This window comes from Pecten maximus, chromosome 18, assembly GCF_902652985.1.
Source record: "Pecten maximus chromosome 18, xPecMax1.1, whole genome shotgun sequence".
Classification (NCBI taxonomy): Eukaryota; Metazoa; Mollusca; class Bivalvia; order Pectinida; family Pectinidae; genus Pecten; species Pecten maximus.
Window position 1 is genome coordinate 5,069,442 of NC_047032.1, and position 72,089 is coordinate 5,141,530.

General features: G+C 37.8%; 3 protein-coding genes across 3 annotated transcripts in view; all 3 read left to right on the forward strand.

Moving 5' to 3' along the window:
* The first annotated feature begins 28,476 nt into the window (after positions 1-28,476).
* LOC117316830 (discoidin-1 subunit B/C-like) lies at positions 28,477-32,138 on the forward strand. The gene is made up of 3 exons (XM_033871611.1): positions 28,477-28,605; positions 29,631-29,797; positions 31,819-32,138. Exons 1-3 carry the CDS (start codon positions 28,554-28,556, stop codon positions 31,972-31,974), a joined length of 375 nt encoding a protein of 124 aa, XP_033727502.1. The 5' UTR covers positions 28,477-28,553; the 3' UTR covers positions 31,975-32,138.
* A 1,650-nt stretch (positions 32,139-33,788) lies between these two features.
* Positions 33,789-51,967, forward strand: LOC117316829 (inactive carboxypeptidase-like protein X2). Its single transcript, XM_033871610.1, has 5 exons — positions 33,789-34,400; positions 35,464-40,661; positions 46,046-46,192; positions 46,800-46,959; positions 51,031-51,967. The coding sequence occupies exons 2-5, from the start codon at positions 40,536-40,538 to the stop codon at positions 51,264-51,266; spliced, it is 669 nt and encodes a 222-aa protein (XP_033727501.1). The 5' UTR covers positions 33,789-34,400; positions 35,464-40,535; the 3' UTR covers positions 51,267-51,967.
* Positions 51,968-60,640: 8,673 nt separating this feature from the next.
* LOC117317056 (inactive carboxypeptidase-like protein X2) overlaps positions 60,641-72,089 on the forward strand; it is a 12,663-nt gene continuing 1,214 nt past the window's right edge. Inside the window, exons 1-5 of the mRNA XM_033871842.1 lie at positions 60,641-60,719; positions 61,273-61,439; positions 62,087-62,233; positions 64,172-64,325; positions 70,176-72,089. The exon at positions 70,176-72,089 is cut by the window's right edge and continues 1,214 nt beyond it. Coding sequence (XP_033727733.1) covers positions 60,659-60,719; positions 61,273-61,439; positions 62,087-62,233; positions 64,172-64,325; positions 70,176-70,300 — 654 coding nt within the window. The 5' untranslated portion in view covers positions 60,641-60,658 and the 3' untranslated portion in view covers positions 70,301-72,089. The remainder of the gene's footprint in view (positions 60,720-61,272; positions 61,440-62,086; positions 62,234-64,171; positions 64,326-70,175) is intronic.

Consider the following 72,089-nt stretch of genomic DNA (forward strand, 5'->3'; position numbering starts at 1 on the left):
ATATCGGTACTCTCTCCAAGGGCATATATGTTTTGTAGTTACTGTATTGTAAACTAATTTATAGAAAATGCATTGTAGGAAAATGTGATATTTCTAAAATTAAAATGATTAATATTGCTACACTAGGCCTTCCCTGGTTGTCTATACAATATAAAACAAATCTACAAATGACAAATGATATTTAGAAACCAAAAGTAAAATAGTGTGCATGGTTAGAGTACATGTTATCTGTGGAAGGTGACTACATGTATGTCACCAGGACGACCACCGTAAATCAAGAGTTGGTATGATATTTCATCCTTAGAGTTTCCGACCAATGCATTTGATAGGCCCTCACTGGAGGTAAAATATAATTATGCCCTTTTTTCGGCACAGCCGTATAATTTTCTTTTGGCCCGGATATGACGCGACAGGTGGCGTTATTGGTCAAGATGAAGTATGTGATTGGTCAATGTAGCGGTTAATGCAAAATACAGATATGCAGTTAAAAACGAAACAAAGTTAAGATTGAATGCAAGCTGAATAAGTGGATGTATCTTTTTCAAATGACACATTAATAAAATTATATTCCTGATTCATGATTCAAACTGATATAATTTTGTTTTCTGTACTGAAACACATTAGTTCGTTCATTTATTTCACCAGCAGTTTTATATTATAACCACCAGCATTAAAACTATGCCGCTTATCTTTTTTTAAAGATATTTCTTGTTTAGATTTGTCCAAGGTGATGAAGCGATGTAGGGGAGGTAACGCCAATACAAATATCAGGAAGTTGATTCGTTTGGAATGATGTTTCTGATGATACAAATTTCACCTGTTGAATTTCTCTCCGACATGGTGTAATGTAACCCACGTATAAACACAAACATGGTGGCGGATCGTTTTCATTTTTACAATTGTCTTATCTTAAAAACTCTTCATACATTTTATATATGTTTTACCTGATTAAATACGGACAAATAAATCTCTGATGCAATAAGTTAAACTATTACAGATGTAAACTGGTTACTATCGACCTAGGACAGGGTCCAACTCGCTACTGATACAGGTCATCATCATCATCATCATCATCATCATCATCATGACCATCATCATCATCATCATCATCATCATCATCGTCATCATCATCATCATCATCATGATACCATTACCATACATCGGTATAATAAGTAAATCATCGTCACCACACATTTACATTATGACAATAAATTATGAAATTAATTTGGGTTAATTGTAAAACAAAGGAGACCAACTTTGATGGCACAAAGCAATATACCGACGGATGATCTCTAGGTGTAAACAAATCATTCGGCCGACCCCTATGGGAAATTGACATTGCTGGAAACCCCATCTTTGAACATATCTTATCGCCTTTCACCAACGGGATCGGATACATTATAAAACTTATTCGAAGCACTTTCATTGACGTGTCCAAGACCAAGAAAGACGAAATAGCTAAAAGTAAATGTATGATAGGGCCTAATGAGTCAGACTGTGTCTATATCTTAATATGTATGTAAATATAGCTCAGAAACACAAATGACGAAGGAAGACAACTTTTTGACTCGTGCCCTGACCGGGCCTCGAACTCACGATCTACGGCACCCAATCGCCTAGCCAGAAATATCCGCAGCCTATACCGCTGCGCCACATCGGCGTTCTTAAAAAAGAACGTTTCAATGGCGCAGTGATGGTCGGCCCGATACCCTGACATGATCATTGTGGAAGTCGTCTATAAGATGATATAGAATACCTGGATCGCAATGTATTTACATACATGGATACGAATTGTACATATATTATATATATTTCTCTCGGTACAACTACGACAGGAAATATGTATGTAATATGTATGTAAATGTGTATATATATTGTGTCTTTTGCATAATCCACTCAATTCTCATTTCATTTCATTGTACGCTACAGAGCCATGGCCATTTTGGTACAGACCTCGATCTCCTTGTTGCTATGATACCTACTGTGGATTATCGTTCCTGCCCTGACAGTGACAGGCTTCGCTCAGTTTGGCCCTGCTCGTTGGTTTTGGTTACACGTGAAAATGGATTTGGTAAATGAAATATAAATTCAAAGATGCTATATTTCCGACAAAGATTATAATGATCGGTTGAAACAATAATAGACTGATGTTTGCTTTAATACAAAAGTTACTGTTACAAACTTTCATGCTTTCAAACTCAATGAAAAAGTTTGAATTTGACTGAAAAAGTTTGAATTTGACTTTTTGTGTATAATAGTGTGCCTCTATATTAGATATGTAGTTTTTAGTGTATAAATCTGATCATCATTAAAGGACATATAATACTTTATCGTGATTGTCTTTCTGGCTTTCTTAATAGCTTGGACGTGGGGATAGACTACCAACCGGAAAAGAGAAAAGAACAAGAGGCCCATGGGCCTTAACGGTCATCTGACAAACACTTACACTTACAGCAGGGACACACCCCTCAATCCAGCATTATTACCATAAATTATTTATCGCAGCCAGTTATGTTTTAGATCAAATTTGGTTTTTATCCATTTAGCTTGTCCAGGAAGAGCAGCATCATAAAGCAAAATTTTAGCCAAGTTCCCATTTTTGGGCATGCCCCTCTGTCCCAATGGGTCAGACAAGACTCATTTATATCAATTAGGATTGCCTTTCCCCAATGATGTTTCATACTAAATATAGTTGTAATCAATTAAGGCATTAAGGAGGAATTGCATTTTAAAGAAATGTTTAACCTAAGCGCTCCTTTTGCACCATCTTTTTTTCCCCAGGGGTCAAACCTGTCTCATTAAAAAATATGATTGCCGTCACCTTATGTTTCACATCATATTAGGTTGTTATCCACCAAAAGGTTAGGGAGGATTAGGATTTAACAGCAAATATTCACCAAAGTTCCCCTTTTGGGGCCCTGCCCCTCAGGCCCCAGGGGTCACACTAGCCTCGTTTATATAAAATATGACCACCCTTCCCAAAGGATGTTTCACACCATATTTCGTATTAATCCACCCAAGGGTTAGAGAGAAGTAGGATTTATAGCAAAAATTCACCAAAGTTCCCCTTTTGGGTCCCCGCCCCTCTGGCCCTAGGGGTCAAACCAGCCTCATTTATATAAAATATGATTGTCCTCCTCCAATGATGTTTCACACCAAATTTGGTAATAATTCACAATGGGGGTTAGGAGGAGTAGTATTTTAAAGCAAAATTTCATCAAAGTTCCCCTTTTGGGGCCCTGCCCTTCTGGCCCCAGGGGCCACATCAGCCTCATTTATATAAAATATGACCGCCCTCCCCAAATGATGTTTCACAACATATCTGGTTGAAATCCACTAAAGGGATAAGGAGGAGTAGGATTTTATAGCAAAATTTCATCAAAGTTCCCCTTTTGGGGCCCTGCCCCTCAGGCCCCAGGGGTCACACTAGCCTCATTTATATAAAATATGACCGCCCTCCCCAAATGATGTTTCACAACATATCTGGTTGAAATCCACTAAAGGGTTAAGGAGGAGTAGGATTTTATAGCAAAATTTCATCAAAGTTCCCCATTTGGGGCCCCGCCCCTCAAGCCCTAGGGGTCACACCAGCCTCATTTATATAAAATATGATCACCCTCCCCAAATGATGTTTCACACAATATCTGGTTGAAATCCACCAAAGGGTTAAGGAGGAGTAGGATTTTATAGCAAAATTTCATCAAAGTTCCCCTTTTGGGGCCCCGCCCCTCAGGCCCAAGGGGTCACACCAACTTCATTTATATAAAATATGACCGCCCTCCCCCAATGATGTTTCACACCAAATTTAGTTGTAATCCACCCAAGGGTAAAGGAGGAGTAGGATTTTATAGCAATATTCACCTAAGTTCCCTTTTCGGCGCCCCGCCCTTCTGGCCCCAGGGGTCAGACCAGCCTCATTTATATAAAATATGATTGCCCTCCCCCAATGATGCTTCAAACCAAATTTGGAAGTAATCCACCCAAGCGTTAAGGAGGAGTAGCGTTTTGAAAGAAAAAGTTTACGGACGGCGCACGGCGCACGGCGGACGACGACGGACGAAGCACGATGACTATAGGTCATCCTGACCCTTTGGGTCAGATGACCTAAAAAAGATAAACACTCTCACTACTTCTTCCACTATCTCATCCTGTGTCAGCCCTTCCCCTTACTCCACACCCTCTCTCTCACACCCTCTCTCTCACACACCACACCCTCTCTCACTCACACACCACACCCTCTCTCACTCACACACCTAGCTCTCACACCCTGTCTCTCTCACCCACTCTCTCTCACACCCTCTCTCTCACACCCTCTCTCACACACCCTCTCTCACACACCCTCTCTCACTCACACATCTTCTAGCTCTCACACCCTCTCTCACACACCCTCTCTCACTCACACATCTTCTAGCTCTCACACCCTCTCTCACACACCCTCTCTCACTCACACACCTAGCTCTCACACCCTGTCTCTCTCACCCACTCTCTCTCTCACACCCACTCTCTCTCACTCCCTCTCTCTCACACCCTCTCTCTCACACCCTCTCTCACACACACCACACCCTCTCTCACTCACACATCTTCTAGCTCTCACACCCTGTCTCTCTGACCCTCTCTCACCCACTCTCTCTCTCTCTCACACCCACTCTCTCTCACGCACCCTCTCTCTCACACACCCTCTCTCTCACACACCCTATTTCACTCCACTCTCTCTCACGCACCCTCTCTCTCACACACCCTCTCTTTCACTCCACTCTCCCTCACACACCCTCACACACACCACACCCTCTCTTTCACTCCACTCTCTCTCACACACCCTCACACACACCACACCCTCTCTCACTCACACATCTCTCTCACACACCCTCTCTTTCACTCCACTCTCTCTCACGCACCCTCTCTCTCACACACTCTCTCTCTCACACACACTCTCTCTCACGCACCCTCTCTCTCACACACACACCCTGTCTATCACACACCCTCTCTTTCACTCCACTCCCTCTCTCTCTACTCTCTCTCACGCACACTCCCACACTCTCTCCCTCACACACACACTCTCGATCCGCCCTCTCACTCTTTATCCCTCTATAACTCCCGCTTTATCCTCTCTCACTCCCTCTCTAACTCTCTCTTTATCCTCTCTCACCCCTTCCCTTACACGCCCTCTCTATCCTTCCTCTCTCTTAGGACATCTCCAATGAGATAAAAGCACACCTGCTATCAGCAAAGTGTATCCAAACAGGGTCGATCCTACCACAGCAGGGGCCTCCGATCAGAGGGTGCAATCCTACCACAGCAGGGGCCTCCGATCAGAGAGTGCAAATCCTACCACAGTAGGGGCCTCCGATCAGAGGGTGCAATCCTACCACAGCAGGGGCCTCCGATCAGAGAGTGCAATCCTACCACAGCAGGGGCCTCCGATCAGAGGGTGCAATCCTACCACAGCAGGGGCCTCCGATCAGAGGGTGCAATCCTACCACAGCAGGGGCCTCCGATCAGAGAGTGCAATCCTACCACAGCAGGGGCCTCCGATCAGAGGGGGCAATCCTACCACAGCAGGGGCCTCCGATCAGAGAGTGCAATCCTACCACAGCAGGGGCCTCCGATCAGAGGGTGCAATCCTACCAAAGTAGGGGCCTCCGATCAGAGAGTGCAATCCTACCACAGTAGGGGCCTCCGATCAGAGAGTGCAATCCTACCACAGCAGGGGCCTCCGATCAGAGGGTGCAATCCTACCACAGTAGGGGCCTCCGATCAGAGAGTGCAATCCTACCACAGCAGGGGCCTCCGATCAGAGAGTGCAATCCTACCAAAGTAGGAACTCGGACCAGAGAGTGCAATCCTGCCCGTGTAAGACACCCCTATGATGCAATACTATTGCTTGTAGATGAAAGTGTAGTATTAGTACACTGTATCAACCTACATTACCACTGGGGCAAGCAAACGGGAAGGCCAATAGGGGCTTAGGGGACCTTTGATTACACAATGGTACATATTCACACCTGTGTTTGAAAAGAAAAACACAACAGCCTTGCAAAATCATACCACTTTTATACCAAAGAAAATCGAATTTTCCAGGTGTACATATTTTCTACACACACATCTTATTTATCACTGCAAACGTTTCATGTTTAAAAAAATATTTTAAAAACGTTTCAAAGTATTCTAAAAAATTACACATTAATTTTGTTTCAAAAGTTTAAAATAAAGTACTTGCATGCATTAAATTTTAATTCATTCCCAGGTAAATATAAAGGAGGTTTTAGTTTAGTTTATTCAACTTGAAGCCTTACGGCTCATAAGTATAACATAGAAGCATCAACATACACATATATACAATACGTAACTAATTGTTATAGAGGATGAACAAATCAGTAGGCGTAACTGGTGAAAAGCATCCGAAAACATTGATTTTAACAACAAAAACACAATCAGAGTATTCAGGGGGGGTGGACAAAACAATAAACATAACTGGAGACAAGTACCTTAAGTCATTAATAAAAAGTAAATAATACAGTTTGTAAGAGTAGATAGATAGTAGTTACCAAACAATAGGTATAACTAATATAAGTATATAGGATTTTTCAAATGCAAATATATACTTCGTGAGAATAATTACATGATGAACAAACAATATATATAAATAGATATAAATAGAGATAAGTAACTAACATCGTTAATACAACACTAAATACAAAGTGTACATAATTTAGATGAATAGTTTGGGTATGAACAAAAATACTTATAGCTGGAGATAAACACGTACAAACGATATTGATCTATACTAAAGGTTGGAATCCCGACCGTAGTAACCAGCTTGACTGTAAATATTTTCCAAGATTACATAACTCTTTTTTATTGTGAACAGAAAGCAATTGGACAAGTTTAAAAGAAGACGGGTGATTCCAATAATATTTTTCAATGAATCTTTTTCGAATATCAACATATAGTGGACAAATAAGGATGAAATGGAATTCGTCCTCTACTTGGTTCTGGTTGCAATAACGACATAACCTATTTGACCTTGGAATATTACGATACCGGCCTTCTTCTATATAAAGCTTATGCGATGAAAGTCTTAATTTCGAAATAAGTTTACGATACGGATCAGGAATAGATTTTGTTAGATAGAATTGCAGTGTGAAGGTGTCAACAATATATTTATACAGATAACATTTAGAAGATCTTTCAATAAATTCATTTCTTGCTTGAATAAAAGCATCAATCAAACTCTGCTTAAAGCAATGTAAAAATACCTTTTCATTATCAACATAATGAGTTAACCAGACACTACCGAAACCAGAAGACAATAATATTTTTTTAACTTGGCAACGCCAATTACAATTTCTGTGGTTGCAATCCTCCATATCTTCATAAACCGACTTAAGAACAATATTCTCACATTTGATCAATTTCAGCCAATATTTTATTATTCGGCATTTCCTGACGATATGCAACGACAAACGTCCTAATTCCGAATATAACATGAAGGAAGGCGTACTTGTCTTAACAACAAGGGTAACTCTTGATTTGTCCCCAGGTAGACTAAGTACAGTTCACCCCTCCCCAATACAGTTACTAATCCCTGCCCAAGTCAGTACCTCTATACACTAATCCCCATAATTATCTCCGCCGGCCACTCCTACCGTCTAGGTAATCGGTGACGAACTACCGTCGGCACCCAATGTATACTGATTATTCCAAATCTTTTTTATATTTTATTTCATATCATCAGAAATTTACACGATAAACACAACTTGTCCAAAAGGCAAGACAGGGCAACATATATAAGGTGCTTCAGTACATTTGTGCCGGTTAAGATTTGAAAATAACCAAACGGTTTGAACCAATAATGAACCCCTCCACAAATGACTTAAAATACACAATACAAAAGTAAATCCATATAATGAGCTAAGTATGAGGAAACCGAGTGTGTACCTCTCCAGTATCTGATTACTGTCTAAATTGTGTCAGATGCGAAATATTAGATTATGCTATACATACTTGGTTAAGATATTCTGTATACTCAATACCTTGATCTCGATTAAACCCTGTTATGCTGCGATGTAGTACATACACAGTTTTTCTTTTCTTTTTAAATGTGCTGTAAATGTGTTACACATTCTTGTGCAAATACACCAGAGATTGTCATACATTCTTCATCTGTGTAAACCTTGCACTACTATAAAAAGCAATTTTGAACGACTCCTTACTTATGTTTTATTTATGTAAACTTATTATATGTTTAGATAATTTTGTATATACCTCACCCCGACCTCACACTTAACCTTGATTTTATATTAAACCATCACCAGTAACATTTACCTGATAAAATAAAAACAATCTTGTCCTCTCAAAATTATTCTTGTTAAAAAATAAGAAATAAGAAATGTCTGTGTGTGTAAATATAGAACCATCACCACTTATATTTGCCTATCAGATAAAAAAAAAAATCAAGAGTCTTATCGTGTCATGATTACTCCTGTGTTAAAACTACCCTTTTTTATAATTCTTTTATTTTTTGAAGATTTTTCACATATTAAACAATAGACATGATGAATGACAAAGGTAAAAAAGACATACACATACTCTCACACTTACATGCTGTGATCATCATCATTATCATCATCATAAACATGCATCATCATCATCATCATGCATCATCATCAACACGTATCATCATCATCATCATCAACATATCATCATCATCATCATCATCATCATCATCATCATCATCATCATCATCATCATCATCAACATGTACAATGTATCATCATCACCATCATCATCATCATCATCATCATATCATCATGTATCATCATCAACATTGTTATCATCATCATCATCATCAAGCATCATCATAATTATAGACAACATGCATCATCATCATCATCGCCGTGGTCGTCGTCATCATCTATCATCATCAACATGTATCATCATCATCATGAATCATCATCATTATAGTCATCATCAACATATATCATCATTATAATCATCCTTATCAGCATCCTCGTAATCATAATGCATAGTCATTTTCATATTCAGCATAATCATGGGGGGGGGGGGGGGGGGGGGGTTACATTCTTTGTTTATTAATATAAGTAGAATTTTTGAGATGAAATAAATCTGAAATTGAGTAAGGTGTTGTCAAAGCCGTTTGGGAAAAGAATAGTTAGTATATTATAATTCTATAATGGGCATCCATTATCTCAAATTTTGCTTTCATATAAGACTAGTTTTACAAGATATTATATATTTTTGTTCATGGTAATGAGCATTAATCGTATTAAGGAGAGCGTTTAAATTAAAAGATCTGTGAAGACATCTAGACTTATAGACATAATGTTTAATAAGTATTAATATTTCATTATCTACAACATTGGCATTAGGATGAACAATACCAAATACATGTGTTTCTTTCCCCCAGAGGGGAAGCAAAAGAATATCCAGAAGAGATTCAAATCTCTCTAACAAAGTCTGTACCTCTATACACTCCCATAAACAGTGAACAATTGTCTCCCTTTCCATATTACACAGTGTACATAAAGGACTAGGAATTAGATTGATATTGAAAAGAAAACTATTTGTTACGAGAATGTGGTGTATAACCCTCACTTAAAACCATTGAAGCTTAGAATTTTTTGTAATATTGAAAGGAATTCTTAAAACTACCTCTCGGAGGTCACATATGTCTGATGTCGCCTTGCCAGTGTTATGTATAGGATGTCATATCTATGTGATATCACAATGGTTGTGTATGACGTCATATCTATGTGATATCACAATGGTTGTGTATGACGTCATATCTATGTGATATCACAATGGTTGTGTATGACGTCATATCTATGTGATATCACAATGATTGTGTATGACGTCATATATATGTGTAATCACAATGGTTGTATATGACGTCATATATATGTGTTATCACAATGATTGTGTATGACGTCATATATATGTGTTACCACAATGATTGTGTTTGACGTCATATCTATGTGTTACCACAATGGCTGTGTATGACGTCATATATATGTGTTATCACAATGGTTGTGTATGACGTCATATATATGTGATATCACATTGGTTGTGTATGACGTCATATATATGTGCTATCACAATGGTTGTGTATGACGTCATATCTATGTGATATCACAATGGTTCTGTATGACGTCATATATATGTGTTATCACAATGGTTCTATATGACGTCATATATATGTGTTATCACAATGGTTCTGTATGACGTCATATCTATGTGTTATCACAATGGTTCTGTATGATGTCATATATATGTGTTATCACAATGGTTGTGTTAGACGTCATATCTATCTCATATTTGTCAAAGTTGATTTTGTGTCCTATAGGAGGTACCTGTACAGTAGTATCTGGCCAATGTTACTGATATTTTGAATCTGTATGATGTGACTATTGAGTCTCGTCGATTAGGATTTTTCCATAAAATATATTATTAAATTTGTATATATCACTGTGCACACAGTGGTGACCGTAATACATGTATATTCTACGGTCATCAAAGATGGATGCAGGCGAAATCGGTGAGTTTCGGTTTTTTACCGAATTTGCTAGTTTAAGATAACATGGAAAGTTTCTGAGGCGAGCCGTATTAAGATTTTAACATGCTGTATCGAAATATCCTATAATATATTCTTGACAATAACCCATTTTAACGCAAGAAGCGTTGGAAAAGTATCTCCGAGATGACGGTAATACCAAACTATTAAAAAATTACTTGACCCTTTGAATTCTTCTCCTTGGAAAACACTGATTCTAGATAAAATTGAACCATATGGAGGAGATACAGTTTTTAAAATGAAGAGGGAAGGTCTTTTAAAAATTTCTAAATCATTAAATATTTTCTGGAGTGAGATTTTTAATGTGTGGGCTGAACTAAATGGTGATGATCTCCCCACAACCCCTGAAGATGTGGCCTCTCAGCCAATATGGTTTAATAACTTTATGAATATTGACAACAAGATCTTTATTTATAAACATTGGTGTGAAAAGGATATTTTCTTTATCGGTGTTCTTGTTGAAAACAACAGTTTCTTAACACATCAATACTTTTGTGAGAAATTCAATTTGCAAATTAATTTTATTGAATATTATGGTGTTTTGAATGCAATTCCAAAGTCATGGAAACTTATACTTTTCCGAAGAAATGAGCGGATTGAAGCCAAGCAATGCATATTTATAGAGTACTTGAAGAAACATGAAAAGGTAACAAAATATTTTTATAAATGTGTAGTAAAAACAGTAACAGAGGTACCAAAGAGAAGTCAGGAAACATGGCAGGAAATTTTACATGTCAACATTCCCAAGGAATCTTGGAGTAAGTTTTATTTAATTCCAAGATACATAACTGATGACACAAAACTTCATAACTTTCAATTTAAAATTCTTCACAGAATAATACAAAATTAATGCAATGTAAGTTGATTGAAACAGAAAGATGTTCTTTTTGTGGGGATGGGAGAGAAACATTGATTCATTTATTATGGGAATGTTGTCATGTACAATCCCTTTGGTCATCCTTTTTGGATCTCTTAAAAGCAAAATTGGGTATAGTGATTGCAAAAGATCCTGTCAACATGTTGTTTGGTATTTTTGAATCTGATCATGAGTGTGAATTAAATTTTTTAAGTTTATTATTAAGATATTATATCTACTTGTTTAGAACAAGGGGTAAAATTCCAACAATCATGGAATGGAAAACATACATGATCTATTATCAGAAAATTGAAGAAATTGGACTCTCTGCGTATCCAAATAAAACAAAAGTTATGATAAATCAGAGATGGAATACTTTTGAACGACTATTCATGGATACATGATATATATATGTACATGTATATATTTAATTTAATTTTATACATTTAATGTACAAATACTCATTTGCCTAAATCCCCCTAAAAGACGATATACCAGTACATACAGTGGCCTTTTACTTCTTATTTGTTATTATACCAAATTTAAGTATAATATTATATTATGTATTATTTGTAAAAAAAAAAAAAAAAAAAAAATACCAAACTATGATGACCGTAGTAATTGAAAGGGATGGCCGTAAGGATGACCATAATATGCCAAGAAAGAACCTTCAATTCCGTGTATTTCTGTAAATTGATAAACATATACATGCAATACCTTCGTTTATGTTGCACATCGATTGTTGTTTGGTTCGTTGAATTTATAATTGATACTTCCGCTATGTAATAAGACACTGTATCAAGTCTTGAAAAATAATAATACCATAGTAGTAGCTGGTGACTACACAGTTTACGTAACATGAGAAGATACGATACAAGTAAATATTAACATAATTGAAACAACATAGAAATGCACACTTGCAGTATATTCATTCAGGAAACAGTTTACACTCTAAAATTACAACAGAAAACAAAATCAATAATTTACTCATTTGTTCCAGGTAAGTAATTTCATGAAATTAAATCATAATACTGGCATATTTGTTATTGGTTCACTGTTGCACAATCAAACATAAACATTCAAAAACATTAAAAAGAAACAATATTAAATAGTAACTGATATGAGTGACGTCATCATGAGTTTATTAACCATGATGAGGAAACTACATTTTATCAGAAAGACCCTGACATAAGAATTGGGTATCCTAACGGTCGGATGCCTTTTTAGGCTCCAGTTCTTGGACTAACACCACAAATATATCCTTATGTCTAACAGTTGGTGTCAGGGGCGGACAAAGCTCGGGCAACTCCAGACAATTATCCGAAGGAATGTTGAGATTCGGTGTTCGGGTCAGAGGAAACTCTGATAACAGCAAAACATTTATATGTAAGAATGTCTTTGTCTGGTGTAAGGGCCAGAGGAACTCGGGACTAGATTTATATGCACTATACACATAGAATCAAATTACAATTAAAATGTCTGGTAAAACGTTGTCGTTGTGATCTTTTCTTTATTATTCAGGCCTAATAGCCTATATATTCATAATGTATTCAATCATTCAAAGAAATATATTTACCATTGTATGGCACTGCCACTATATAACCCTACCAATTCAGTTGCGAGTTCACCAGCTTATGAACTGCCGACTGAAATTTGAATTTGAAAATTTCAGTTGGCAGTTCATAAGCTGGTGAACTCGCAACTGAATTGGTAGGGTTATATAGTGGCAGTGCCATACAATGGTAAATATATCACATTAAATAAACAAATTGTTGCACGTTGTAAACTGAAACAATAACGGAAGGTTAATATCTCATCATTATCATGTACAAAATGTACATTGTTTCTATTTCATAAGGTTTGAAATGCATGAAAAGGTGACGATAAATTATACTAAGCAAGTCTATTGTGTCGGCTACATTTGCTATAAGAACAGAAAATATAATGACTTAAATATAAGTAGTGAGTATGAATGACTGACCACGATTTCATACTTCAGTAAAGCCCCAGTCACACCGGACCTACGACCAGGTTACGACCTAGTTGCGACCGAAGAAAATCGGAATCGCAGGGAAATCGTAGCATGAGCGCACGACTAGTCGCAGTGATCGTGGGTGATCGCACGCGCAAAATCAGTCGCAGCAAGGTCGATGGCCATGTTCAAAACTTCTGACCTGCGATTCTAAATCGCAAGTGGTCGCAGAACGGTCGTACCACCAGTCGCACATGAACGCAGGACCAGTATAACAAAACTCTTCCTCTGTATTACGGTCATCCACGAAACATATTACGGTCAGCCGTTTTCAAAACACGTTGTACATGTATATTACGGTCATCTCGGAGATATTTTTCCAACGCTTCTTGCGTTAAAATAGGTTATTGTCAAGAATATATCATATGATATTTCGATACTGCATGTTAAAATCTTAATACGGCTCGCCTCAGAAACTTTCAATGTTATCGTAAACTAGGAAATTCGGTAAAAAACCGAAACTCTCAGATTTCGCCTGCATCCATCTTTGATGACCGTATATTATATATTATATATTACGTTCACCACTGTATACAGTGATATATTAACAAGGAAAGTTATTTTATATTTTTTTTTCTTTATACATTCTTTCTTTGCAAACATTGTTCACATGAAATCTTGTTCAAAAGAACATCAATTTCCTATTTTCTTTTCCTATTTCTTGAACTTACCGGGCGGATATCGGTTGCTTCTATCATCCTTCACATCAGATGACAGTCTCTAGTAAGTTTGTTTATTCATTTAAATATGTTTAAACTTTTTTTAAATCTGCAGATCTAGTGTAAATATATATGTACCATGTTTTGCTGTCCTATGACACTGACAACTCGTGTTTTATTCTTCCATTACAACTCCTCCTTATTTTCAGCAGTCTACACCTAACTCATGTCCCTCCGATCCAAAAAACAATATATCTGTATTACATCTTAACATACGTAGTCTCAGAAATAAAATATCAAAACTTGAAAATATTGCATCTGATTATGTAATCACTGAGACTCACCTTGACATATCTATAGCTGACGTTGATGTACTCCTATAGTTAAAGGTCGGGGGACTCCGGGAGGGGGATAGCTGTTTATACATTTAGTCTCTTGTGTGCTCGTCGTAGAGCTGGTTAAGAAGTCCGTGTTGGTGAAGTTGTTTGGACAGAGATCCAGTTTCCAAGGAAGAAATACCTGTTATGCACTTTGTTTATAGACCTCTAAAAACAGAACACTCCTTCTGGAGTCACTTTCGCTTTTCTTTATAAAATGTCTTTCATGAAACTCCTTACGTCATAATTGTAGGTGATATAAATGTTATCCTTTTAACCGTAGGAAACACACATGTTATTCATAACGTAATCCAATCCTTTTCACCTGACGAACGTAATAGACAGACCGACACGAATCGGACACACGAGTGCTACACTACACTTGACCCAGTTTAAGTGTTCAACACGTGCACCTCTACGTTTTCTGACGTCATTGACATTGCCACTGAACTTTCCCACCACAAAGCGACAACGATAGAACTGACCGTTGGGATTACTTTAACCAGGACTTATAAACGAAAAATGACATGTTTTAATGAAGCAAATTTCGAAAATTTTAGGAACAGATTGAACATTATTGACAGGGTAAAGTTTTTTTTTCGCCGACTCACTCCCCGGATGAGATGTTTGAAAAATTTACAGTTAAATATTTAGACCCAACCGAGGAGTGTATACCGACAAAGACTGTAACTATTCGACCTAATGACAAGCCTTGGTCTAGTTCGGACTTACGATGCGAGATAAGAAAAAGACATCGACTATTAAAATAACTGAAAAAAAATCGTACACCAAGCAATAAAACAAAATTATAAAAACACGTATTCACCGTTTATAACTTAAATAGACGTATAAAGGAATTTTGCCATACGGACATAAATGGAATGTTAGATCAGTACTCTGATTCGGACCCTAGACACTTTTGGAAGATTGTCCGTAGATTGTTAAAATCAGCCGATACTTCAAACTCTATATCACCTTTAATTAATGATAATACTGGAATTCTTGGATTTACCGATGAATTAAAAGCCAACGTCTTAAATGATTACTCCGTTTCTATTTCTATAATTGACGACACTGACATTGACGTACCTGAAGTTGAATTACGTACGGACGCTACTTTATCAGACATATTTTTCAACTTTTTGTTTTGATCAAAAACTGAAATTGTAACCTTGATACACACAAGTATATATTCCTTATGATCAAAAACTGAAATTGTAACCTTGATACACACAAGTATACATTCCTTATGCAATTTCAAGTCCTTGATCTTTTCTTTGAAATCAATTATTCTGAAGAAATTCAGCCCTCAAATGACCAGCTTACATTTAAGCCCAAAACAGCATTGTTTTGTTTTTATTTCATTCCAGGAACCGTATTGGACAAAACTTTTCTAAAATCAAAAAGTGATGTTAGCAAGAATGCTTAAACGATAACAATCTCGTTTAATGAAATAGAATCTCAGAAAAAAAAACTTACAAATCTTCCACAGAATAAAACCATTTCTACTGTCATTCAGTTTGTCCGCCACGGGGTATTAGCTTTTTCTAAATAATATTAAATTTCAGTCGCAAATGCTTGCAAAATTGATATGTGGAATCCTCATTACTTAGGTCATGGTACTTCCTTTTCGATATTAATTAATTTATTCCGGATAAAAGCGACCACATACAGGGGTGAGTTTTAGTTAAACGAGCTATGTACCGCGGGACTACTGTTATGCCGGTAACTGTACTATCAGTGGGCCTGTGGGCCGATATCAGGCCGATACACGATGGGAAAACGTAAACATGTCATTTTTCTATTTCATTTGTTACCTGATAGGGAATCCTACTTACATATTGACATTATTTTTGACGTCATATCCTGATACATTACGTCGATAGAGGTAATGGTGACGTCATCAGTGCAAAGCCGTGAACAAGGTCACGACGTTGTGCCAGTGAACCCAATTTTTCCAACATGGTAGACCAGCGGTTTCGGGTTTTGCAATCTGGGCCACACAATTATTTGCATTTTACATAGGCAGCCGATGAGCATTCCATGTGACTTTTTAAACTTAGATTTACATGTTTATCTAATTTTACCATGAGTTTTATTCGGTAATCAGATCTAGTTCAACGGACGACGATTATTTCTGTCTCAAAACATGGTATTCATCATTGTATATTTACCATTGTATGGCACTGCCACTATATAACCCTACCAATTCAGTTGCGAGTTCACCAGCTTATGAACTGCCAACTGAAATATGAATTTGAAAATTTCAAAAAAAAATTGCACGACAAATAAAAAATCGCAGATGGTAAATATAAGCATTGAACGGCTTTCAGTTGGCATTCATATTGACTATGAATGCCAACTGAAAGCCGTTCAATGCTTAAATAATTCACGTTATTATATGCCGGTATGTTTATCAATGATTTCGTTGATATCAGTTTATTGTAAACTAAACCAATTTAAATGATATATGTATTCTGACTTCTCGATATTTATATTTAGGAAAGTCTCGTTTACAAAGTAGAGACGAAAGTTTTGGAAAAATAAAGTTTTTTTCTAATAACCAATAAAAAATCATTATTATGGTATAGGCCCCTATGTTCCGGAGCAGGCACCATACAGATGATTTAGCTAGTTATATGAAAATGGTTAGCGGAAACTATTCCACACATTGTCTCATTGCTGATGTAAAAATGTTGTGAGAGAAATTGTCTAATATGTTACGATCTCGAGATTCGTTACACATACTTCCGTACTAACAGACTGAGTAAGTTTTTTTATTTGTTTATAGTTTTGTATGGCAAAACTAATGAATAAATAGTAGATGGCAAATTATTCATAACTATTACAGTATTACTGACCGGGAAAAGAGAAACGATAGTTTTATACATGACTATACGTAACCTAAATGCGTGTATCATTACTTTAGCATGTTTTAGTTAAAATATGATGTTACATTTTATGTGGGGAAGTTATATAATTTTAAATAGAACACCAAGACACTGTACACGTACATGTATGTACTGTACATGGTGGTGACCTTTGACCTTGTCTTATCATGGTACATGTACATGGTGGTGACCTTGTCTTATCGTGGTACATGTACATGGTGGTGACCTTGTCTTATCGTGGTACATGTACATGGTGGTGACCTTGTCTTATCGTGGTACATGTACATGGTGGTGACCTTGTCTTATCGTGGTACATGTACATGGTGGTGACCTTTGACCTTGTCTTATCATGGTACATGAACATGGCGGTGACCTTGTCTTATCATGGTACATGTACATGGTGGTGACCATGTCTTATCGTGGTACATGTACATGGCGGTGACCTTTGACCTTGTCTTATCATGGTACATGAACATGGCGGTGACCTTGTCTTATCGTGGTACATGTACATGGTGGTGACCATGTCTTATCGTGGTACATGTACATGGCGGCGACCTTGTCTTATCGTGGTACATGTACATGGTGGTGACCTTGTCTCATCATGGTACATGTACATGGTGGTGACCTTTGAGCTTGTCTTATCGTGGTACATGTACATGGTGGTGACCATGTCTTATCACGGTACATGTACACGGTGGTGACCTTGTCTTATCGTGGTACATGTACATGGTGGTGACCTTTGACCTTGTCTTATCGTGGTACATGTACATGGTGGTGACCTTGTCTTATCGTGGTACATGTACATGGTGGTGACCTTTGACCTTGTCTTATCACGGTACATGTACACGTTGGTGACCTTGTCTTATCGTGGTACATGTACATGGTGGTGACCTTTGAGCTTGTCTTATCGTGGTACATGTACATGGTGGTGACCATGTCTTATCACGGTACATGTACACGGTGGTGACCTTGTCTTATCGTGGTACATGTACATGGTGGTGACCTTTGACCTTGTCTTATCGTGGTACATGTACATGGTGGTGACCTTGTCTTATCGTGGTACATGTACATGGTGGTGACCTTTGACCTTGTCTTATCACGGTACATGTACACGTTGGTGACCTTTGACCTTGTCTTATCACGGTACATGTACATGTTGGTGACCTTGTCTTATCACGGTACATACGTACGAGTGTTAGCCTGTAGTTCCAATACCATCATTCTTTAACACACTCCCTTTTCGGATGTGAAAATAAATCAGGGTCACTGTTGATTATCACGCCGGAGAACGTCAAAGTTCGAACCTTTTCATGATTTCTTTTTTTTATATTGGAAAATGTCAAACGGAAAGAAAGAACTATGAAGTTCAGGTGAGCGTCTACTGTCACGTGTTATAGTTATAGGTTCCGTAACCTGAAGTCGAAGAAAAAGTACATGGCAGACCCCCTTCTCCCTTTTTATGGCCGCCATGACCAATGATAAAATTTATAGAGTTCGCAGTGACTTCGTTTATATTTAGACATGCCTCCTTTTTATTATTTTGTGCTCGTCACCCAAGTTTTATATCTGTATATAAACTATTAACATATATTTTCTCCAGACGAATACCTTGTCATCTGGGACGAACGAATGAAATCGATTTGTGGGGAGAGAGATGGTGGCGATGAAGGATGTTACATATAGTTTTTACTGAAGGTTATGTTGGAGATACTATAGTGGCGGTTATTAACGTGAAAATCCCCGTCAGTATGAAATAAAACGTAAAAAAAATAATAGAAATAATCAATATACATTGGGTGCCGACGGTAGTTCGTCACCGATTACCTAGATGGTAGGAGTGGCCGGCGGAGATAATTATGGGGATTAGTGTATAGAGGTACTGACTTGGGCAGGGATCAGTAACTGTATTGGGGAGGGGTGAACTGTACTTAGTCTACCCTGGGACGAATCAAGAGTTACCTCCTTTATATTTACCTTGGAATGAATTAAAATTTAATAAATACCAGTTCTTTACTTCAAAATTTTTACACAAAAAATATGTAAATTTTAAGAATACTTTGAAACGTTTTTTAAAATATTTTTTTAAACATGAAACGTTTGCAGTGATAAGTATGATGTGTGTGTAGAAAATATGTACACCTGGAAAAATCGATTTTCTTTGGTATAAAAGTGGTATGATTTTGCAAGGCTGTTGTGTTTTTCTTTTCAAACACAGGTGCGAATATGTACCATTGTGTAATCAAAGGTCCCCTAAGCCCCTATTAGCCTTCCTGTATACTTGCCCCAGTGCCAATGTAGGTTGATACAGTGTACTAACACTACACTTTCATCTACATTTGACATGCTCCTTTGAGCACTACCGCTGTAGCAATTGTATTGCATCATACTTTGGTAGGATTGCACCCTCTGATCGGAGGTCCCTGCTGTGGTAGGATTGCACCCTCTGATCGGAGGCCCCTGCTGTGGTAGGATTGCACTCTCTGATCGGAGGCCCCTGCTGTGGTAGGATTGCACCCTCTGATCAATTCAATTCAATTTGTTTATTCAGTAAGCCTTACGGCTTATGAGATTCATGACATATAACATGATAATAATAGTACACAATTGATGCAGCAATCAACAGGAGAGTGACAAATATATATAAACGCACCCTTACAAGGGTACCTACACAGTTACTCACACATGATCACATCCTCACGGGTACGCATGCGCACGCATCCTCGCCCACGTACACCAATACACATACATTATACCAAACAGTACTTGTAGTGAATGCACAAGAGAGTAACATGGCTATTCATTGTCCTAATATTATAGATATTAAGATGTACATAGATAACATTTTTCAAGATTTTCATAAATAAATTTACCTAAATTATGATGCATCAGAGCGTTGCTTAAATGCAAAATGTATAAATTTCCCCAGATTATTCAACTCCTTGACATTATTTACGCTAAGTAGTTGGACAAGTTTAAATACACTAGGTTTACGAAAATAGTATGGCTTTAGGTATTTAGCACGTAGATTTGAATAAAAAGGACATTTAAGAATAAAATGAAACTCGTCCTCAATATCACGGTTATTACATACCGTACACAATCTATCTGATCTAGCGATATTCGTATATCTTCCACTTTCTATATTAAGCTGATGTGAGGACAATCGTATTCTTGAAATACCTTTCTTATATAATTTATCAATAGGTTTTCTTAAATAAAATTGCAGACCGTCATTATCTATCAAATGTTGATACAAAACACCTTTCGGAGAGTTTCTAATATTTGACAACATTTCATGTGTGTGAATTTCATGGAATTTGTTTTCAATCAATTTATACATTGTTTTCCCTTCGTAATTACTGTTCCATAGGTATCCCAACCCTAACTTATCCAATTCTAATCTGATATTTACAGTCCATTCATCATTATCTAACAACCTTTGCTCATAGCATGCTTTCACCACACAATTATCTGTATCTTTAACTTTGATCCAATATTTCAATATTTTTAATTTTCTAACAATATACATTGGCAGTCTACCTAATTCAAAATAAACTAGGTCATTACATGTATTTTTGGCAACACCTAAGACATATTTACAGAAGCGTGTATGCACTCTCTCAACTTCTACAGCTCTGTGAAAACCCCATATTTCACTTGCATACCCTAATACACTACTTACATATGTGTCAAAAACTGAACATAAAGTTTCAACATTAAAGTTATGATTTTTCATCTTATTTAATAATGAAAAATATGATTTTCTTCCCTTTTCTGCCGCATGTTGCTGTGTTTTGTTGAATTTGCCGTTAAAATTAAAAAGCATACCCAAATAATTAAACTCATTTACAGCTTCAATTTCAATGTTATTATAAAACCATTTTTCATCTTCTCTTACCCGTCCACCATTTCTAAAAATCAATATTTTCGTTTTATTTACATTAAGTGTAAGTTTCCATTTGTTGTTGTACAGGAGCAGTGCATTTAACATAGATTGCAAATCACCTGGTGATTCTGCTAATAAAACCGAGTCATCCGCGTACATAAGCAAAAATATTGTAATCAAACCTATTTCAACAGATGGACTGTTTTCAGTAATAAAATTCATTTCACAATCATTGACAAAAAGACTATATAAAATCGGCGAGAGGACTTCCCCTTGAAAGAGACCGATTTGGTTATTGAAATAATCTGAAATATGACCATTGTACTTAACACATGATTTTACATTATCGTACAAAGATTTTATAATCTTTAATAATTTCCCCTGGACTCCCTGCTTTACAAGTTTACACCAAAGACTACTTCTGTCAATAAGATCAAATGCTTTTTTGTAGTCTACAAAACAGCAATACAATCTCTTTTTATTTTTTAATGTTTTGTTAACCAGAGATTGGAGCGCAAATATTGCGTCGACAGTTGAACTACCCTCTTTAAAACCAAATTGGGCATCAGAAATAACGTTATTGTCTTTATCCCATTTTAAAAGTCTTCTATTCAGGACCGATGTAAATAGTTTCCCCATACAGCTAACCAGGGTTATGCCTCTATAATTTCCTGTGTCGTTAACATCCCCCTTTTTATGAATCGGTACTATACAACCACGTGACCAAATTTCCGGGAAATAACCAAATTCAAATAAACTAGAGTATAATTTCGTAATACACGGAAGCATAATTTCCTCAAATTCTAAAAATAACTCATTAAAGATACAATCTTCGCTACAACTTTTATCTCTTTTTAGATTTCGAATGGCGATATGTACCTCATCTTCAGTAAATGGTTGATCTAGTTCTTCAAACACAGCGAAATCTGTGTTTTCATTTGACATATCTAGAGGAATATTGTCTAAAATAGAATTACTGTCTCCGCCCAAGTTTTTGAAGTGTTCTACGAATTCCTCCATATTAATATTAGAATTTGAGGCGTTATTTCGACGTTTTGAGAAATATTTGTAAAATTGTTTGGGGTTAGACTTTCTGAGAAACTCAACCATATTACCTTCTTGACGCATATATTGCCTTTTTAATCTAAATTCTAATTTTTTGTACGCAGCCTTTTTTCTTATGAGAATAGTGTGATTTGAAACAGACTTGCATATATTATAGTCAAATAAGGCCTTTTTATATTCCCCGTATTTTCTTTTACACTCTTCTGAAAACCATGGTTTGTCCTCTGTCTTTGTTTTCGCCTTATTTGATGCACTACATTTCGATTGATAGTTCGAAGTTTTAATATCACAATTAGGTAATACTATATCATTTACAATGCCACAAAAGTTGGCTATACATACATCAACATCTTCTTTAGTATTAAAAGGCATACCACAGGTATTCATAAGTACTTCCGCCATTTCGTTAAGACCATTAGATATATTATCAACATTATCTCCATTCCATCGGACATTTGGTAGAGTACTACCTGTACATGATTTATCATCATGGTTTACATTTTCATTTAAATAACTACATTCAAGAGTAAAAGACAATGGTGAATGATCAGACAGAGTATTAAACTCGCCGGAAGAAAAATGTCGAACACGTGACATATATTCACAGTCCACAAGCAGATAATCAATTAGGCTTGTGCCATTTGTGCTATAAAAAGTAAAACTCCCTTGCTTATCATCTGCATGACGCCCGTTTACAATACGTATGCTGGTAGATTTACATACGGATAATAATTTTCTTCCATAAGTGTTTACGTTTTTGTCCATGTTCGTACGTTTAGAAGTAGTTGAATCGTTATTATAGTTAAAAACATTATTGATATCTGACCTGTTAAGACCATCATTTGCAATAAAATCGTCCCTAGTTCCTGTTCTAGCATTAAGGTCACCGGTAACATAGATGTTTCCGTTCGTTTTATAACGGATAATAGAATCTTCAAGATTTTGAAAAATATCGATATCACGATTATGATAAAACACATCGGAGGCCCCTGCTGTGGTAGGATTGCACCCTCTGATCGGAGGCCCCTGCTGTGGTAGGATTGCACTCTCTGATCGGAGGCCCCTGCTGTGGTAGGATTGCACTCTCTGATCGGAGGCCCCTGCTGTGGTAGGATTGCACCCTCTGATCGGAGGCCCCTGCTGTGGTAGGATTGCACTCTCTGATCGGAGGCCCCTGCTGTGGTAGGATTGCACTCTCTGATCGGAGGCCCCTGCTGTGGTAGGATTGCACTCTCTGATCGGAGGCCCCTGCTGTGGTAGGATTGCACTCTCTGATCGGAGGCCCCTGCTGTGGTAGGATTGCACTCTCTGGTCCGAGTTCCTACTTTGGTAGGATTGCACTCTCTGATCGGAGGCCCCTGCTGTGGTAGGATCGACCCTGTTTGGATACACTTTGCTGATAGCAGGTGTGCTTTTATCTCATTGGAGATGTCCTAAGAGAGAGGGAGGATAGAGAGGGCGTGTAAGGCGAGGGATGAGAGAGGATAAAGAGAGAGTTAGAGAGGGAGTGAGAGAGAGGTTGTGAGAGAGAGAGTGTGTGAGAAAGGGGTTGAGAGAGAGTGTGTGAGAGAAAGTGTGAGAGGGTGAGAGTGTTTGTGAGAGAGGGTTAGAGAAAGAGAGTGTGAGGGTGTGAGAGAGTGACAGTGTGAGAGAGTGACAGTTTGAGAGAGAGAGTGTGTATGGGAGAGAGTTTGTAAGAGGGTGAGAGAGAATGTGTGAGAGATCGTGAGTGATAGAGGTTGTGTGAGAGAGTGACAGTGTGAAAGACAGAGGATGAGAGCGTGTGTGAGAGAAAGGGTGTGAGAGAGGGTGCGTGTGAGAAAGTTTGTGAGAGAGAGTATGAGAGAGGGTTGTGAGAGGGTGAGAATGTGTATGACAGATTGTGAGGGAGAAAAAGGGTTGTGAGAGGGAGTGTATGTGTGAGAGAGGGTTGTGAGAGTGTGAGAGATGGTGTGTGAGATTTTGAAAGAGGGTGAGAGTGTGTATGGGAGAGAGAGAGAGTTTGTGAGAGGGTGAGAGAGAGAGTGTGAGAGATCGTATGAGTGATAGAGGTTGTGACAGGTTGTGTGAGACTGTGACAGTGTAGAGAGTGACTGTGTGTGTGAGAGAGGGTGCGAGAGAGGGTGTATGTGAGAGGGTGAGAGAGAGAGTGTGTGTGAGAGAAAGTTTGAGAGTGTGTGTGAAAGAGAGTGTGGGAGTGCGTATGAGAGATTGTGAGGGTGAGAGAGAGAATGTGTGAGAAAGGGTGTGAGAGAGTGTGTGAGAGACGGTGAGAGACGGTTGTGAGAGGGTGAGAGTGTGTGAGAGAGGGTTGTGAGTGTGAGATGGAGTGTGTGGGAGGGTAAGAGTGTGTATGAGAGTGTGTGTGAGTGGGTTAGAGAGGGGATGAGAGTGTGTGAGAGATTTGTGTGAGAGGGAGAGAGAGTGTAAGAGAGAGTGTGTGTGAGAGGGTTTGAGAGATGGGGGTGTGTGAGAGTGTGTACTGACCACTGGACAGGTGTTTGTCGTGACCCCCGCGGCAATATTTCACACCTCTCCCACAAATGCCCTGACTGAATAGGGATAACGATAGCGTGTGTCACCCCCGATCATGGGGTTAATAATAATCATACTCAATTGATAGATAAATGGTGTATTTAGAAGCCATGACATGTAATCTCTCTGGAATAACATACCAGTAGTCGTCTTTAATGATCGCCGCCGCCATTGAAATCAGCGGTCGATAAGTAAATTTTACGGAACAGTAAAACAAGCGGATCAATTTTAAACACAAACAATTAGCGGCGTTTTCACTCATATTCAAAGTATCACGTTTCAAACTTATACATAAATATCCATGTAGGCCTTTATCGATTATTTGTCCTTCAAACATGCATTCTCCAAATGATAGGCATTTCGTATTTATATGTATATAACGTAACACATGCCTTAACAGAAAGGCCTAACGTTAGTGTGCATTGTGCTTCTTTTGCTTTATCTGTCAGACGTGATATAAGTGTTTTGTAACCGATACATAGTTTGTTTAATTAATAAAATGCTAAGGTATAATTGATGAAAAGTATTTTTATTTTGTTGTGTTTGAGGTAAATTAACTAAACTTTTCGATGTGAGCCTGACAGGCGACGACCAACACGAAGACTACCGTGGACATGTAACGTTAACAGATATGGTCATTATCAAGAAAACATCGATCTATTGTCAACCATGAATAATTCGAAGATCCGCCGTTTCGGAGTTTTTTCTATCAGTCCTTTGAACTTAGAAACATCGAAGTTTGACTGTATATGGATACAGTTCTGCTTGACAAATGATGAAATCCTATCACCGGGTATTTCTGCACATGTCCAGCAGGTCAAAGGACTGTTGATATGTGCTCACACACGGCAAATGTTTTATTTTATCTTCGGGAATATTATCAAGAGCCATACAGGAAAACATTAAACAACATCAACTTCCGCAATCACTTTGTGATATGATAAAAAAAGAAAAAGAAATTAGAGACATGATAAACGGTATCAACAATGATACAGATTTACGACGAATGCTAACATGATAATAAAAAAACAATCAAAACCGACAATCGATATCTCACGATACCAGTTATCTGCGAAAATATTATACCCATGAGCTCCTGAAGAGAATACGTCCTCTGCTTGATCAAAACCACCTGTCATACAAATCTAGGTAAAATTCGTGTGAAGTCTCAAATGGAAATAAGGGAGTGAAAAAGAAACCACTACGTATATTAGAATCGCCGAACATATCTGATTTCATGAAATGTGTCGATATTTGCCTTCATCAGATTGACTTCGAGTTTATATTATGGTTTGATTTATGTCGGTATTCTTTGTTATTTCTTTAACTTTTCCCATTCTATTTTTCTTCGAGCTCAACGAATCGAATCTTACGTTTAGGCAATAAGGAGAAGAATCTTGCAAAATCTTGACGACTGATAATCTGACAAAGAAATGTGTTTTGTAACTTTAAAATTGAGATGAAATATGTGACCGTTTGTGATTTTTAATACTAAATAAATAACGCGTTTTTTCGCTTTACGATTCTTAGAGTAATGGCCTGTTGGTATCAACAGTTGGCATATCAAATTAAATCAGAAGATATAATAATGAAGTTAATTTTGAATTTCAAAATTTAAGGGTACTCAATGTTTATCGTATGTTTATTCAAACTTTCACAAAAAGTGTAAATTGCAAAAAGACATTTTTCAGGGGTTCAAATGCAGTTTAAACCCGATTTGTAAGAAAATTGTATAATGGGTTGTACCTTGTCATACATCGCTGGAAATGTTGTTGAAAGAGTAATCCAATAGCTATAACGCTATTATAAGTTTGCCTGCTAATATTTAAAACGGTTGTATTAAAGGTACATATTTTGTCAAGAAATCAAAAAAGGGGCGTCGCAGACACCCATTTGATCTGTTTGAAGAAAAATGTCTATTTCACGATGTATTTCATGTTGATAATCAAATTTAACCTAAAAACTAAATTGCATATGTACGTTCATATTTGACAACAGTAATAGTCTTCTACGTGTTGACACCCAATTGTCTCCAGGGTTCATCAACAGTAATAGTCTTCTACGTGTGGACACCCAATTGTCTCCAGGGTTCATCAACAGTAATAGTCTTCTAGGTGTGGACACCCAATTGTCTCCAGGGTTCATCAACAGTGTTGTCTTCTAGGTATGGACACCCAATTGTCCCAAGGGTTCATCATCATTAATAGTCTTCTACGTGTGGACACCCAATTGTCTCCAGGGTTCATCAACAGTGATAGTCTTCTACGTGTGGACACCCAATTGTCTCCAGGGTTCACCAACAGTAATAGTCTTCTACGTGTGGACACCCAATTGTCTCCAGAGTTCACCAACAGTAATAGTCTTCTAGGTGTGGACACCCAATTGTCTCCAGGGTTCATCAACAGTAATAGCCTTCTAGGTATGGACACCCAATTGTCTCCAGGGTTCATCAACAGTGATAGTCTTCTCCGTGTGGACACCCAATTGTCTCCAGGGTTCATCAACAGTAATAGTCTTCTACGTGTGGACACCAAATTGTCTCCAGGGTTCATCACCAGTGATAGTCTTCTCCGTGTTGACACCCAATTGTCTACAGAGTTCACCAACAGTAATAGTCTTCTACGTGTGGACACCCAATTGTCTCCAGGGTTCATCAACAGTGATAGTCTTCTACGTGTGGACACAGAATTGTCTCCAGGGTTCACCAACAGTAATAGTCTTCTACGTGTGGACACCCAATTGTCTCCAGGGTTCATCAACAGTGATAGTCTTCTACGTGTGGACACCCAATTGTCTCCAGGGTTCATCACCAGTGATAGTCTTCTCCGTGTGGACACCCAATTGTCTCCAGGGTTCATCAACAGTAATATCCTTATCATAAATTCTGTTTTGGGAAATAGAATTGAACATTGTACATAAAGAATGAAAAATAAACTAGAACACGAATTCGTAGTTGCGAGGGGGGAGCAAGACTTCCTGCCATAAATGTACATTTTATCTAAAGTTTCGTGAATCAATTTACCATTAATTCTGTCAGATTTGATGACTCAAAGTGTTTAAAGTATAACACCAACATTGATCTAATCGGGTGATGTTCGTCATGAAAGTCATGAAGCGGAATGGATCATAGAGGAATTTAAAGTGATGTGTCGTATATAAAATCCATATTGTGTACGACATATCTATCAACAAAGGGAAGTCAGAGAGGCTAGGTAAGTACGCTATCATATATATGTATATATACAGTAAATGCGTATATAAATACTACACAAAGCTACAGGGAATATGATAGTCAGAGAGAGGCTAGGTAAGTACTCTATCATATATATACGTATATAAATACTACACAAAGCTACAGGGAATATGATAGTCAGAGAGAGGCTAGGTAAGTACTCTATCATATATATACGTATATAAATACTACACAAAGCTACAGGGAATATGATAACTCAGTCCATTAAAACATCAATAAGCATTGCTTACTTTGCATACTTTGCGACAATTCTATTGATTTGATGGACATTAAATGTTTGTTTCGTTATTAAAACTAGCACAATAATCCATAATACACTAACAAAGGAATGACAACACGTTACCGATTGATACAGATGTTACTCTCAATCGAGCTGTAAAATTTAAACACGACACTGGACTTCACACCATGGAGAAAGTGATACAAATTTTCGTCCTCCTAACCATGGCGATGGTGTGTGGTAAGTGTATTAAAAAAGGTATATATTAAGTTCAAATGTAATGAATAACTAATATACATTTTTGTATATACATGATTGATTCTATGAAGACGTTCATCTTCAACAACGCATGCTATTTACCGTAATTATTTTAAAATATCATATTTGAAGAAGAGTGTTTTAACTCGAAAACAAAGGATTAAAATTTCTGTAGGGGCAAATGAAAACGATTTGCAGTTCAGCGTTTAAGCATATTTAATTTATATACAGACGGTCTACAATGTAAGTAATGACACCGCTACATCAGTATATGTCGCGAAGGTACTTATTATTACCCACATCAACGATTTACTTTTAGGTTGTTTTGTTTTTTGGTAATGTGATCTTCTCATAGTAAGATTTGGGCTTCAATACTCCAAGTTGTACTGGAATAAGAATGTGTCATTAAATTGCCAAATGTCTTCAAGAAAAACTTTTTATTTTAAACCATATTCAGTGTAATAGAGCTATGAAACACAATATTGCTTACCGATTTTTGTGCAATAGAGCTACACTTTGTTTGTGGTACCAATTTACCTTGTGACTTAAATATAATAGTGACTAGCATAGACATACGACATCAGCACCCTTTGTGAGGTTGCGTTGAGAGTACTGTGTGCCATGACTATGTACCTGGTATCATCGCCTTCAGTCAAGATGCGAAGAGATAATTATGTAGCACTTGTACCCTTGGGAAGCTTGCAGTTATCTATGTTTCGACATAACAGTGTTCTGTCAGAAGTTTTCTGGAATATTGGTGATATTTCCGGGATCTAATCTTAATGTTTTCGAGGCCATTAAACAAAGCGCGAAAATACTTTACCCACCGAACACATTTCTATACAAACATAAATGTAACAAGGCGGTGTTGTGTGAAATAATGCCCGCGAACTCCTGTTCCGCCTCGGACAAACACGGAATTTACAACAATTGATCTGTTAGTGTAACCAGAAAGAGTTTTATACGGTCAGAAAGTCACATATGTACGGTAATATATCTATTTTCAGCTGGATGTAGTTCTTGTGATTTCGATCTGGTGACTGGGCCCTATGGTGTTTCTGACCACGCATTAACAGCGTCCTCTTTTCATTCTCATTGTCCTGTTCCTGGTGTAAGGATGAGCAGCTCCAACGGCTGGTGTCCACTATCTATCGGCAATGGACACTATTTGCAGGTTCATTTCATTTCTCCATTATTTTATGACATTGAATCATATTTGTATGTTAAGGCTGAACAACATTTAAATGCTACATATTATTAGTTTAGAATACTTAACATACCACTCCAGGGTCTATACATCGATAGAACAACTTGTTGAAATGAGAACATGTTTAATTTACATCAGCAAGAGTATAGGTATGTTTTCTGTAGCAGTATAATTATAATGGTTAACAATATCAATGTAAAGAAACAAACATTTTTGTATCTTGTTTTGTTTGTTTATTTTTTTTTTCCACGATATATAAAATTTTATAAACTAATGAAAAAGCACATTACGCACATTAAGCATACATGTGATACACTATGTAAAATAACTTACTCTTGGGTATTTTGTTTTCTTGCTTTAAAGACATTTTTTCTATTTTCTTGTTGAATTTTTTCCTGGATAACCCACATAAAGGACATAGTAGTGTGACCACGATTTGTTATAGTTTCTCCTTTGGTTTTTGACCATGATAACAACAAAGATTTTCACACCACCATCCGTACATTCTATACAGTATATCAAAATATCCTATAAATACATTTTAGGTCATCTGACTCGAATTGTCAGGATTACCTAAATGTATAGCCACCGTGATGAAATGACCCCGAGACGGTTTTGACCAAGCATTGTTAATTTTCAGGTCGATTCGAAATCCAAGATGGTCGCATGACCGCCATTTAAAAAAAAACGCATTTTATGGTATACCCTCAATTTCATTTGACATATTTTTGCGATGGATATTTAAGTATTGAAATGCTTGCAGTTGGAAGTTAAGGGCTGATGAATGCCAAATGTACAAAGGCAAATTCAATTAAGCGCGCTCAGACTTTGATAACAACTCGCTTGCTTGAGAGAAAAATCATCGAAAAGCCTCAACATACACCATTATAACTGGAACCGCGAAATCGGTCAATTTTTCGAATGAAAATCGAATTAGAGCACTAATCCCGTTCGAGAACTGTTAAGGTCTAAGTTTAGGTCTAAGTTTAGGTCTAAGTTTAGGTCTAAGTTTAGGTCTAAGTTTAGGTCTAAGTTTAGGTCTAAGTTTAGGTCTAAGTTAAGGTCTAAGTTCAGGTCTAAGTTTAGGTCTAAGTTAAGGTCTAAGTTAAGGTCTAAGTTTAGGTCTAAGTTAAGGTCTAAGTTTAGGTCTAAGTTTAGGTCTAAGTTTAGGTCTAAGTTAAGGTCTAAGTTTAGGTCTAAGTTAAGGTCTAAGTTTAGGTCTAAGTTTAGGTCTAAGTTTATGTCTAAGTTTAGGTCTAAGTTAAGGTCTAAGTTTAGGTCTAAGTTTAGGTCTAAGTTAAGGTCTAAGTTTAGGTCTAAGTTAAGGTCTAAGTTAAGGTCTAAGTTCAGGTCTAAGTTTAGGTCTAAGTTAAGGTCTAAGTTTAGATCTAAGTTTAGGTCTAAGTTAGGTCTAAGTTTAGGTCTAAGTTTAGGTCTAAGTTTAGGTCTAAGTTTAGATCTAAGTTTAGGTCTAAGTTAAGGTCTAAGTTTAGGTCTAAGTTTAGGTCTAAGTTTATGTCTAAGTTTAGGTCTAAGTTTAGATCTAAGTTTAGGTCTAAGTTTAGGTCTAAGTTTAGGTCTAAGTTTAGATCTAAGTTTAGGTCTAAGTTCTAAAGTAGGTCATGATAACACCTCGTGAGAAGTGTATGAATGATCGTTTTTGACCATAATCTACATTATGTAGTCTCGCTCGAAACTTCATCTTGGAACCACCTACTGTACACTTGTACACGTAGTTGTTTACTTTCCTAATCATCAACCCAATATTTTGTATACAAAATGACCAAACAACCAAGCTCTTCAATATAACCTATAGCTCAGCAATAGCTACAATGTAATAAATTACAATGATATCTTATTACACGTTGATGCTTTTCATTTATATATATACTGTATGGTTTATATAACACACTTATGACATCACATATACATAAAATTGTAGATCAATACCTATGATACGCTGTGTTCCTGTGTTTTTCAATGTACAGGTGGAGTTTCAAGCTATTTCAGCACTGAAGGCAATACAAACCCGTGGACGTGCAAACGCGAACCAGTGGGTAACCTCATATAGGGTTAACACTAGTAAAGATGGGATCACTTGGAGTTCTGTACTAAACTCTACTGGTCATATAAAGGTAACATAGTGTTTACACTAGTAAGTACGGGATCACTTGGAGTTCTGTACTAAACTCTACAGGTCATATAAAGGTAACATGGTGTTTACACTAGTAAGTACGGGATCACTTGGAGATCTGTACTAAACTCTACAGGTAACATGGTGTTTACACTAGTAAGTACGGGATCACTTGGAGATTATAAAGGTAACATAGTATTTACACTGGATCACTTGGAGTTCTGTACTAAACTCTACAGGTGATATAAAGGTAACATAGTGTTTAACACTAGTAAGTACGGGATCACTTGGAGATCTGTACTAAACTCTACAGGTGGTATAAAGGTAACATAGTGTTTACACTAGTAAGTACGGGATCACTTGGAGTTCTGTACTAAACTCTACTGATGACATGAAGGTTACATTAAGTTTGAATCTTTCTGAACAAATCAGCAGACGATTCAAAATATTGTTTCTCGATGAAATCATTTTAATTTTATTTTAGAAATTGATATTCCTCCCCATACCATAGAATTAGACTATTTGGATACATTTCCATAAGATCATTTCATGCACACAATTAATAATTTTTATAAGCTATGCATTCAATTTCTTTTCTTTTCCTATTCGGTATTCTTCTTTGACCAAATATTTTTGTGGCATTACTTCCATTAGCTGTACATATTTTCCATCAGTTCATCAAGTAACATTAAATAGGTTGAGGTACTCTGACCTATCACAGTAGAATGATTCGGTACATGATTTATCACGTCATGACCTCTTTTGTTACTTTATAAGTCTACGTTTGAGAGCGGTTAGCGATTGTCTGATAATAAGCGTCTAACCATATCTTGTATACAGTAGTAACGTCTAACCATCTCTTGTATACAGTAGTGACGTCTAACCATACCTTGTATACAGTAGTAACGTCTAACCATATCTTGTATACAGTAGTGACGTCTAACCATCTCTTGTATACAGTAGTAACGTCTAACCATATCTTGTATACAGTAGTAACGTCTAACCATCTCTTGTATACAGTAGTAACGTCTAACCATCTCTTGTATACAGTAGTGACGTCTAACCATCTCTTGTATACAGTAGTAACGTCTAACCATATCTTGTATATAGTAGTGACGTCTAACCATCTCTTGTATACAGTAGTAACGTTCAACCATATCTTGTATACAGTAGTAACGTTCAACCATCTCTTGTATACAGTAGTAACGTCTAACCATCTATTGTATACAGTAGTAACGTCTAACCATCTCTTGTATACAGTCAGTAGTAACGTCTAACCATCTCTTGTACACAGAAGTAACGTCTAACCATCTCTTGTATACAGTGGTAACGTCTAACCATCTCTTGTATACAGTAGTGACGTCTAACCATATCTTGTATACAGTAGTAACGTTTAACCATCTCTTGTATACAGTAGTGACGTCTAACCATCTCCTGTATACAGTAGTGACGTCTAACCATATCTTGTATATATAAGTGACGTCTAACCATCTCTTGTATACAGTAGTAACGTTCAACCATCTCTTGTATACAGTAGTGACGTCTAACCATCTATTGTATACAGTAGTAACGTCTAACCATCTATTGTATACAGTAGTAACGTCTAACCATATCTTGTATACAGTCAGTAGTAACGTCTAACCATCTCTTGTACACAGAAGTAACGTCTAACCATCTCTTGTATACAGTAGTAACGTCTAACCATCTCTTGTATACAGTAGTAACGTCTAACCATATCTTGTATACAGTAGTAAACGTCTAACCATCTCTTGTACACAGAAGTAACGTCTAACCATCTCTTGTATACAGTAGGTAACGTCTAACCATCTCTTGTATACAGTAGTGACGTCTAACCATATCTTGTATACAGTAGTAACGTTTAACCATCTCCTGTATACAGTAGTAACGTCTAACCATATCTTGTATACAGTAGTAACGTCTAACCATCTCTTGTATACAGTAGTAACGTCTAACCATCTCTTGTATACAGTAGTAACGTCTAACCATCTCTTGTATACAGTAGTAACGTCTAACCATATCTTGTATACAGTAGTAACGTCTAACCATCTCCTGTATACAGTAGTAACGTCTAACCATACCTTGTATACAGTAGTAACGTCTAACCATATCTTGTATACAGTAGCTGTATCAAGTACTTTGTGCAGTTTTAACGGGGATTCTTTCAACGAGTGGCATTCGATTCGCCATGTCCAACAGCATCTCTATCATTATTAAATTGCTTGAAATGAATATGTCAAATTATCCTTCCGTATTTTATAAAGGTATTTCCTGCGAATTTTGACAAGAATACAATCGTGACCAACAAACTAGAGGGAAAAGTTGTTGCCAAGTACATCCGGGTCATATCCGTCTCCGGACATACATATAATTCGATGAGAATGGAGGTACAGGGATGTCCAGTCTCGTTGTTATCAAGTATGTACCCCGAATTAAGATTAGCTGGGATGGCTATTTTTCGATTTCAACTCAATCACTTATTCTCTGATATATAAATATGTTATCGATCGTTTATCGGTAAACTATACACACATTGGAGTATACATTAATTATGTATATGTCAAATTTTAGTTAATATATTAATTGGGAAAGAAAGATGTGTTATATAAACAGCTCAGCAATAAATGTTACCTCAATACTACATTGCAAAAATCATTTTGCGCCTTCCATCATCAAATAAAAGTCCAATGTATTCGTGATATCTTTAAATCAGAACTAGAAAAGCCTTTAAATAACATTGTTTCAAAATATAATTCATATGCTTAGACAATAGAAGAAACAGCGTTTCTATCCTTTCATATGAATTTTTATAGAGAGAGAGAGAGAGAGAGAGAGAGAGAGAGAGAGAGAGAGAGAAGACATAAACATTGTAGGTCTCAGTAAGCGAAGAAATATCGCGAAACTAATGCAGCTGATTCTGTTTATATATATTAGTTTTGGGTTATTACGCGAACCAAAAATTCTTACGAAACCGGCTTTCGTAAATTATTATCAGCTGACTTAACTTGTTAAAGATTTACATGAAAGACTATTCCTACATTAGTATAAACGGACACCGCTATTGTATGGTTTCGCAATATGTAAACCACTTCATTTATGTTATAGGGACATTAACTCATAAATATATATTTACATTCTGTGTTGCATTTGCCTATATGTCGTTAGTAAACCAAATTGTATTCATGAGACTGTATACTACAATTTACAGTGATACGGTCAGAGTAGGAATACAGCCCCAGGTGTTGCGGGTCAAAACAATGACCGCCAGTTACTTTCAGCCTTTATGAATGCAAATATAAGCATTGAACTGTTACCAAATGGTAGTATACAGTCGATATGAATACAATTTGGGTGACAGATATAACGGGCGACATTCTATTTATCTGTCACCCAAATTGTATTCATATCGACTGTATACTACCATTTGGTAACAGTTCAATGCTTAAATGGACATCATTCAAAATGTTGGAATCTTTTTCAGATTCGTGTCGTAAATGGGAAGCTAGACTTGGCTCTACAGGAGACGTTTTCCCAGTCCTCGTGGACATAGACGCGTCAAACCAAGGAATATGCGGCCTGGAGTGTTGGAGACGGACAGAATGTGACAGCTTCCTGTTTGATGTCGGCTCCAAATGTTGTACATTATTTAATTCGATTTCCGATGTATCACACCAAAGTGTTAACCTTGACAGAGTTTGGTACTTCATGTAAAACGTGAACGGTACTGATTTCTAATCGATGTCATCGATGTTGGTTAAGTCATTAGGACGGCGAGGTCCTCAATGTCCGGAAGGTTAAGTCATTAGGACGGCGATTTATTAGGATTTATTAGGATAATTAATGGATGCAGGCTGGAAGCCTCTATATCCATATCAACAATATATGTACATAAAATAAATAAATGATTGATTTCCAGTATATCAATGGCTATGTTTCCTCAATATATCTAAAATGTTAAACTTTAAAATGAATATTTTTCCAGTGTTTATCTAGCATTACTTCAAAGTTGTATACAGTATCTGCATCTATAATATGTTGCGGCAAATTATTCCATACATCTATTATTCTGTTACTGAAGAAATTCTTTCTTGATTCTAGATTAATTGATTAATTCTAGATTAGTCCTCAATGTCCGGAAGGTAAAGTCATTAGGACGGCGATGTCCTCAATGTCTGGAAGGTTAAGTCATTAGGACGGCGAGGTCCTCAATGTCCGGAAGGTTAAGTCATTAGGACGGCGATGTCCTCAATGTCTGGAAGGTTAAGTCATTAGGACGGCGATGTCCTCAATGTCCGGAAGGTTAAGTCATTAGGACGGCGATGTCCTCAATGTCTGGAAGGTTAAGTCATTAGGACGGCGATGTCTTCAATGTCCGGAAGGTTAAGTCATTAGGACGGCGATGTCCTCAATGTCTGGAAGGTTAAGTCATTAGGACGGCGATGTCTTCAATGTCCGGAAGGTTAAGTCATTAGGACGGCGATGTCCTCAATGTCTGGAAGGTTAAGTCATTAGGACGGCGATGTCCTCAATGTCCGGAAGGTTAAGTCATTAGGACGGCGATGTCCTCAATGTCCTCAATGTCCGGAAGGTTAAGTCATTAGGACGGCGATGTCCTCAATGTCTGGAAGGTTAAGTCATTAGGACGGCGATGACCTCAATGTCCTCAATGTCCGGAAGGTTAAGTCATTAGGACGGCGATGTCCTCAATGTCCGGAAGGTTAAGTCATTAGGACGGTGATGTCCTCAATGTCTGGAAGGTTAAGTCATTAGGACGGCGATGTCCTCAATGTCCGGAAGGTTAAGTCATTAGGACGGCGATGTCCTCAATGTCTGGAAGGTTAAGTCATTAGGACGGCGATGTCCTCAATGTCCGGAAGGTTAAGTCATTAGGACGGCGATGTCCTCAATGTCTGGAAGGTTAAGTCATTAGGACGGCGATGTCCTCAATGTCTGGAAGGTTAAGTCATTAGGACGGTGATGTCCTCAATGTCCGGAAGGTTAAGTCATTAGGACAGCGATGTCCTCAGTGTCTGTAAATGTAAAATGGTTTATGTCATGTTTGGTAAGTCTATATGTAAGATTCAATTTTCCTGCTATATTCTACTGTATGAATTTGGACTATACTCCTAATTTGCGACATATATTTATACCGCAAAACTTATTACTTGAATAAATATTATAATTACAACTGATGTCATATTTGCCCATGTGATCGTCCGCTCTGATACAAGGAGACGTGGCACGAATTCCAAACAACGGTCATATATATGGAATTGTGGTTGTCAGTTCTGACATCATATCGTCCTCATACTGCCACATGTGGTTGTCAGTTCTGACATCATATCAACGTCATACTGCCACATGTGGTTGTCAGTTCTGACATCATATCGTCCTCATACTGCCACATGTGGTTGTCAGTTCTGACATCATATCGACCTCATACTGCCACATGTAGTTGTCAGTTCTGACATCATATCGACCTCATACTGCCACATGTGGTTGTCAGTTCTGACATCATATCGACCTCATACTGCCACATGTGGTTGTCAGTTCTGACATCATATCGACCTCATACTGCCACATGTGGTTGTCAGTTCTGACATCATATCGTCCTCATACTGCCACATGTGGTTGTCAGTTCTGACATCATATCGACTTCATACTGCCACATGTGGTTGTCAGTTCTGACATCATATCGACCTCATACTGCCACATGTGGTTGTCAGTTCTGACATTATATCGACCTCATACTGCCACATGTGGTTGTCAGTTCTGACATCATATCGACCTCATACTGCCACATGTGGTTGTCAGTTCTGACATCATATCGACGTCATACTGCCACATGTGATGTGGTTGTCAGTTCTGACATCATATCGACTTCATACTGCCACATGTGGTTGTCAGTTCTGACATCATATCGACCTCATACTGCCACATGTGGTTGTCAGTTCTGACATCATATCGACCTCATACTGCCACATGTGGTTGTCAGTTCTGACATCATATCGACCTCATACTGCCACATGTGGTTGTCAGTTCTTACATCATATCGACCTCATACTGCCACATGTGATGTGGTTGTCAGTTCTGACATCATATCGACCTCATACTGCCACATGTGGTTGTCAGTTCTGACATCATATCGACCTCATACTGCCACATGTGGTTATCATGTCCGACATCATATCGACCTCATACTGCCACATGTGGTTGTCAGTTCTGACATCATATCGACGTCATACTGCCACATGTGGTTGTCAGTTCTGACATCATATCGACGTCATACTGCCACATGTGGTTGTCAGTTCTGACATCATATCGACCTCATACTGCCACATGTGGTTGTCAGTTCTGACATCATATCGACCTCATACTGCCACATGTGGTTGTCAGTTCTGACATCATATCGACGTCATACTGCCACATGTGGTTGTCAGTTCTGACATCATATCGACCTCATACTGCCACATGTGGTTGTCAGTTCTGACATCATATCGACTTCATACTGCCACATGTGGTTGTCAGTTCTGACATCATATCGACCTCATACTGCCACATGTGGTTGTCAGTTCTGACATCATATCGACCTCATACTGCCACATGTGGTTGTCAGTTCTGACATCATATCGACCTCATACTGCCACATGTGGTTGTCAGTTCTGACATCATATCGACCTCATACTGCCACATGTGGTTGTCAGTTCTGACATCATATCGACCTCATACTGCCACATGTGGTTGTCAGTTCTGACATCATATCGACCTCATACTGCCACATGTGGTTGTCAGTTCTGACATCATATCGACCTCATACTGCCACATGTGGTTGTCAGTTCTGACATCATATCGACCTCATACTGCCACATGTGGTTGTCAGTTCTGACATCATATCGACGTCATACTGCCACATGTGGTTGTCAGTTCTGACATCATATCGACCTCATACTGCCACATGTGGTCGACCGCTCTGCTACTGCAGCTCTCATGCGGGTACAGCATTATGCATATAGTCACCGACTGCTGGGGCTGGCAGACGATCCCCAAGGGTTGCCTAGATCGGAGGAAGACAGTAACCGAGACACAAGAGTCGCGTCATGTCTCCCAATCTGACTCATGTACATTAAAGTGAGATAAACTGTAAGCCTTCCCAGTCTAACAGAGATGTTTTCCTTTAATCAAAGTTGATGATTTAGTCAGTTATCATTGATCGGAATCATAAATAATGAAACGATGTTAAGTTGTAGCGATCGACACACGACTCTATACCGTAATAACGTTCTATAAACATATGCTTTCGGGGTTTAAAACACCGCGTATCTTAGTTGATGTTTGTTACAATTGCTACACGGAGACGGTCAAATTGAATCACGTTGGTGCGAGAGACGAGTCCACGAAGCGATCCGCTTATGAGCTGTAAAATATACATTCATGTAGGAACTACCCAATATTAATGTTTTTATTTTGCAATAATTTAGTTATTTCTGAACCATCTTTATGGCCCTTCAAAAACAACTACGCCTGAGAATGTTTTCTAAAAGTGGTTTTTTAAAGCTATAGTCACTTTGATACAAATGATAATTGATATGAACTCAAACAAAGAAAAAATCCAAAGGTAAAAAAGAACATATACGTCAATACCATTGTCGTATAAACAATGCAAAAGGAATATGATAGCTCTACCCTTTTTACAATATTTACACGTTATCATTGATAGAACATAAAGATCGAATTCCATGTTGTGTGTGTCTTTGTGAGCGTATGGTTATATTCACATTACTCATCGCTAACTAAACACAACACACTAAAATGATATTGGAAAGGGTGCGTCGACGGGACCAGAGTTAATGTTTTTCCAGATAATCGTTGTCAGTTTCACTGGCCACTGAAATATTCGATGGAGGGAGCGGTACAAATACTCGGCCTGATTTACATGGTGATACATGTAATGTGTTGTGGTAAGTAGTTGTTAGTTTACGTGCGTGTGTGTGTATGTGTTGTTGTTGTTGTTGTTGTTGTTATCTTTTATCGCATGATTTTCGAATTTGAGTTACATTATTGATTTTGATTCTGAGAATCGTCTTAAAAAAAATATGCATCTGTGTGGGAGCTATTTTGATTATGAAATTGGGATAGATTTAAACTAGATTTTAGATTGGAATGTCATCAACAGACGTGTAATTTCGCTCATTCCTGTCACATATTTTACCCTGTTTTGACTCTATATCATAAACACTATAGAGCAGATATACGAATGGAAATATCATGATACTAAAAACGCATTTTTGGATGTCAGCTTAATATTTCTATACTTCAATATCGGTATTCAGAGTGTAGTCCTTGATACACCATCAGATAAGCTAACATATTAGATACATAATTATGCTGAAGTTTGTGGCGATCGAAATACGGATAAGGGATAGGCGGGAGGGGTGTTACTCTATGATTTATCATGTCAATTGAAAGAAATGAATGCATAGAAACTCTACATTAGAGAACATTACATTTCAGGAGGATGTGGTCCATGTGATTTCAGCCTGGTAACCGGCCCCTATGGTGTTTCTGACAATGCAATCACAGCATCCTCCACTCATCCTCATTGTCCATTACAATTTAGCAAGATTCAGCAGTTCCCGAGCCTGGTGTCCATTGCACGGCGGGGACGGACACTACTTACAGGTAGATCTTAACACTACTTTTTATTATTGTTAGATATTATTTCACTGGAATTACCTCGAATGCGCATGACAGATGCCTTGACAGTACCAAAACGCCATGACTACGTAGACTTTAAGTCATTTTGAATCTTGCTTAGAGAGGCTGCAAAGTAGACATGATGGAAAGGATCTTTTAAAGCGGAGATTGTGGAAGGTAGTCCAAAAAGAAATAATATTTAAACAGAAATCTAATGTTAAAAAATGTCGTCGAAGCTGTTATTCAGCTTTGATAATTCTATGAAGGGAAGCTCTAGTAGGATGTATTTACAAACAATAGTCGTCTGAGTGGACAATGAGTTTATCAATGGTCGGAACACGGGCCATAGTTAGAACTATAAAACATTCTTCTTCAGCAAGCGTGTAATAGACAGGAATATTAAAAGTAGGATTTAGAGACATAAGTCTTCATTAATGCATCAAAATGAAAATGTGAACAAAGCATATGGTGATGTACACATTTTTGTATACACCACTCTTTGCATCAAATTGACACTAAAACCTCGATTTTATTTTATGAATTGTCGCAAGGTACCGTCAATAAACACGTCTTTACATCAATGACATTTATGATGTCGATATAAATACAAGTACATGAATGTTTCAGTACGACGTCCCTACATCAATGATGTCTATCTAAGTACAGTGTGTCTCAGTACGACGTCCCTACATCAATGATGTCTATCTAAGTACAGTCTGTCTCAGTACGACGTCCCTACATTAATGATGTCTATCTAAGTACAGTCTGTCTCAGTACGACGTCCCTACATCAATGATGTCTATCTAAGTACAGTCTGTCTCAGTACGACGTCCCGACATCAATGATGTCTATCTAAGTACAGTCTGTCTCAGTACGACGTCCCTACATCAATGATGTCTATCTAAGTACAGTTGTCTCAGTACGACGTCCCTACATCAATGATGTCTATCTAAGTACAGTCTGTCTCAGTATGACGTCCCTACATCAATGATGTCTATCTAAGTACAGTCTGTCTCAGTACGACGTCCCTACATCAATGATGTCTATCTAAGTACAGTCTGTCTCAGTACGACGTCCCTACATCAATGATATCTATCTAAGTACAGTCTGTCTCAGTACGACGTCCCTACATCAATGATGTCTAAGTACAGTCTGTCTCAGTACGACGTCCCTACATCAATGATGTCTATCTAAGTACAGTCTGTCTCAGTACGACGTCCCTACATCAATGATGTCTATCTAAGTACAGTCTGTCTCAGTACGACGTCCCTACATCAATGATGTCTATCTAAGTACAGTCTGTCTCAGTACGACGTCCCTACATCAATGATGTCTATCTAAGTGCGGTCTGTCTCAGTACGACGTCCCTACATCAATGATGTCTATATCAGTACAGTCTGTCTCAGTACGACGTCCCTACATCAGTAATGTCTATCTAAGTACAGTCTGTCTCAGTACGACGTCCCTACATCAATGATGTCTATCTAAGTACAGTCTGTCTCAGTACGACGTCCCTACATCAATGATGTCTATATAAGTACAGTCTGTCTCAGTACGACGTCCCTACATCAATGATGTCTATATAAGTACAGTCTGTCTCAGTACGACGTCCCTACATCAATGATGTCTATCTAAGTACAGTCTGTCTCAGTACGACGTCCCGACATCAATGATGTCTATCTAAGTACAGTCTGTCTCAGTACGACGTCCCGACATCAATGATGTCTATCTAAGTACAGTCTGTCTCAGTACGACGTCCCTACATCAATGATGTCTATCTAAGTACAGTCTGTCTCAGTACGACGTCCCTACATCAATGATGTCTATCTAAGTACAGTCTGTCTCAGTACGACGTCCCTACATCAATGATGTCTATCTAAGTACAGTCTGTCTCAGTACGACGTCCCTACATCAATGATGTCTATATAAGTACAGTCTGTCTCAGTACGACGTCCCTACATCAATGATGTCTATATAAGTACAGTCTGTCTCAGTACGACCTCCCTACATCAATGATGTCTATCTAAGTACAGTCTGTCTCAGTATGACCTCCCTACATCAATGATGTCTATCTAAGTACAGTCTGTCTCAGTACGACGTCCCTACATCAATGATGTCTATCTAAGTACAGTCTGTCTCAGTACGACGTCCCTACATCAATGATGTCTATCTAAGTACAGTCTGTCTCAGTACGACGTCCCTACATTAATGATGTCTATCTAAGTACAGTCTGTCTCAGTACGACGTCCCTACATCAATGATGTCTATCTAAGTACAGTCTGTCTCAGTACGACGTCCCTACATCAATGATGTCTATCTAAGTACAGTCTGTCTCAGTACGACGTCCCTACATCAATGATGTCTATCTAAGTACAGTCTGTCTCAGTACGTCGCTACATCAATGATGTCTATCTAAGTACGGTCTGTCTCAGTACGACGTCCCTACATCAATGATGTCTATCTAAGTACAGTCTGTCTCAGTACGACGTCCCTACATCAATGATGTCTATCTAAGTACAGTCTGTCTCAGTACGACGTCCCTACATCAATGATGTCTATCTAAGTACAGTCTGTCTCAGTACGACGTCCCTACATCAATGATATCTATCTAAGTACATTCTGTCTCAGTACGACGTCCCTACATCAATGATGTCTATCTAAGTACAGTCTGTCTCAGTACGACGTCCCTACATCAATGATGTCTATCTAAGTACAATCTGTCTCAGTATGACGTCCCTACATCAATGATGTCTATCTAAGTACAGTCTGTCTCAGTACGACGTCCCTACATCAATGATGTCTATCTAAGTACAGTCTGTCTCAGTACGACGTCCCTACATCAATGATGTCTATCTAAGTACAGTCTGTCTCAGTACGACGTCCCTACATCAATGATGTCTAAGTACAGTCTGTCTCAGTACGACGTCCCTACATCAATGATGTCTATCTAAGTACAGTCTGTCTCAGTACGACGTCCCTACATCAATGATGTCTATCTAAGTATAGTCTGTCTCAGTACGACGTCCCTACATCAATGATGTCTATCTAAGTATAGTCTGTCTCAGTACGACGTCCCTACATCAATGATGTCTATCTAAGTACAGTCTGTCTCAGTACGACGTCCCTACATCAATGATGTCTATCTAAGTACAGTCTGTCTCAGTACGACGTCCCTACATCAATGATGTCTATCTAAGTACAGTCTGTCTCAGTACGACGTCCCTACATTAATGATGTCTATCTAAGTACAGTCTGTCTCAGTACGACGTCCCTACATTAATGATGTCTATCTAAGTACAGTCTGTCTCAGTACGACGTCCCTACATCAATGATGTCTATCTAAGTACAGTCTGTCTCAGTACGACGTCCCTACATCAATGATGTCTATCTAAGTACAGTCTGTCTCAGTACGACGTCCCTACATCAATGATGTCTATCTAAGTACAGTCTGTCTCAGTACGACGTCCCTACATCAATGATGTCTATCTAAGTACAGTCTGTCTCAGTACGACGTCCCTACATCAATGATGTCTATCTAAGTACAGTCTGTCTCAGTACGACGTCCCTACATCAATGATGTCTATCTAAGTACAGTCTGTCTCAGTACGACGTCCCTACATTAATGATGTCTATCTAAGTACAGTCTGTCTCAGTACGACGTCCCTACATTAATGATGTCTATCTAAGTACAGTCTGTCTCAGTACGACGTCCCTACATCAATGATGTCTATCTAAGTACAGTCTGTCTCAGTACGACGTCCCTACATCAATGATGTCTATCTAAGTACAGTCTGTCTCAGTACGACGTCCCTACATCAATGATGTCTATTTAAGTACAGTCTGTCTCAGTACGACGTCCCTACATCAATGATGTCTATTTAAGTACAGTCTGTCTCAGTACGACGTCCCTACATCAATGATGTCTATCTAAGTACGGTCTGTCTCAGTACGACGTCCCTACATCAATGATGTCTAAGTACAGTCTGTCTCAGTACGACGTCCCTACATCAATGATGTCTATCTAAGTATAGTCTGTCTCAGTACGACGTCCCTACATCAATGATGTCTATCTAAGTACAGTCTGTCTCAGTACGACGTCCCTACATCAATGATGTCTAAGTACAGTCTGTCTCAGTACGACGTCCCTACATCAATGATGTCTATCTAAGTACAGTCTGTCTCAGTACGACGTCCCTACATCAATGATGTCTATCTAAGTACAGTCTGTCTCAGTACGACGTCCCTACATTAATGATGTCTATCTAAGTACAGTCTGTCTCAGTACGACGTCCCTACATTAATGATGTCTATCTAAGTACAGTCTGTCTCAGTACGACGTCCCTACATCAATGATGTCTATCTAAGTACAGTCTGTCTCAGTACGACGTCCCGACATCAATGATGTCTAAGTACAGTCTGTCTCAGTACGACGTCCCGACATCAATGATGTCTATCTAAGTACAGTCTGTCTCAGTACGACGTCCCTACATCAATGATGTCTATCTAAGTACGGTCCGTCTCAGTACGACGTCCCTACATCAATGATGTCTATCTAAGTACAGTCTGTCTCAGTACGACGTCCCTACATCAATGATGTCTATCTAAGTACAGTCTGTCTCAGTACGACGTCCCTACATCAATGATATCTATCTAAGTACAGTCTGCCTTAGTACGACGTCCCTACATCAATGATGTCTATCTAAGTACAGTCTGTCTCAGTACGACGTCCCTACATGAATTGCTGTAAAGGTTTTTACATGAAACTATTTCCCCTCAAAACAGTCTCATTATAGTTCTGACTAGTATTTTATGAGAGCATTTTATCATGAAATACTTCTTAACATTATATATTTGCGTGATATTATTCACCATTTCGATTTTTAAGTCACATCGGATATGTGCGCTTTCATAGTGTTAATAAATGTACTTATTGCATCTCATAGACACAAGAGAATAATGCAATAGTTGTTTCTAACACAAGTGACCCACACGAGATGCACGGGTTCTCCAGAAACATTCTGATCAAAATAACAAGCAGCTTAGCAAATTATATAAAACAAATCATAGCTTATGGTTAGTCATGTTTCATATTTACAATAGATCAGAATACTCATGTGAAATTGCAGCGGAGTAGTGATTGATTGGCTTGTTAAAATAAAGCTGCATCAATGCTTCTTATCTCCAGTGTTGTTGTACAATATTTTATTTAAATGACACAGGTCGTTTTTCATACTTTTAATTTTTCAATATTCTCGATACAAATCAATATTTGTATGACCTTCTATCGAATTTTAGTTAGAATTACGGTTTCATTATTATGTCAATAGTAACTGTGGTTTTCTATTGTACTCTCTATTCATTGTGTACAGGTGGAGCTTAGGAACGTCTCGTCACTGCAGGCCATACAGACCCGTGGACGGGGAGATTATCCCCAATGGGTATCCTTGTACACTGTTAATATCTCTATGGACGGACTCACCTGGAATTCTATACTTACCTCGACAGGCGATGTAAAGGTAAAACCTACACATTCCGTTATGGATTGTTGAAACCTTTTGTGCCTCTTTGGAGCTTTAATTTATTTAGTTTGATCGTGAAAATATTTAACATTCTATTTTCATTATAATTCCACATTTCTTCCAAACAAGTTTAAATAAAGAATAATAATTTTATAAACAACGTCCTAAACTAACTGCTTTAAAGTCCGAATGTTACATAGCCAAATATAGAGGCCGATTGACTTACACTGATTATTTATCCACTTAAATTTTAAAAGATAAAAAAGAAAGCCTCCAATTTTTGGAAGGTAGTAATGAGATAAACTTTGCGAGTTGTGATATAGAATATATAACACCTTATTCTTACTCTCAACCGATAGAAATTACTGTTTGTCAAAATATTTAACAGATATAATATATAAGGTTATATTGTCAGTTTGTAATTTGTAACAGCTTATTCTTATTTTCCATCGATGAAAAATACTGTTTGTCGAATGTTAAACGGATATAGCTTTCATCAAAACGTAACGTTTCTTGCCAATGTCTGAAACGTTATTACGTCACAAACTATTTCTCTTAATATTTTTAACAAGTCAAGTACATGCTTTAATATATTTTTTTACAGGTTTTTCCCGGTAATGTCGACAAAAATACAATCGTGACCAACAAATTAGCGGGAAATGTTGTAGCTAAGTACATCCGGGTAATATCCGTTCCTGACAGTGAAAATCGACATAGATCCATGCGATTGGAGGTAGAAGGATGCCCACTATCACTTCTATCAAGTATGTATCCCGGGATTCTGGAATTACTGATTATATGAATAATTAATAGCTTCACTTTTTGGCTAATGTACTAAAAGGGTACTTGATTTTGTTCTGTTATTTGAATATCGAGCATTCGTAAAATCTCATTTTTTTTAAGTTTAATCTTTATTTTGACAAAGGAATATGTAGTACCTTGTACATATATGAGATTGTTTTCGTCATAATAGGGAAGAACTACCGAAACAGCACAAAAATAATCAGAAACCACATACTATTGAATTTCATTTTATATATCTTAATCACATACTAGTAGTCTACATCTCTATTTCATTCTTATAGACTACGGTGATGTAAAATGTTGCTGCATATAAAAACACAGGACAATGTAAGCAATTTCAGTTAATTACAGACATCAATTGCTGTGTTCACTCTTCATACATATTAATTAATTATTCCACTTCATATCCATTCATTTATTATTCCTCTTCATATCCATTGATTAATTATTCTTCGCCTATTTATTTATTATTACGCTAATGTTTAAAATTCGGGTTCCTTGACTTCCTTTCCGGTTTTCCACACGTTTTTCATTCATTACATGATTATATAGCTCGGTATCCTCTGAGAATAGTGGGTGGTTAGTTCTGTTGACAAACATTTTACTATCAAGCTCTGTTGGCGAATATTTTACTGTCCTCTATGAATAGTGTGTTGCTAGCCTCGTTGACAGATATTTTACTGTCCTCTGAGAGCAGTAGTTGGTAAACCCTGTTGACAGACATTTTACTGTCCTCTGAGAGTAGTGGTTGGTATACTCTGTTGACAGACATTTTACTGTCCTCTGAGAATAGTGGTTTGTATACTCTGTTGACAGACATTTTACTGTCCTCTGAGAATAGTGGTTGGTAAACTCTGTTGACAGACATTTTACTGTCCTCTGAGAATAGTGGTTGGTAAACACTGTTGACAGACATTTTACTGTCCTCTGAGAATAGTGGTTGGTAAACACTGTTGACAGACATTTTACTGTCCTCTGAGAATAGTGGTTGGTAAACTCTGTTGACAGACATTTTACTGTCTTCTGAGAGTAGTGGTTGGTAAACTCTGTTGACAGACATTTTACTGTCCTCTGAGAATAGTGGTTGGTAAACTCTGTTGACAGACATTTTACTGTCCTCTGAGAATAGTGGTTGGTAAACTCTGTTGACAGACATTTTACTGTCCTCTGAGAATAGTGGTTGGTAAACTCTAGTACGACGTCCCTACATCAATGATGTCTATCTAAGTACAGTCTGTCGCAGTACGACGTCCCTACATCAATGATGTCTATCTAAGTACAGTCTGTCTCAGTACGACGTCCCTACATCAATGATGTCTATCTAAGTACAGTCTGTCTCAGTACGACCTCCCTACATCAATGATGTCTATCTAAGTACAGTCTGTCTCAGTACGACGTCCCTACATCAATGATGTCTATCTAAGTACAGTGTGTCTCAGTACGACGTCCCTACATCAATGATGTCTATCTAAGTACAGTCTGTCTCAGTACGACGTCCCTACATCAATGATGTCTATCTAAGTACAGTCTGTCTCAGTACGACGTCCCTACATCAATGATGTCTATCTAAGTACAGTGTGTCTCAGTACGACGTCCCTACATCAATGATGTCTATCTAAGTACAGTCTGTCTCAGTACGACGTCCCTACATCAATGATGTCTATCTAAGTACAGTCTGTCTCAGTACGACGTCCCTACATCTGTTGACAGACATTTTACTGTCCTCTGAGAATAGTGGTTGGTAAACACTGTTGACAGACATTTTACTGTCCTCTGAGAATAGTGGTTGGTAAACTCTGTTGACAGACATTTTACTGTCTTCTGAGAGTAGTGGTTGGTAAACTCTGTTGACAGACATTTTACTGTCCTCTGAGAATAGTGGTTGGTAAACTCTGTTGACAGACATTTTACTGTCCTCTGAGAATAGTGGTTGGTAAACTCTGTTGACAGACATTTTACTGTCTTCTGAGAGTAGTGGTTGGTAAACTCTGTTGACAGACATTTTACTGTCCTCTGAGAGTAGTGGTTGGTAAACTCTGTTGACAGACATTTTACTGTCCTCTGAGAGTAGTGGTTGGTAAACTCTGTTGACAGACATTTTACTGTCCTCTGAGAGTAGTGGTTGGTAAACTCTGTTGACAGACATTTTACTGTCCTCTGAGAGTAGTGGTTGGTAAACTCTGTTGACAGACATTTTACTGTCTTCTGAGAATAGTGGTTGGTAAACTCTGTTGACAGACATTTTACTGTCCTCTGAGAATAGTATTTGCTAAACTCTGTTGACAGACATTTTACTGTCCTCTGAGAATAGTGGTTGGTAAACTCTGTTGACAGACATTTTACTGTCCTCTGAGAATAGTGGTTGGTAAACTCTGTTGACAGACATTTTACTGTCTTCTGAGAGTAGTAGTTGGTAAACTCTGTTGACAGACATTTTACTGTCTTCTGAGAGTAGTAGTTGGTAAACTCTGTTGACAGACATTTTACTGTCCTCTGAGAGTAGTGGTTGGTAAACTCTGTTGACAGACATTTTACTGTCCTCTGAGAGTAGTGGTTGGTAAACTCTGTTGACAGACATTTTACTGTTTTCTGAGAATAGTGGTTGGTAAACTCTGTTGACAGACATGTTACTGTCTTCTGAGAGTAGTGGTTGGTAAACTCTGTTGACAGACATTTTACTGTCCTCTGAGAGTAGTGGTTGGTAAACTCTATTGACAGACATTTTACTGTCCTCTGAGAGTAGTGGTTGGTAAACTCTGTTGACAGACATTTTACTGTCTTCTGAGAATAGTGGTTGGTAAACTCTGTTGACAGACATGTTACTGTCTTCTGAGAGTAGTGGTTGGTAAACTCTGTTGACAGACATTTTACTGTCTTCTGAGAGTAGTGGTTGGTAAACTCTGTTGACAGACATTTTACTGTCTTCTGAGAATAGTGGTTGCTAAACTCTGTTGACAGACATTTTACTGTCTTCTGAGAATAGTGGTTGGTAAACTCTGTTGACAGACATTTTACTGTCCTCTGAGAATAGTGGTTGGTAAACTCTATTGACAGATATTTTACTGTCCTCTGAGAATAGACGTCTTAATATCCTCTGAGATTAGTTGATTGTTAGTTTTGCTGGCAGATATTTTACTATCATCTGTGATTCTAAGCTGAACCGAGATTTGTGGATTGTAAGCTGTTAACAAACATTTTGCTATCCACCAATATTGGTAGATAGTTAACTCTGCTTGCGGAATTTTAGTTCCCGATGTTTTTCCGTTACCTTCGATACCACGTGTAAGTTCCGGTGAATGTAGAATACACAAGTAATTTATATTTTCTTTAAAACACTGAAATTGAAAAAAATGCATAATAGATTAAAATCAATTGTTTAAGATCCCTTTAATTTTGATTTACCTAGGTTCCTTTGTGGATTTTAACACTTGGTTCCTACCATCATTGCCAAGCCCAAACCTAGTATAATACAGTTTAACAGTCATCATTCGACATACCTTAAAATACTGTATAGATGCTAATATTGGCCGGGATTTAATTTCGCTACATATGCAGTCATAGAATAAATGCATAGCGAATATTTATATACAAACAAATGTATCGATGAGTAAAGTACGTAATGTTAGGGCTAATATTATACCCCCAGACTGGGACAACCGTGAAATATTAGCCTCTGAAATTTAACTACAGAGTATATTTCTCTTACTTTATTCAGATAAGAAACCTCTCTGTACTTTTGTGAATCTTATTGATACATCCGTCAATACATTGCACATGATTTTGTTTTCGGTACTTTGAAAGAAAGAATTGGTTAAATAGGATACTCTCATGTAGAGGGAAATGCAGTTACTGCTTTTAGACAACTCTCAAGTAAGCATGATGCTTTGTTTTATTTCTGTTTATTATAAATAAGCGAGTGATATCTATTATATATAATGACGAAGGATCTTTAATTGTGGAAGTATATTTTATTTTTATTGTTTCATAAATGTAGTATGCTTTCTACTATAAATAAACATGTCTTTTTTCAGACACGTGTCACAAATGGGAAGCCAAGCTAGGGTCCACGGGAGACGTTTTCCCAGTTATCGTTGACACACAAGCATCGAACCAAGGCTTATGTGGCCTGAAGTGTTCCAGACAGACAGATTGTCACAGCTTCCTGTTTGATGTCGGCTCCACGCGTTGTAGATTACTTAACGTTAGCTCTAATTCGTCAAATGTCACCGTGAATCTAGACGGAGTTTGGTACTTCGTAAAAACATGACTGTAACCTTTTATAAAAACCTTGGTCGTATCCTATCACAAACATGCCATAATGGGACCGCGGTTGGTGTTCTTTGGAAAGACCTTGTTTCCTATTAAGTTAGTGACAAAAAATCCAGATTCAATTTTTGTAGTTTTATATTTTAAGCGCATAATAATTTCATTCAATCTGGATCAGTAGATTACACTATTATCTATGTGAATCATCCATTTTCAGACATCATTTAAAATATTAGATAGGGTCTTTGATGATTAACAAGCAGACAGTGTTATCGAAATACAATTATTGCCAATATTGTTTTTTAATAATAATAATATATTTGATTCATGTGTCCTGTTTGAGATATCACTTTTGTATTTTTATGTATTGACAAAGAGGTGGTTTATCATAAACGTACTTGCCTACATTATCCTACAATATACATTCTGAAGATTACCGTATTAATTTACACTAACACACCATACCATATACATACGATGAATGATTGATATGTTGGGAGCCTTGTATTGAAGGAGGTACTCAATGATGTTCTTTTTAAGTCCTACTTCTCTTTGGCTATATAGGGCCGTGTACCAAAGGACTGGTCTCACAAGACAAGTGGCTTTTTGCAAAATGGATAAAATCGGTGAAAGAGCAATGATCCAATATTTGCATGAAAAGGGTTAAACACCCAAGGATATCCATAATGATATGGTAGCAACACTAGGGAAAGAGGTGGGTGACGGAACAGAGCCTTGAGGATGACCCCCGTCCTTGAAAGCATATCAATGTTGCAACCCCAGAAATGGTCAATACATTTCGTGATATTGTTATGACTAACAGACGAGTCAAAGACAGATATATAGCCAGTAGAGTTGGTATTTCACAGGAAATAGTACATTCTATTCTGACCAAGGATCTTGAGGAGAAAGTTTTAGGCCCGATGGGTACCAAGACTTTTGACAGATGATCAGAAGCACACAAGGCGCATATTCTCGTGTATATCATCGTCGGTAACCCACGGACTTGACACTCATGGATTGTCTGTGGACCATCGTTACAGAGAATTTCGTAACCACCTAAACAAAATATGCATGCTTCTAATGGTCAGTTAATTTCACGGACAAATACAATTATATGTTTTTTTAAATAATGATGATGTCTGATTTAAGAAAATCTTTATAATCACGTGTAAACGACTCTTTCACAATCGAAAAATAGAGACAGTTATCTCTTTCAACCAGACTCTTGTTGACTGGGCGTGCTACGCCACACAGATAATGAATGCGCAGTAATCAAGCGTCTGGTTGATTGAGACTATGAAGGCCGCAGTCACCTTATATAGTCAAAAGGAAACCCTCAAGAAAGCGGTCTTCTGACAGGTCGAAATTCCGAAAAAAGGTGGTAAGGTTGTAAAAGCGGACTAATAAAGGACATATTCTCGTTAGCTGGAAGGCCGTAATGTCGTAATTGCAGACGTATACTCGTTGATTATTTAATCCAGACAAATAAGAGGGAAGATGGCAGAGAAGTATCCGGTGAAGAAAATTGTGAAAATGCCCCACCAAAATTTAATCTAATCAATTTTGCATAGTTTATACAATTATAGGCATAAAAAAATATGGTATCTACAGCAACTGCTGTTTTGAAAATCAATGTTTTGCAAATTGACGTAATGTGTCCAGAGCCTATATGTTATATATTATCTATTAAAATCTTTGTACATCACGTCATTGAAGTGCTGATGTCTTTTGATAATGTATTAAAACATATCATATTTACCTGTTATCGGTTTATGATTACTTATTAAATGTATTTCAATATTGTTGAAATATCCATTGAGTTGACCGTGTGTCCAAAGGGTGACTTTCATCATCGACTTCAAGAAGGGCGGTCGATTTTTGTCAAGTTTAAAACTTAATGGCAAACATATCGCGATAACTTGTTGAGTCTTGCTACTTTTATTTATTTATTTATTTATCAAAGATCAGAGACGAAAGAAAGGACTAGATATGATATGCTGTTTTATGTTTATACATTTTCACCTTTGAAATAATTCCGTTAACAACTTGATGAATTGATACCGCTTATTTTAAACTAGTTATACACTAACGATAAAACTTATTTAGCAAAGCTTATCTTCCATACGCTCATTTGTTAGTCAAATTTGTTAATTAAACAATTGTATCACAGTATTCAAATTACCCCAATATGATTATCGCAAATTAACATAAAGGTATAAAATAAATAAACTTATTGAAATTAGTAATTTATTTACTGTAACTGTAATCAAAATTGTCACATACTGCAACTTCAATAAAGAAGCAAAGCTATACGAATCCACACTTAACCAACAAAGATAATCGGTAAAAGACTAATTGTCTAATCGACGTACATTGTATATAGCTTAATGAAGCAAATAAGGTAAAGACGACAGTGGGATACGCTTATATAGCGTAAATAAGACGTACTGGATAGCTTCCACAAAGGGCATACATCCAGACTCATCGATCGATAGGAAATTCCGGAGAAATATATGACTCGGATGTACGTGTACTTGGCGACCACGTTTCCCTCTAGTTTGTTCATAATGAAATCTTCATTAAACGAAGATGGACAAGTAATAAAAATCAGTAATAAGTTTATTACTTAAAAAAAAATTAATCTAGTAATACATAAAGCAAATTATGACGAATTATGCATTATTCATCCATGACTATTCGAATATGTCGCACGTCAAATTGACTGATTATCATTAGTTGTTTATAGTCTAGGTGTAAAGCGCCGTTGATGGAGATCGAGAGGACGTCCCGAACCTAATATGGGCACTTATGATAGTTGTCCCGAGCCTAATATGGACACTTATGATAGTTGTACAAGACGATGATCACGGTCGTGTTCCCGATGGGGAACGGTCTTTTTCAAGATGGCGGACAATCATGATTATAGAACAAAGTAGCGCACGTTAAGCTACACAATCCCTTATTTATAAGAACAAATTGTTAAATTTTACATTATTACATTTATCGAATGTGGTTTATTTGATAAACAACTAAAAGTTGGGCGAAATGTATGACTCGGCGTCGATATCTGTTTTGACGGTGTGGCTATGTAGGTAAGTTTGCCCGGGCATATTCGAACTGTGCGAAAGTATTTATTCCAAAATAGTTTTTCCTTCTAACATTACTCCCATCATTAATGGCTAGCAATGGCGCTATATAGTTTTTAACCTCGTACGTACCAGGGGTGACAACTCGTATGGTTTTGTGAACACATTGTTTTTAAAGCTTATACCCACGAAGAAACATACACTGTGTATCTATATGTTTACATTTTGAGCTTTTTACAGTTTTCGGACTTGATATATACCTAACAGACTATCGTGAATCAGAAACTGAAAAAAAATGTGTATTTATGAAAGTTTACGGGGAATTCCCATAAATAATAACTGTGGCTGCCGGACCAATTAAGTTTCTCTGAAAATTAGTCCCACAATGCAACGGCGGCCTTTAAAGTCCATACAAAATGGTGGAACGCCGAAAGCATCAACCTGGGAAAACGCAGACAGATTAAAATAAAAAGACGAAAACGTGCGTGGAATCGGCAAAACACGAGTATTTCCTTAGGAAAAAAAAATGATTCGTTGGAACTTAGCGAGAAACCAAAGGGAATAGACTCGAATTCCAATTTTGCCGGACGTATATTGGATTGCTGGTTAGCTTTTAAACATCGTCAACTTCACCTATCTAACATTTTATCGATGTTTTGTTGTATGCATATTGCTACATTTTAAAATTAAGTATTTAGATGTAAAATATGTTTATTTTGTTCAGATATTACGCGAATATTGTCTTAAGCACCCGGAGTAGATCTTATTCAAAACGAGTATTTACGATATGGAGGACGGACTCTGATATTGTGTCTTCAAAAACTCTTCGCCAAATGTCTGGAGCTTGAGCACGTGCCCAGTGTATGGAAACGAGGTATAATTCTTCCCATATTCAAAGGCGGTAACAAATCTCGCGGTGATCCCGCAAGCTACAGGCCAATTACTCTCTTATGCTGTACATACAAACTTTTTGAATCGGTGATCAACAATAGAATTCATGACAGTCTAAAGACTTCACTTTTATCATTCCCAAACGACCAACAGAACGGTTTCTGCAAGTCTCTCAGTTGTACAACTGCCACATTTTCTCTCCAAGAAACAATTTTTCATAACATAGAGTTAGGAAGCAAAGTGTTTGTTGCATTCCTGGATATAAAAAAGCTTTCGATACCGTCTGGCACACAGGCCTTTTTCGTAAACTCACTAATGTCGGCATCACAGGCCATCTGCTTAACACCATTCGCGAGGCGTACAAGGGTATGTCGAGCGCCGTGACGTGGCAGGGTATGACGTCACATTGGTTTCCCGTTGAATCTGGAGTCCGACAAGGTGGTGTTTTATCTACTTTTCTTTATCAAACGTTTATTGATAACCTACTTGACTATCTAAGTAAAAGCAAACATGGCACCGTTATCGATAGGGTCCCTTCTGGGAATCCAACTCTGGCAGATGACATCACCCTCATCAGCACATCTCCGCGTTCGCTACAACACCTGTTGAACATTTGTCAGGAATATAGCATGAAGTGGAAGTTCGAGTTCAGTGATACAAAGTGCAAAGTTTTAGTAATCGGAAACTACATTCCAAGGAATCCGAATGAAATATGGACACTAGGCCATCATACCCTTGATATCTCACACTCCCAAACTCACCTGGGTACAGTGTTTTCGTCCAAACTGTCTAACGCCGAACGTATCACCAACGCTTGTGATAAAGGTAGAAGAACCTTACATTCTATTGTTGGTGTAGCTCCCTCCTTATCTGCAATAAGTCCTGTCGTTAAAACCAGTCTCTACAAGAAAGTCGTTTTACCGTCGATTCTGTATGGGTGTGAACATTGGACTAATCTCACTGTAACAGAAATCTCCAAGATTGCTTGCTTTCAACACTACGCTGTAAAACTCATACTTGGTTTACCACGTCGTACAAGGTCAGATATAGCCGAACCTATACCTGGTCTTTTCAGAATCTCAGCAGAAGTCGACCGGAGGAAACTACTGTTTCTACAAAAAATGATAGCTATGGACCAATCCTATCTGCCGAAGCAAATTTTTACCATACGTCTACATTTATATATTTCAGTGTTACCCAACACACCAGCTAACCATAAAGGATATTTCCCTGATATAGTTAAAGTACTCCGGAAATACAATCTTCTTTATTATTTGGAGACATATCTACGGTCTTACATATTTCCAACCAAGTCCCAATGGAAACGCATAGTGAAATCCACTATTAGGTCCTACGAAAACTCGGCTCTCAAGGAACGTATGGCAAATGATAATGACTTCTCCTTTTTCCAAAAGATTCATTGCTCATATGACCTATATAACTTGTGGCATGCTGCGGAATCTCCGTCCGATATGCAAAACATTTATTATATATGTTCTGTGTTGGCTCTGCCTAGTGGCCTTGCCGATGAACAATGCCCACTCTGCACAATGTCTCATGACGTCGCAGTAATTCATCTGTGTGCTGATTGTATAGCCAATATTGCTCTAAAACAAAGCTTTATGGAAGATATTCTCATTACCTTCGGTCCAACTGTATTCCTTTTCATTGAGAGAATGGATGCTACTGCCTTCACCCGCACCATATAAGGAGCCAATACAGGAATTCCATTCATTGACGATACAGACTATGAACAATTCCTCATGAAATCTGTTCGATTTGTCGCTCGTGTTACGCGATGTCTGTCGTAATGTCTTGACTTAACCCAACGTAACTGTTTCGCGCGGACATGAAAATCCCTTTCAATGCCGCGCTTGCATCTCGATGTATATACATATTTTTTTTTCGCGTTTTCTTCTAATTCCTCTGTTCATTTACTTTTTTTATGTCGATTTCCTTGTATTTAAAATCTCCAACCGGAGGAAATAAAGTATGATGATGATGATGATGATGATCACGGTCGTGCTCCCGATGGGGAACGGTCTTTTTCAAGATGGCGGACAATCATGATTATAGAACAAAGTAGCGCACGTTAAGCTACACAATCCCTTATTTATAAGAACAAATTGTTAAATTTTACATTATTACATTTATCGGATGTGGTTTATTTGATAAACAACTAAAAGTTGGGCGAAATGTATGACTCGGCGTCGACACCTGTTTTGACGGTGTGGCTATGTAGGTCAGTTTGCCCGGGCATATTCGAACTGTGCGAAAGTATTTATTCCAAAATAGTTTTTCCTTCTAACATTACTCTCATCATTAATGGCTAGCAATGGCGCTATATAAAGGCATGTTGCAGCACACCATTGTTCTTAACCTCGTACGTACCAGGGGTGACAACTCGTATGGTTTTGTGAACACATTGTTTTTAAAGCTTATACCCACGAAGAAACATACACTGTGTATCTATGTTTACATTTTGAGCTTTTTACAGTTTTCGGACTTGATATATACCTAACAGACTATCGTGAATCAGAAACTGAAAGAAAATGTGTATTTATGAAAGTTTACGGGGAATTCCCATAAATAATAACTGTGGCTGCCGGACCAATTAAGTTTCTCTGAAAATTAGTCCCACAATGCAACGGCGGCCTTTAAAGTCCATACAAAATGGCGGAACGCCGAAAGCATCAACCTGGGAAAACGCAGACAGATTAAAAAAAAAGAAGACGAAAACGTGAGTGGAATCGGCAAAGCACGAGTATTTCCTTAGGAAAGGAAATGATTCGTTGGAACTTAGCGAGAAACCAAAGGGAATAGACTCGAATTCCAATTTTGCCGGACGTATATTGGATTGCTGGTTAGCTTTTAAACATCGTCAACTTCACCTATCTAACATTTTATCGATGTTTTGTTGTATGCATATTGCTACATTTTAAAATTAAGTATTTAAATGTAAAATATGTTTATTTGTTCAGATATTACGCGAATATTCTGTTAATAAGTTTAAATGAAAGCATTATTAGGCAAAGTTCATGTATGCTCGATCAGAGACATATATACACATGTATTTATGTCTCTGATGTGTATATATGTCTCTGGCTCGATATGTAAATAACGGCCATGTGCGTAGTTTATATGCAGCGCACGTTGTTATAGCCTCGTTGTCGGCTCCGTGACAAATCACGCGATAAATATAAATGCGGCGAGTTATTTTTACACACTGATGTCTCAAGGACTCCCCCGGTCAAGCGTCCAGGCCAGTGGTCATTATACTGTTAGGAGAGCGTGAGTGAGCATCTTGGATAGCCATTAATACATGTGTGCAACTAGAAGTTTAGGTTGTTTGGGAGTATGTGGCTTTAATGATATTACATACCACACACGTGCGACTTCAGATGAGATATCAGTTATTGATATACTTCATGTTTAAAATATTGATATTCTGAATATTGCGAAACACTATCTCCTTTACATCACTCACAAGGTCAAGGATACAAGTACCTGTACCTTTGTTTAAACATGTACCTTTGTTTAAACATATATACAAGAGTTATCAATCTTCAAGTTATTTGCACGAGTCCTTTTCAACTGTCTCGCATAAAACTATTAGTCATATAATGTTAAATTTAATCAAATCCAGAGAGTCTGTGAGTCCAATCCAATTTCATGAGCACACTACTCAGACTCGTAGACATGAATACTGTATCCCTTACTTTATTTTGATTTTATTTCATTTCACTCGTGACATGGAAGTCTGAGCGGTACTGTGTAGCTGGGTATATTGACTTTGCCTTTACATAAAAATGCCTATGTCTGCAAAGTTCCTCGTGGCATCATCTTTCTGTCAGAGAATCACAAGTTCTTCCCAGCCTTATATTATGATAATTATGTGGGTAATGAGCTCAAATATTAACATCCATCTGTTGTTTTTCCAGTGGTCTTATCCCCGATCTTATTTGGGTATCACCAGCTCCTCGGCTCAGTTGGTACATTGGACTCTTTCACTGGTCATATTATAATCAAACGTTTGTTGTCTGGGGTATTGATCTTGGATTTCAACATCCATCTCTATGCAGAAATAGCACATTAATCTTGTTCGTCAGTGGTGATATCCCTGACATTAATTTTTGAGTACTACCAGCTCCTCGGGTCATTTGTTGGAACATAATAGTCACGATCAACAAGACATTTGTTGTCTGGGTATTAAGCTGGGTTCTCAGCAAAATGTTTCACAGAACAACTTTCATTGTTACATGTTTAGCAAGAGTTTAACCCTGGTTTCAAAAGTTCTCGGGGTCTTCATCTTGATTTTGTACTTCAGATTCATACCAACATCATTTCGTTCAAATGTCTTCTTTATTTACTTATAATCATTTGAAGGAGAATAGTACAAACACTTCAGAAATAAATGATTTGCTTTCTCTTATCATATGGTCATTCAGCTTGACTTATTTTCTGGTCACTAATTTTGTGTTTACTCAAGTTCAGTGTTGTTTAGGTCGTTGGGATCCATATATTTTGTGTCTGTATTATTTTCCTTTATGGTCTTCATATATTGCAGAATCCCAAGAGTCTACGATGCCTAGAGGGGCCAAAAAGAGTTGTGGTGATTTTCAGGTCATTTTCCTTCAAACTTCAACAAAATGTAAAAGAGCTATCAACCCGGTCAAACCTCTAACTTCAATGACCACAGAAGTACGTGTCCAAAAGGCTTCTGTTGGTCATACGCAAGTGAGGGGTCAACCATCCGGGTCATGTATATACAGGCATGAGTGGCACCTTTGTGGAGAGAAACACCCTCCAAATAATTGTCCCTCAGTAGTGGCACCTTTGTGGAGAGAAACACCCTCCAAATAATTGTCCCTCAGTCCCAGTTCAATCTGCCAACACCAGTGAATCCGCTAAAGCTTAAAATCTGCTTAGAAAAATAGGAAGCGTCCGTTATGTGGCCATGTTTATTAAAAAATTCTCAGAAGGTTTTGACATAGGGATCATCTGTACCGGAATACACACCGTTTCAGGGTCATTTAACAATGATTCAGTATTAATTAAGGAAAAGTTTCAAAAATGATTGTAAATGCTTTCTTAAAGTGCTTTTTTACAGTAACAATCACTTTAATAAAAATTGTTATGGATTTCATATTGACGAAAGAGATAATCCTAAGATAATCTAGAACACGTACGCAATATCATTGTCATTGCAAAAGGAATACGATAGCTCAACTCTTTATGCAATATTTACACATTAACATCGATCGAACTGCATGTTGTGTGTGTCTTCGTTAGCGTATAATACTATTAACATTACTCGCTAGCTATCCACAACATGGTTAATTGATATTGGAAAGGGTGCGTCGACTGATTAACACTGCGAGCTTTAGAGCTTTACTGGACTCTGGTATATTCGATGGAGGGAGCGATACAAATACTCGGCCTGATTTCCATGGTGATACATGTAATGTGTTGTGGTGAGTACTTCATTTTTGTGTGTATGTTTTGGTTTTGTTTTGTTTTTTTGTTTTTGTTTTTGTTTGTTTGTTTTTTGTTTTTTTTTATCGTATGATTTTCACATTTGAGTTACATTATTGATTTTGATTGTGAGAATCGTCTCTAACAATATATATATATGTGTATTACGAGCTATTTTGACTTCTGGAAATGGGGCTGATTTTAAACTAGATTTTTGATTGGAATGTCATTAACAGATGTGTAATTTCACTTCTTTCAAACAGATATTTTACCCTGTTTAAATCTATATTATCAAAACATTGGAGCAGGTTTAAGAATAGAAATATCATGATACTACAATTGCACGTTTGGATGTCAGCTTACTATTTCTATATTTCAATATCGGTATTTAAACATGCCATAGTATAGTCCTTGTTACACCATCATATAAGCTAACATGTTAAATACATATGCTGAGGTTTGAAGCAAATGGACACTATACTAAACATGACAGGTGTTAAATAATCTATTATTGAAAAAGAGATTGGTTTATAAAAACATTACCCATTTCAGGAGGATGTGGTCCATGTGATTTCAGCCTGGTAACCGGACCCTATGGTGTTTCTGACAATGCAATCACAGCGTCCTCCACTCATCCTGATTGTCCATTACAATTTGCAAGATTCAGCAGTTCCCGAGCCTGGTGTCCATCGCACCGCGGGGACGGACACTACTTACAGGTAGATTTGAACACAACTTTTAGATATTGTTAAACTTCATTTCACCGAAAGTTTTTCGAATACGCATGACAGATGACTTGTCAGTACCCAAAAGTCTTAGTAGAGTAGGCAGGCTTTTAGTCCTATCTCGATTCGAGAGGCTGCACACATGACGGAGAGATGTCTTAAACAGGAGTTTTCATTACAAAATCTTATATTTTTACTGCTCATCGATCACTGCAAAGAAAATACAGCTCGTACGTCCTTATTGCATCTTGTAGACACTGATGAGAATAATGGAATGGTTGTTTCGAACACATGTGATTCACACGAGCACAAGTAACAGCCTAGCAAATTAAATCATTATTTAAGTATGGTCCATGGTAAGCTACGAGTATGATACATGCTTACAATTGATCAGTATACTTCTGTTAAATTGTACCGGAGTAGATATTTATTGGCTATCACTAGATCAAGGCTATCTATCTCATCTTCAGTTATTTTTGTAAGGCATAGCATTCCATTCAAATGACACTGTTCGCTTAACATAATTATCCTTTTACTTTATCAAAATTCTCGATATAAATCTATATTTGTATGCTCGTTCTATGGAATTTTAGTTAGAATTATGGTTTCGTTATTATATAGCCTCTATTCATTGTGTACAGGTAGAGTTTAGGAACGTCTCGTCACTGCAGGCCATACAGACCCGTGGACGGGAAGATCATCCCCAATGGGTATCCTTGTACACTGTTAATATCTCTATGGACGGACTCACCTGGAATTCTATACTTACCTCGACAGGCGATGTAAAGGTAAAACCTACACATTCCGTTATGGATTGTTGAAACCTTTTGTGCCTCTTTGGAGCTTTACTTTCTTTAGTTTGATCGTGAAGATATTCAACATTCAATTTTCATTATCAATCAACCTACATTATTGTATCTACATCAAACAAGTTTAAATAGAAAAAATAGTAATTATATAAATAGCTTCCTTAAATGATCGCTTAAAAGTTCAAATGTTACATAGCAAAATGTAGAGGCCGATAGAATTTCTTCGGGATACAGTTGATTATTTATCCACTTTAATTTTAAAAGATCCAACAGAAAACCTCATGTTGGAGGTCGATAACAAAGTAAAGTTTGCAATTTTTGAAATATAAAATATGTATCAGCTGATTCTTCCTTTCCATCGGTGAAAATTACTGTTTATCAAACATTTAACAGATAATTTGCATAACTGAAATGCTGTTTAATTGAAATATTAGGTTACATTTTCAGTAGTATAACAAGGCTTCTTTTTTCTCAATGTCATTAACCTTTGTTGTTTTGTATGTATAGGGTGTACTTTATGTTAATCACAAGATCAATTAATCAGGTTACATTGTCAGTAGACCAAAATACATGTATAGTAGTAGAGGTAGAATCACTGTTTACTGTACTCTCCACACCTGTAGTATTACATGTATAGTAGTAGAGGTAGAATCACTGTTTACTGTACTCTCCACACCTGTAGTATTACATGTATAGTAGTAGAGGTAGAATCACTGTTTACTGTACTCTCCACACCTGTAGTATTACATGTACAGTAGTAGAGGTAGAATCACTGTTTACTGTACTCTCCACACCTGTAGTATTACATGTATAGTAGTAGAGGTAGAATCACTGTTTACTGTACTCTCCACACCTGTAGTATTACAAGTACAGTAGTAGAGGTAGAATAACTGTTTACTGTACTCTCCACACCTGTAGTATTACATGTATAGTAGTAGAGGTAGAATCACTGTTTACTGTACTCTCCACACCTGTAGTATTACATGTATAGTAGTAGAGGTAGAATAACTGTTTACTGTACTCTCCACACCTGTAGTATTACAAGTACAGTAGTAGAGGTAGAATCACTGTTTACTGTACTCTCCACACCTGTAGTATTACATGTATAGTAGTAGAGGTAGAATCACTGTTTACTGTACTCTCCACACCTGTAGTATTACATGTACAGTAGTAGAGGTAGAATCACTGTTTACTGTACTCTCCACACCTGTAGTATTACATGTATAGTAGTAGAGGTAGAATCACTGTTTACTGTACTCTCCACACCTGTAGTATTACATGTACAGTAGTAGAGGTAGAATCACTGTTTACTGTGATACTGTTTATATATAAATAATGTAAAAAGACTTTTTTTTTTTTCAAGGCCATTAACCGTTAGTGTTTTGTATGTATAGGATGTACTTTATGTTAATCACAAGCTCTTCACAGTTAATGGTATTTCTTTATTAATACCAACTGCCTTAATCCTATATTACTATATAAAACAACAAAACTATATTTCACTGAAAAGTGACGTTTCCCGCCAATTATACACATTTTCCCCTATTTACATTTGAACCAGTCAAGAACATATGTTAACAAAAAGTAGATATTTTAATGAAAATGATAAACAGGCGCAAACTCATACTATAAAAAAAACATCAATAACATACATGCGACTATCGCGACCATAGACTAGTGGAATGTATTCAACAGATGTGTCCATATCTGGCTCGGGACTCTCTCTCGACCTCCGTCAATGGAGAGTGGCATATAAAACATGTAAACATCTGCTCATAATCAGCCTGTTTGTTGTGCGACATATTCGAATAATCAATGTATGGATGAATAATGTTTTATATATTACTAGGCTTATTTCTTGAAACATATATACTTAATTATTTAATTATCTTGATTGTTTGTCCATCTTCCTAAAAGGTGTTTCATGGGAATTCCGACAGTGACACAATCGTTTCCAACGAACTAAAGGGAAACGTCGTCGCCAAGTACATCCGGGTTATATCCGTCTCCGGGAATACCTATCGATCGATGAGGCTGGAGGTACAAGGATGCCCGTTCAGGGAGATATCCAGTATGCATAAATGTTATTTTTGATAATAATGTTACACGATTAGTAGATAGATAAATGAATAGATAAATAAATAAAAAAAACAACAAGAAATAATCGCGATATGCTTACCATTAAGTTTTAATCTTTACAAAAATCGCGGTCTTTAAGTTGATGTCATCCTTGGACACATAGTGAACACAACGGATACTTCAACAATATTGACTTCATTACATTGATTACATTCAGTAAGTGAACATCAACCGATAACTTGTATTAATACCTATGACAGGGACGGTAATTCAAGAATCTAGTGGTTCCTTAGAGGGACGGTAATTCCAGAATCTAGTGGTTCCTTACAGGGACGGTAACTCTAGAATCTAGTGGTTCCTAACAGGGACAATAATTCTAGAATCTAGTGGTTCCTTACAGGGACGGTAATTCTAGAGTTTAGTGGTTCCTTACAGGGACGGTAACTCTAGAGTTTAGTGGTTCCTTACAGGGACGGTAATTCTAGAATCTGGTAGTTCATTACAGGGACGGTAACTCTAGAGTTTAGTGATTCCTTACAGGGACGGTAATTCTAGAGTTTAGTGGTTCCTTACAGGGACGGTAATTCTAGAGTTTAGTGATTCCTTACAGGGACGGTAATTCTAGAATCTAGTAGTTCCTTACAGGGACGGTAATTCTAGAATCTGGTAGTTCATTACAGGGACGGTAACTCTAGAGTTTAGTGGTTCCTTACAGGGACGGTAATTCTAGAATCTAGTGGTTTCTTACAGGGACGGTAATTCTAGAGTTTAGTGGTTCCTTACAGGGACGGTAATTCTAGAATCTAGTAGCTCCTTACAGGGACGGTAATTCTAGAGTTTAGTGGTTCCTTACAGGGACGGTAATTCTAGAATCTAGTGGTTCCTTACAGGGACGGTAATTCTAGAATCTAGTGGTTCCTTACAGGGACGGTAATTCTAGAGTTAAGTGGTTCCTTACAGGGACGGTAATTCTAGAATCTAGTGGTTCCTTACATGGACGGTAACTCTAGAGTTTAGTGGTTCCTTACAGGGACGGTATTTCTAAAGTTTAGTGGTTCCTTACAGGGACGGTAACTCTAGAGTTTAGTGGTTCCTTACAGGGACGGTAATTCTAGAGTTTAGTGGTTCCTTACAGGGACGGTAACTCTAGAGTTTAGTAGTTCCTTACAGGGACGGTAATTCTAGAGTTTAGCGGTTCCTTACAGGGACGGTAATTCCTAGAATCTAGCAGTTCCTTACAGGGACGGTAATTCTAGAGTTTAGTGGTTCCTTACAGGGACGGTAATTCTAGAGTTTAGTGGTTCCTTACAGGGACGGTAATTCCTAGAATCTAGTGGTTCCTTACAGGGACGGTAATTCTAGAATCTGGTAGTTCATTACAGGGACGGTAACTCTAGAGTTTAGTGGTTCCTTACAGGGACGGTAATTCTAGAATCTAGTGGTTCCTTACAGGGACGGTAATTCTAGAGTTTAGTGGTTCCTTACAGGGACGGTAATTCTAGAATCTAGTAGCTCCTTACAGGGACGGTAATTCTAGAGTTTAGTGGTTCCTTACAGGGACGGTAATTCTAGAATCTAGTGGTTCCTTACAGGGACGGTAATTCTAGAATCTAGTGGTTCCTTACAGGGACGGTAATTCTAGAGTTAAGTGGTTCCTTACAGGGACGGTAATTCTAGAATCTAGTGGTTCCTTACATGGACGGTAACTCTAGAGTTTAGTGGTTCCTTACAGGGACGGTATTTCTAAAGTTTAGTGGTTCCTTACAGGGACGGTAACTCTAGAGTTTAGTGGTTCCTTACAGGGACGGTAATTCTAGAGTTTAGTGGTTCCTTACAGGGACGGTAACTCTAGAGTTTAGTAGTTCCTTACAGGGACGGTAATTCTAGAGTTTAGCGGTTCCTTACAGGGACGGTAATTCCTAGAATCTAGCAGTTCCTTACAGGGACGGTAATTCTAGAGTTTAGTGGTTCCTTACAGGGACGGTAATTCTAGAGTTTAGTGGTTCCTTACAGGGACGGTAATTCCTAGAATCTAGTGGTTCCTTACAGGGACGGTAATTCCTAGAATCTAGTAGTTCATTACAGGGACGGTAATTCCTAGAATCTAGTAGTTCATTACAGGGACAGTAATTCCTAGAATCTAGTGGTTCATTACAGGGACGGTAATTCCTAGAATCTAGTGGTTCCTTACAGGAACGGTAATTCTAGAATCTAGTAGTTCCTTACAGGGACGGTAATTCTAGAGTTTAGTGGTTCCTTACAGGGACGGTAATTCTAGAATCTAGTGGTTCCTTACAGGGACGGTAATTCTAGAGTTTAGTGGTTCCTTACAGGGACGGTAATTCTAGAGTTTAGTGGTTCCTTACAGGGACGGTAATTCTAGAATCTAGTGGTTCCTTACAGGGACGGTAATTCTAGAATCTAGTAGTTCCTTACAGGGACGGTAATTCTAGAATCTAGTGGTTCCTTACAGGGACGGTAATTCTAGAGTTTAGTGGTTCCTTACAGGGACGGTAATTCTAGTGTTTAGTGGTTCCTTACAGGGACGGTAATTCTAGAATCTAGTGGTTCCTTACAGGGACGGTAATTCTAGAGTTTAGTGGTTCCTTACAGGGACGGTAATTCCTAGCATCTAGTAGTTCATTACAGGGACGGTAATTCTAGAATCTAGTGGTTCATTACGGGGACGGTAATTCCTAGAATCTAGTGGTTCATTACAGGGACGGTAATTCCTAGAATCTAGTAGTTCATTACAGGGACGGTAATTCCTAGAATCAAAAAGGTTCATTACAGGGACGGTAATTCCTAGAATCTAGTAGTTCATTACAGGGACAGTAATTCCTAGAATCTAGTGGTTCATTACAGGGACGGTAATTCCTAGAATCTAGTAGTTCCTTACAGGGACGGTAATTCTAGAATTTAGTGGTTCCTTACCGGGACGGTAATTCAAGAATCTAGTGGTTCCTTACAGGGACGGTAATTCTAGAATTTAGTAGTTCCTTACAGGGACGGTAATTCAAGAATCTAGTAGTTCCTTACAGGGACGGTAATTCTAGAATCTAGTGGTTCATTACGGGGACGGTAATTTCTAGAATCTAGTAGTTCCTTACAGGGACGGTAATTCCTAGAATCTAGTGGTTCCTTACATGGACGGTAATTCTAGAGTTTAGTGGTTCCTTACAGGGACGGTAATTCTAGAGTTTAATGGTTCCTTACAGGGACGGTAATTCTAGAGTTTAGTGGTTCCTTACAGGGACGGTAATTCTAAAGTTTAGTGGTTCCTTACAGGGACGGTAACTCTAGAGTTTAGTAGTTCCTTACAGGGACGGTAATTCTAGAGTTTAGTGGTTCCTTACAGGGACGGTAATTCCTAGAATCTAGCAGTTCCTTACAGGGACGGTAATTCTAGAGTTTAGTGGTTCCTTACAGGGACGGTAATTCTAGAGTTTAGTGGTTCCTTACAGGGACGGTAATTCCTAGAATCTAGTGGTTCCTTACAGGGACGGTAATTCCTAGAATCTAGTAGTTCATTACAGGGACGGTAATTCTAGAATCTAGTGGTTCATTACGGGGACGGTAATTCCTAGAATCTAGTGGTTCATTACAGGGACGGTAATTCCTAGAATCTAGTAGTTCATTAAAGGGACGGTAATTCCTAGAATCAAAAAGGTTCATTACAGGGACGGTAATTCCTAGAATCTAGTAGTTCATTACAGGGACAGTAATTCCTAGAATCTAGTGGTTCATTACAGGGACGGTAATTCCTATAAACCTAGTAGTTCCTTACAGGAACGGTAATTCTAGAATCTAGTAGTTCCTTACAGGGACGGTAATTCTAGAGTTTAGTGGTTCCTTACAGGGACGGTAATTCTAGAATCTAGTGGTTCCTTACAGGGACGGTAATTCTAGAGTTTAGTGGTTCCTTACAGGGACGGTAATTCTAGAGTTTAGTGGTTCCTTACAGGGACGGTAATTCTAGAATCTAGTGGTTCCTTACAGGGGCGGTAATTCTAGAATCTAGTAGTTCCTTACAGGGACGGTAATTCTAGAATCTAGTGGTTCCTTACAGGGACGGTAATTCTAGAGTTTAGTGGTTCCTTACAGGGACGGTAATTCTAGTGTTTAGTGGTTCCTTACAGGGACGGTAATTCTAGAGTTTAGTGGTTCCTTACAGGGACGGTAATTCTAGAATCTAGTGGTTCCTTACAGGGACGGTAATTCTAGAATCTAGTGGTTCCTTACAGGGACGGTAATTCCTAGAATCTAGTAGTTCATTACAGGGACGGTAATTCTAGAATCTAGTGGTTCATTACGGGGACGGTAATTCCTAGAATCTAGTGGTTCATTACAGGGACGGTAATTCCTAGAATCTAGTAGTTCATTACAGGGACGGTAATTCCTAGAATCAAAAAGGTTCATTACAGGGACGGTAATTCCTAGAATCTAGTAGTTCATTACAGGGACAGTAATTACTAGAATCTAGTGGTTCATTACAGGGACGGTAATTCCTAGAATCTAGTGGTTCATTGCAGGGACGGTAATTCCTAGAATCTAGTAGTTCCTTACAGGGACGGTAATTCTAGAATTTAGTGGTTCCTTACCGGGACGGTAATTCAAGAATCTAGTGGTTCCTTACAGGGACGGTAATTCTAGAATTTAGTAGTTCCTTACAGGGACGGTAATTCAAGAATCTAGTAGTTCCTTACAGGGACGGTAATTCTAGAATCTAGTGGTTCATTACGGGGACGGTAATTCCTAGAATCTAGTAGTTCCTTACAGGGACGGTAATTCCTAGAATCTAGTGGTTCCTTACATGGACGGTAATTCTAGAGTTTAATGGTTCCTTACAGGGACGGTAATTCTAGAGTTTACTGGTTCCTTACAGGGACGGTAATTCTAGAGTTTAGTGGTTCCTTACAGGGACGGTAATTCTAAAGTTTAGTGGTTCCTTACAGGGACGGTAACTCTAGAGTTTAGTGGTTCCTTACAGGGACGGTAATTCTAGAGTTTAGTGGTTCCTTACAGGGACGGTAACTCTAGAGTTTAGTGATTCCTTACAGGGACGGTAATTCTAGAGTTTAGTGGTTCCTTACAGGGACGGTAATTCTAGAATCTGGTAGTTCCTTACAGGGACGGTAATTCTAGAGTTTAGTGGTTCCTTACAGGGACGGTAATTCTAGAATCTAGTGGTTCCTTACAGGGACGGTAACTCTAGAGTTTAGTAGTTCCTTACAGGGACGGTAACTCTAGAATCTAGTAGTTCCTTACAGGGACGGTAATTCTAGAATCTAGTGGTTCCTTACAGGGACGGTAATTCCTAGAATCTAGTGGTTCATTACGGGGACGGTAATTCCTAGAATCTAGTAGTTCCTTACAGGGACGGTAATTCCTAGAATCTAGTGGTTCCTTACATGGACGGTAATTCTAGAGTTTAGTGGTTCCTTACAGGGACGGTAATTCTAGAGTTTAGTGGTTCCTCACAGGGACGGTAATTCTAGAGTTTAGTGGTTCCTTACAGGGACGGTAATTCTAGAGTTTAGTGGTTCCTTACAGGGACGGTAACTCTAGAGTTTAGTGGTTCCTTACAGGGACGGTAACTCTAGAGTTTAGTGGTTCCTTACAGGGACGGTAATTCTAGAATCTAGTGGTTCCTTACAGGGACGGTAACTCTAGAGTTTAGTAGTTCCTTACAGGGACGGTAACTCTAGAATCTAGTGGTTCCTTACGGGGAAATATTACCGTACATATAGATTAAGTCTGTGTCGCTATTGATAAGATAATTACTTTTCTTGTGGTGTTTTAATTTGTTTTTGGTATACTTAATTAACACTTTCTTTTACAGACACTTGTCACAGATGGGAAGCCAGACTAGGGTCTACAAGGAGACGTTTACACAGTTCTCGTGGACACGGACGCATCAAATCAAGGAATATGTGGCCTGAAGTGTTTCAGACTATCGGAATGTGACAGCTTCCTGTTTGATGTCGGCTCCAAACGCTGTAGATTACTGAAGACGACTCCTGATACGTCATATGTTACAGTGGATCTGGCCGGAGTTTGGTATTTTACGAAGATCACACATTAGACACGTAATTATCTAACCTGCGTTCGCCATCATTTCACTCAACAACGATTGGGTTTCTTTGGTTCTGTGTTTACCATTTATTAAATGTCCTAACGTCGGCTACACTGATTTCATTCGGATGTTTTTCACATGTCCTACACATTTTGTTATGTAACGTCTTCTACATTGGGTTAATTAAGATGTTTTTTCACATGTCCTAGTAGACATATTGTCATGTAACGTCTACAGTACTTGGTTAATTAAGATGTTTTTCACATGATGTCCTAATAGACATGTTGTCATGTAACGTCTACAGTACTTGGTTAATTAAGATGTTTTTCACATGATGTCCTAGTAGACATTTTGTTATGTAACGTCTACTGTACTTGGTTAATTAAGATGTTTTTCACATGATGTCCTAGTAGACATATTGTCATGTAACGTCTACTGTACTTGGTTAATTAAGATGTTTTTCACATGATGTCCTAGTAGACATATTGTCATGTAACGTCTACTGTACTTGGTTAATTAAGATGTTTTTCACATGATGTCCTAGTAGACATGTTGTCATGTAACGTCTACTGTACTTGGTTAATTAAGATGTTTTTCACATGATGTCCTAGTAGACATATTGTCATGTAACGTCTACTGTACTTGGTTAATTAAGATGTTTTTCACATGATGTCCTAGTAGACATGTTGTCATGTAACGTCTACTGTACTTGGTTAATTAAGATGTTTTTCACATGATGTCCTAGTAGACATGTTGTCATGTAACGTCTACAGTACTTGGTTAATTAAGATGTTTTTCACATGTCCTAATAGACATGTTGTCATGTAACGTCTACTGTACTTGGTTAATTAAGATGTTTTTCACATGATGTCCTAGTAGACATATTGTCATGTAACGTCTACTGTACTTGGTTAATTAAGATGTTTTTCACATGATGTCCTAGTAGACATGTTGTCATGTAACGTCTACAGTACTTGGTTAATTAAGATGTTTTTCACATGATGTCCTAGTAGACATTTTGTTATGTAACGTCTACTGTACTTGGTTAATTAAGATGTTTTTCACATGATGTCCTAGTAGACATGTTGTCATGTAACGTCTACTGTACTTGGTTAATTAAGATGTTTTTCACATGATGTCCTAGTAGACATGTTGTCATGTAACGTCTACTGTACTTGGTTAATTAAGATGTTTTTCACATGATGTCCTAGTAGACATGTTGTCATGTAACGTCTACAGTACTTGGTTAATTAAGATGTTTTTCACATGATGTCCTAGTAGACATGTTGTCATGTAACGTCTACTGTACTTGGTTAATTAAGATGTTTTTCACATGATGTCCTAGTAGACATGTTGTCATGTAACGTCTACTGTACTTGGTTAATTAAGATGTTTTTCACATGATGTCCTAGTAGACATTTTGTTATGTAACGTCTACTGTACTTGGTTAATTAAGATGTTTTTCACATGATGTCCTAGTAGACATGTTGTCATGTAACGTCTACTGTACTTGGTTAATTAAGATGTTTTTCACATGATGTCCTAGTAGACATGTTGTCATGTAACGTCTACTGTACTTGGTTAATTAAGATGTTTTTCACATGATGTCCTAGTAGACATGTTGTCATGTAACGTCTACTGTACTTGGTTAATTAAGATGTTTTTCACATGATGTCCTAG

Bases quoted from the DNA above. Each gene is read 5' to 3' on its own strand.
- LOC117316829 (XM_033871610.1), top strand. From the start codon at position 40,536: ATGGTGTTTCTGACAATGCAATCACAGCATCCTCCACTCATCCTCATT. The intron at 40,662-46,045 runs GTAGATCTTAAC...CATTGTGTACAG, and splicing joins GGGACGGACACTACTTACAG to GTGGAGCTTAGGAACGTCTC. The intron at 46,960-51,030 runs GTATGTATCCCG...GTCTTTTTTCAG, and splicing joins CCCACTATCACTTCTATCAA to ACACGTGTCACAAATGGGAA.
- LOC117316830 (XM_033871611.1), top strand. From the start codon at position 28,554: ATGGAGAAAGTGATACAAATTTTCGTCCTCCTAACCATGGCGATGGTG. The intron at 28,606-29,630 runs GTAAGTGTATTA...ATCTATTTTCAG, and splicing joins AACCATGGCGATGGTGTGTG to CTGGATGTAGTTCTTGTGAT. The intron at 29,798-31,818 runs GTTCATTTCATT...TTCAATGTACAG, and splicing joins GCAATGGACACTATTTGCAG to GTGGAGTTTCAAGCTATTTC.